Here is a 66,672-nt window from a genome sequence, read left to right on the forward strand (position 1 = left end):
ATTTTCTTTTCTCTCATTTCCCAAAAAACCTTCTACGACATCTTTAAATGCAACCCAAGCCTGCTTCTTTCTATTTGTCATACATTGTTCAAAATTGGAATCTTTAACTAATTTCTTTATTTGTGTTTCATCAAATACACCTTCTTTAATTTTAGCGCTAGACAATTTTGGGAACTTCTATATAAGATACTCAAAACATTTTCCACCTTTATCCAAAGCTTTCACAAACTGCTTTATGAGTCCCAATTTCATGTGAAGTGGGGGCAATGAAATATTTTGTGGATCTATTAAATATTCATTTAAAATATTCTTCTTACCAGGAATCCATTCTTGTCTCTTCGGCCATATCTTTTTTATCCAATGACTTTCTCTGTCTCATTCACAAATAAAGCACGGAAATTTAGTAAATCCACTTTGTTGCCCGAGAAGCAGACCTATAACCTTTAAGTCACCACATATTACCCACTTGTGTTCAGTGTATTTTATTTTAGTGAGAAGCATCTCCATAATTTCATATGTTTCTTTCATGAAAACGGAATGTGCAACTGGAACTGATGCAAGTTTAGATTCGTTATGCAATAAAACTGCTTTTAGACTCCTCTTTGAGGAATCTATAAATAGTCGCCAATCATTCGGATTATAAGGAATATTATCTTCTAATTCATGTAACAAAGCAGGTATCTCAGCACAATAAACCAAGAAGTTATCAGCTTTGAAAAATGATAAAAATTGCTTTTCTCGATTCCTGTACCAACTAAACGACGTATGTGTCGTTAATAAATTTTTCTCTTTTAACCGAGAGCCTAATAATTCTGCATTATTAGGCTCTTTAGTTCAACCTAAATCACGAATTAAGTCATTTAATTCGGCTTTATTAAATTTTTCAGGTACTTCATTTTTCACGGTGAAATCCAACTGCCATCTATGTTTTGAATTTTATGATAAAAGGTTTTTTAAATACAATTATAAGTATTTATTCAATATAAATGTATTAATTAATTTCAATGAAGTAAGAGGTTTTCAGAACTTATTTAAACAAATAAACATACATACTTTATTAATTTATCCTATCCAAATCACAAAAAATCTGTGTATTTTTACTTATTTAAAAAATTTACTTTTCAAAAAAACTGTACGTGATACGTAAAAACTGATATTATTTTTGAAATAAGCATGCAAAATTACATAAAAAACAACTATTACTTTTAAAACAAGAAATTGTTGCAGGCTGGTGTTATTAGAGCTATATGGATCATGTTTTCTCACTTGAAGTTGTTCATCACTAGCACATAGTATCGAACCTATGTCTTCCAAATACGAACCAGGGACACAACGCTGTCAAAGCATACGGAAATAGTAGGAATTTCTACACGAAAAATCATATTTAAAAAATTCATACACGTACTTTGACTATAAGTACAAGAATTGATATTTTACGCAGGATATCGCGAAGAATTTATTATATTTTACATGAAGAAGAAAAACTGGGAGGTGCGGTCTAAGAGACCGCATTTCATGTATACTCAAATTAAAATTTCTAATTAATGCATTAGTATGAAAAACTGCCAATATATTTTTCAGACATTTTTCTTGATATATAAGTATGCTTTAGAAATTTTTCAAAATTATATTATCATTGAAAAAAGTATATGCATTGGAACGTACATTTTCTTCTCATATTACATGTTAAAAGAAATAATATTCTTGACAAAAAGTATTACTTTTTACTTTTTAAATCATATTTAATTTTACAGTATATGAAGGTATATAGAAGACAATATAATGTAAAATTCAACAATTATATGAAAAATAAAAAAACTGACAATGGGTAAAATTGGCCAATTTTTTTATCGGCTTGTGTAACTTTCATAGCACGGTTTTCTTGGGCATTTTAAACATACAGATTAAGAACTAGCATAAAAATCAAATAATAAATTCTGTATATATATATATATATATATATATATATATATATATATATATATATATATATATATATATATATATATATATATATATATATATATATATATATATATATATATATATATATATATATATATATATATATATATATATATATATATATATATATATATATATATATATACTAGAAATATTAATTATGTTTGAACATACATATCAGAATTAGTTGAATGCGAACTTTCATCGAAAAACTCTTCTGTACAGTTATCATTATCACTAAAATCCCTTTCTGCTTCATTTAAAAGTGTCTGGAGCACTGCTTCATAATAGGATCAGTAAACTGGCTGATATTTCGGGGTCCAAGTTTTAGCGCCATCTGCTAAACTTTGTTTATCACTGGGTCACTAGCAGGGATGTGCGGTCTTAGAGACCACGCTTAAGAAAATAACTAAATTATTTAAAAAAGCATCCACTGAGATCGGTTGAGAAAGTGTACGTGTATTGAAGGTCACAAAACAGAACACTAAAATAGAATAGGGGTGACCAAAAATCCATCGCTAGCGGTCTCACAGGCCGCAAGTCTCCAGTTAAGAGTTAAATATGAAAGCAATTAATTATCTAAATTAATTTTAAAAAATAAGTGAGATATAAAAATAAGTAAAGAATAAATGTAATAAATAATGAAGTTTCAAAATAAAAGATGAAATAAAATAAGTAAAGAATATTTCATTTTCGTAATTTCATTTTCAGTTTTACTGATAGAGAAATATTATTAAATAACGATATTATCATACGTGGAAAAAGAATTATCCAAGATTGTAAAAATAGGTCACTCATTAATAAAGAGTTTCCCCCAAATAGTCCTCAAGATGCAATTGAATAACATAGCAATGAAAATTTATATCAAAATAAGGGCACTTTCATATATTTATTTTGCGACAAATGTAAAGCACAGAATTTATTTGGTTAAAAATGTCATAGATAAGTAGCACTGCATTTTGTATTTCATATATGGTAAGAAACAAAGTATGACTCGATAAAAAAGCTATAGCGATGCCGAACTGTACGCCAAGAGTGCAAAATTCTTCACGAAAAGTCATATACAAACATTTTGAACATTTACATTGATTGCAAGTGCAAATAAAAATATTTAACGCAGGATATCGTAAAAAATTTATTATAATTTACATCAAAAGCAAAAAATTGCCAGCAGTTTAATTTTATGAAAAAAAATAATTTTTTTTTTAATTTATTTCACTGGCATAATGATGACGATGTAAGAAAACAATTCTCAATGTCAGCTATCCAAAGCGAAAAAATTGAAACGTATGAAACATGTTAAAGATATATTCTTTAATTTTTTTTCTAAAAATATAAGGAAAAAATACGTAGCTTTCTGTGCTTCAGAATACAACTGATATATGGATCACGTTTTCTCATTTGAAGTGTCTCATCATTAGCACAGAAGACAAATTCGACGCCAGGTATCGAACCTGTTCCTTTCAAATACGAATCAGAGACAGTGTCAACAAAGCTGCCGAAGCGTATGCGGAGGGCGCAAAATTTTTTACAAGTCATATTTATAGAATTCGTACACTTGCATTGACTGCAAGTACAAGAATAAATATTTAACACAGGATATCGTGAAGAATTTATTATAATTTACATCAAGAAGAAAACGTTACTTGGAGTTAAATTTTAAGAAAAAAAAATAAATTTTGTGAAATTATTTCGCTGGAGCAATTATCATGGCTTAAGAAAACATTTCTGAATGTCTCCTATCGAAAGTGAAAAAAATTTAATTACGTATTAAACATGTCAAAGATAAATTCTTTAAATTTTTCTCAAAATATAAGGAAAAAATAAGTAGTTTTACCCAGCTTCAGATTAACAAAGATCTATACTTTGCACCAAAAACAATAATTCGGCTGACGAGCAAAAAAAAAATTGTTTTTTCATTTATTTGTTTGGATGAGATAAACATGACGGAGACAAAAAAAATCTCAATGTCATCTATCTAAAGAGTCAAAAATTCTATAATGTATTAAACACACAAGCAATGAATTCACTAAATTAATTTTAAAATATAAATGAGGTATAAAAATAAGTAAAGAATAAATGCAATACGTATTGAAGTTTCAAAATACAAAAAGAACTAAAATAAGTAAAGAATATTTCATTTTCGTAATTTCATTTGAAATTTTACTGATGGAGAAATATTATTGAATAATGATATTATCATACGTGGAAAAAGAATTATACGAAATTTTGAAAAAGGGCACTCATTAATACAGAGTATCCCCCAAATAGCCCACAAGTTGTAACTGAATAACATAGCAATGAAATTTTATATCAAAATAAGGGCACTTGCATATATTTATTTTGATTGCGACAATTGTAAGACACAGAAGTTGTTTGGTTATAAATGTCATAGATAAGTAGCACCGCATTCTGTATTTAATACATGGAAAGAAATAATGACCTGATAAAACTTCTATAAAAAATCGTAGACAAAGAATCTTTATAATTACATCATAATGAATACAAAATTTGCTCCTCTCACAGAACAGAGACAGGATCCTAAAAATTAAATTTTCTAATTTCCTCTATAGAAATTTTTATGGAAATAAAATAAAATATTCTCAATTCCAGTAAACAGTGTGTTACAATGCGCATCAAAATCTTTTAGACAGAAAGGAAATGATGAATTGATAATAAATAGAATAGCTTATGATGCTAAAGTCGTGACCGCGTTACAACGGAAAAAGACTATAGTAGCTTCTGAGAGTAAAGACTCCTGAACACCCGAGGGCAGGAATCCGACTTCCAGCACATGTGCGGATGACATTCATACACTCGCTTCCACGGCCCCTTTTAAGACCTCTTTCACACACCTCATCGATAGAAAGTGGGAAGAACAAATATGCCCGATCCAGAACTCGAACCCAGGATGCCCAGATCAAGGAGAAAATGCGCTACCCCAGGCCAGGACTTCGGCCATGGAACAGTTGAAATCAATCAATTCAATTCTTGAATTTTATTTCAAGAAATGCAAAAATTTCTGGGTACAATAATAAATCTGTTTAAGATAATAAATAATTCCCATCATAAACAAGAAATATCTAAACGATCTGCTACTTCTCTAGACTCGTGTTAAATTTGAACATCGAAATTATACGAAAACTAATGAATCCTCCTTTCACTAAATTAAATAGTTCTAACTGTTCGTATCTTTCGTAAAATATTTTCAAACTTCTGCTTGGTATATATGCTTAAAACTACTTTTATTCTTCTGTCAAAATCTGCTACAGAATTATTTAATTCCAGATAACACAGGCAATCTGGGATACTATCATCTTCTTCTGTTACCGTACTAGAAAATTTCTAGATTACCAGATAATAATATACTATACCTTTAAATAGAAAATGCTATTGATTCAGTGAAGAAATATTTATAAACAATCTTTAAGCAATTGATAACTGAAAATTAGAAATGAATGCTAATAATTTGGAACTAAACGCCTTTCTCTTTTAATAATTGATGAATAATATGGCCAATAACTTTTTACACATATTTTTAAACAGACAAATAATACACCCTACAAGTTCATCATGAATTCGTAGAATATAACGAAAGTAATAGTACTAAAGAAATATTCAATTCTCAGTGGATTCGCAAAATACAAAGCAGAAATAATTGTCTTTAAAAAAGAATCGCGACGCGCCTGTGCTTCAGGTTAACGAGATATTAATAATCATAGTTCTCATTCGAAGTTGCTCATCATTAGCACAGACTTATATAACACTGTTATAATCACATGGTCTAGAATCGAACCTGACTCTCAAAAGCAGAAAGCAGATGCTCTACCGAGTAAGCGTTGTTGAATGCAAATATGGTTCAATTCCAAAATTCCATATTCCTTAAATGGAAAATTATCAATTGCCTTTATTTAACGGACTAGATTAAATCTAAATTCCATTGTAATATATTTTTTTCATGCCAAGAACAATACCTGCTTGAAATTAAACATTAAAAATAATGTAGGCTTCATCTCAGAGTGGAAACTATCATGCAAAAAAAGCCGATGAAAGGAGCCGAGAATCATATTATTATCAAATGAAATAATTCGCAGTAAATTTTTCAATTATCTTTGTGTGCTTATTTAAAATGCACCAAAACATTTCTATAAAAATATTATTTTAATACACTAACAACGATTAAATTAATTCACTTGTTTAGAAATCAATTGAAAAGATTTGTCATTCTTTCAAGAGTCATTATATGTCATTGATTATTGAAAACCAAATGGTGAGATAAATATATGGCGTTAATGTGTCATTCTTCTCTCAACAATAGATATCACTCTCTGAATTGTTTTATAATAAACAGGGCACTTATCTTCTTCCATAAATCGAAATTCATTGCTTTTTTACGGCTCTTTAATTGATCACTATTCACTATTACAAAGTGTACTTCGAACGCTTGAAAATATTTACATTTTGAATTTAAAGGTTCTTATTATCAAATTGGTAGTCTTTGGCAACCTACAGGTTCGCCAAGTTTAAAGGTCGCTAGAATCTTTATTGGCATATTTTATGTAAGTGTGTCTTAATAGCTGTTTCAGTAAAATATTTTTCAGCTTCAAATTTGGATACCTACTGATATTTTGACACTGTGGTATAATGGTTACATGATTTGGTTTATTAAATTTTATATTATCCTAATTTTCTTTTATTTCTTTTAAAATTTATATTTTAGTTAGATAAAGAAAACATTGATCAATATAAAAATGTTTTTTTTAAAAAAGGACTCATTTAAAAGTATGTTTTTTATCAACGTTAGCACAGAAAGAGTAGTTCAACATTGATAATTTATGCTTATTAAGGAATAAAAATGTATATATTAAGTCAAATGATTTTTTCAGTACAGATTTCGCTGATTTATCAGAATTTCCGTTTTTAAATATACTTTCAAAAGGATTTATTGTTGTTACTTAGGGCACTTTACAAGTCCACTGACAGATCTCTCGGCGATTTAAGCCGAGTAAGCGTCTCTTGTTTTTTCAGTAGCACCAAATAGTGTCAAGAGTACGACTTAGCTATTTCATGCGTCATATTCGCTTGCACAACCTCATCCTACAAGGTGCACATTCACACACATCCTGTTAGAACACAGAAGAACAACCATGCCTGAAACGGGACTCGAACGCGTGACGCGGATCACGGGGAAGACGTGCTACGTCCTCCCGCTGACTGGGTTTGGAAAGGGGGGGGTGCCAGCTCAAGTGTCATCCTCGTCATTTAACCACGGTTCAAAATTACGAGGTCCATCCCAAAATACCCCTAGTGTTGCTCTAAAACGAGACGTTATTATAACTTAGCTACACTCTTCAGAAATCAGTAAAACATGTTATAAAAATAATTTTCCAGCATAAAATGATTAAAAGAGACATTTATCTAGATACCATTCAAAGCGATTTGTTTTTCTTTCATCTTTCCTTTGCCTTAAAGGATTTCTCTTGTAAAAAGTTAACTATAAGGGCTAAACAATTTTCTACAGCAATTTTCTCTCAAATAGTTGTCGATGTTTACAATATTGACTTGATTGTTCTTCCTGCAAAATATATACTTTTGGAGTTGCGATCCCCGGTATTAAAAATAGTAATTCCGACAGGCAGAATAATGTGTAAAAGAAAAACAATCTCTGCCATACATATAACAAGAAGATAAAGTAAAATAAAATAAAAAACTGGATTCAGTTATTTCTTAAATAAGATGAAGACTATATAAAAACTCTATCTTTTGTAGAAGTCGATAATTTAAAAAAAAAAATTATTAGTTTTTATACATATCTTATTCTGTAAAAGTGTCATTTAGTAAAATGTTTATTTCATGTTCATATTTAACTATACAACGTTTCAATTCTCAAACTTTCCCGATATATACCTATTTTTGAATTTCGAGGGATTTATCAAAAATTGAAACAGAAATTTTTATATTTGAAATGGAAATGATTTGTTGATTAAGATATGAAAATCAATATTTTTGTCAAGCTTCGATAAACCATAAAGAAAAAACAAGCGTAGAGAATAAAATAAACTTGTTACTGTAGTTTAAACACAATAATCCTTACTTTTCGACATTATCGTTTTAAAGATTCAGGCATTGGACATATCAGTGAATCAGGTATCTTATCCTCTCTTCAAAAACTACTGACCCACTGATACGAAAGAGGAGGAAACTTCAGTTATCTTTGAATGCCCTAACATTTCTGGAATTACTATCTTGGTATCCGAGCCAGTACTTAATTCAGGAAAGAGATGTCAGTCACTCGTATTATCCATAAAGAGGTACAAGGGCTTATGTCTTTCCCAATAGAAAATCATGTTCAAAGAGGTGATCAAATCGTTAGGAAAAATTAGAATATTGGAGTCCTGTCAATGAGCTGCTCAACCAGAATTTCAAAATTGCGATTTGGAATTCAAATATTCAGAAATTCCTGTTCTGTTTTCTTTCCTTAAGGAAAAAAATTGAAAATACGAAAATGTTCAAGAGAAAAGTTTCAAAGAAACATTAAAATTCTTTATATATCACTATCAGCAAAGTTCTTAAAAATTTTAATTGAAACACTGCTGTAACCATACAAAAAATACCTGAATCTTAATGATATTTATGTCGAAAAGTAGGCATGACTGTGCATAATTTTTGGTAATAAATTATCTATATCTATTTATATCTTTTATTATCTATATTTCTCATTTTTTATGGTCAATTGGAATTTGAAAAAAAAAAAAACTTTTGTATCTTTATACCGTTTTATATATTAGAAAATATATTAATATACCCTACTTCACTTTAATTTATTTCTTACAAGTGTACAAATTCAGCACTTAAAAGTTCTATAATTTAACACTTTAAATTTCAAAAAGATCAGCATAATAGGAAAATGGATTCTTATCTTTATTGTTTCAATTGGTAAAATTTACTGTTATAGTAACTCAAGATACCTTGTAATGACATTTTATACCACTCATATTTCATCGGTATAAAAGATATACTTTTCTTTAAAAAGTTGCTTTATAATGCGAAATATTTATATAAAATTTTATAATTGCTGAAAATGAATGATCATAAGCATCAAATTAAACATAAATGATATCGGAATGAATATCTGTGCTACAATTTCGAGAGACGATGTTAAAATTAATAGCAAATTGGCACGCTTATATGATAAAAAATGAATGATTCCTTATTTTCTCAATTAATAAGCAATTTTTAAAAGCAAAATGTGTCGTCCCACTTTCTGAAAAAGACACTTTCTTTCCTCAGATTGGTTTCGCACATTAACGTCCCGTTTGAAAGCAACATTAATACTATTTTAGGATGGATTTCGTATTTTGAACTGCGATCGGATGACGAGGACGACATCTAAGCCGGCACCTCCCTCTTCAAGCTTTCGCACCACGTCAGCAGGAGGACGTTTGGCTTGCACGCCGTGCACCAGACCCGCTTACACGCCGGTTCTTCAATGGAATGAGGTCTGTTTGCTTCCAAAACCGAAACCTTACCATCAGGCTACAGGTGTCTTTTCATCCTTTAGACTAGGTAATACAACTAATCATGTGCTTTTCATGCATTTCTGATCTCAAAAAAAATCACCCAACATAAATAGCGTACACAAAACGTCTATTCAGTTTTCTAAATTTAGTTCACTCCTTTTGATTTTCTAATCATTACCCTAATATACATCCCGAATGTCGGCACATACCTTAATATGTGTTAAAGATACAATAGGCTTTGTACATTTGTAGAAGTTTTATGCTTCATATCTTTTTTATTTTATTTTCGCTTCTGAACTTTTAATAAAATTATTTTCTAATTTTATGAAATGTACGGAAGCATTTTTTATATTAATATTATTTCATTTCCTTGTTTCTATTCTTTCATATATACTCTTTATGCAAGTGGTATCAAATCTTTATTTTAATTTCAGTGGCACTATGGCTTGGTTGTTAAGGTATCTATTACAGGCCATTTTAGATTCAAAATCCTTTTCCAACAAAAGATCCGCCCTGTATGTAGGCCTGAAACATGTCAAATCTGAATATCAAAAATCGAAATTGCTTCGGTTAAAATAGAGAAAAAATTTGCGAAGACCAGTTCCAGCTCAAGTTTCATTCTAATCGCATTTCAAAATCCGAGGTCCATCCAAAATAGCTTTAGAATTATTTCAGATTAAGACATTAATATAAATAAAGCTACTAAAACATTTATTTTTAATTAGTGTTTATCTCCAAAAGGACAACTTATCGCAACTTTACTTTATATGTTTTGTGTAGTAAATAGTTTGAACTGGCGTATATATTAAATTTATTGAACTTGACTGCTTCACTTAATAGCTCTGTAAAGTTCCTTGACTAATAACGCTTGATTGGGTCAGTAAAGAGATCTTAACCTAACAAAGTATAGGAGAACAGAACAAAGGGCTCATACTTGTTGTTGTGTTTTTTTTTTTTTCATCAGATTTTAAATTTAAATGAGCCTCTTTACTCTTATTTGTTCTAACTGTGTTCAAGTTTTATAAAATAATTAATAGAGACTAGTTCATAATATGTTAAACAGGAAATTGAAATACAAGATAATCTTATGCAACACTATTGATCTCTGCGAGAATTCCATTGACATCTCAAAGCTGATTATATTGAAATACCTATTTTCTCCTAAGAATTCTGTGATAAAGTTCTTGTATGACATACAATTAGAATATTCATTTTTATGATTTAAGGCTTATGATATAACTTATAATCTAATTAAATTATTTTCTCTGCTTTTTTTTAATTATCATAGAAATAGCCTCATTTTGTTTGTTTGTTTAGTTATATTAACGTCCCGTTGTAAAGCAACATTAGGGCATTTTAGGGATGGACCTCGTAATTTTGAACCGCAGTCAGATGACGAGGACGACACCTGAGCTGGCACCCCCCTCCCCACACCAGCGGGAGGACATTTGGCCTGACGGATTTAGCGTGCAACAGACCCCCTTACACGACGGTTCTTCGGTGGAATCGGGTTTCGAACCTGAAACCTAACGGCTCACCAGCCAAGACCTTACCACCAGGCCCCCGCAGCCCTCAAAATAGCCTCATTAATTTAACAGTAGGTGGAAATCCTAGGTGGTAGGTTGGTACATCAACTTCAACATGTTGAGATAATATGAATGTAAATCAGGGAAATAAGTAATTGAAACCAGAGGGTAACGATCAGTATGCCGCTGATTTTAACAGTCAGCTCTGCTAATCTATAAATGGGAATCTATCTTATGATTGTGAAGAGTAGTAAGATTTGTTTTATATTTCATTCTCTACACACACCATCGACATAACTGCGATCTCATAGAACAACTTTTTTGCTTCTGACAAAAAACGAGGATTATTCAGAACTTTTACAATCTAATGGATATGGCATTCGTAAGAACTTCTTATAAGTTGTAATAATTGGATTTTCACAGAAAATTGCTCCTCGCCGTGTGAAACCGTACCAACTTCGTCGAGATTTCAACTCGCTTTGAAACAAGCCTCGGGGAATGCCGATGTTTCAGCTTCTGCTGCATTAACCATTGACTGCAGTACCACCCATATTTAAGTGGTGGCAAAATTCTCATTGTGTGTAGAATTTGATGCGAGTAAAGCTCATATATGTTTAGATTAAATTTAATACACTCTTCACCGTGTGAATCGTCGGTGATTCACGTCTACTATTTAAATAGATATTTCACTCTATTATAATTAAGAAATAACAAAGATGTAAGCATCTTATTAGATAGAGGTCCGCCTCTATCTAATAAGATGCTTACATCTTATCATCTCATCGTCGTGAATCACTGACGATTCACACGGTGAGCAGCGTATTAAAATTAAACTAAACATATCGCAGTCATGAATCTTTGCAGTGAATATTTTAATAAAACATGATTCCGTGATGGTTTCAGTCAAAGCATATTTTTTGACATATTATTATCATGAATTTAACATTGATTTTGCTCTGAGATGTAGCAGAAGATTTCTATTAGGTGATGTAAAAAGGGAAAATATTTATTAAATATTGCCGCAATAATTCAAATATATATTCATCAAGAATTGTCTGTATATATCCAGCTTTATGCTAGAAAATGTTATCAAAATAATATATTAGATAGGTTATGAAAAATTGATAACGGCCTTCAGTCTACACTTGGTAAGAAACAAATGCATTTTCTGAAGACGAAAAACATTAAGAAGTGCTTTATTAATTGTAACTGATGTTAAAACAGTGACAAATTATTTAATTCTTGTAATGTGATCAATCAATTCAATCGGATTTACTTTTGGATTTTCATAATTCATAATTTTTCTCCAAAGAATTTATTTTTTTGTCCAGATTGTCTAAATTTCTTCAATGAAAGGATTGTGCAAATGCTTTTTCCAAGGGCTATAGTGAAATATAGAATAAAATATTAAAGAAAATTAAGGAATTAATGAAATTTACAGTTTTAAATGTTAACTTATATCTTTGTCAAACTTCATATTTGCCATTACTACATCGATTTTTACATATTTCAGACAATTTTGAACGACAGCAATTTATACCAAAATTTCGCCTTATGGTAAAATTTCTTATTCTTAAGTTGCCTTCTATGTAAATGTTACAATAACTATATTAAGCTAAAACTGACTTAAAAAGAACCAAGAAAAAATAGAAAATACTCAAATTCGTTTAATAACAAATATTGTAGATGATTCAAAACAAAAAAGAATTTTAGATTGAAGAAATATTTGTACATAGTCTTATTATAATAAATTAATAATTACTGGGATTTTTTTCAATAATTTATTCTCATTTAAATTCTTAATTAGTCCCTACATTCTTTGATAAGTTCATGATTCAGGTGCGTTTCCGATACTACTTTTATTTTTAAGTGAAAATCTTTAGAGCAAATGAAATATATCTAAATAAATCTTCTCATCTTTAACGGGACTCTTGCATCTACCCTATGCTTTTACGGCTGTCGATTCAATTAAAGACGCAACACTTGCTAAAAAACAGAACAGTACAGTACAGCTTCATTGAAAAACAACAAGACATATATATATATAAGCAATAACACATCATCACTAGGCAACGGAACAATTATTCAATATTTCAGTTCCCAACATTTATTCTTAATTAACATCTGCTTATTTTACATTACATTAATGTGTTTTTAGTAACATGAAATATAACATGTAGCTATATTTATTAAAAGTTTCCATTGAAATTACGGTATATTAGTATCCTTTGCGAGATGAACGATTGTGAGAGCACAATTAAACGAAATAATGTAATTTGGAACTGTACAGTTTTCTTTAAAATGAACTTTCTATTTGATTCTACAAGACATTAAAGCTCGTTATCTTTTGAATTTCATTAAAATGTATCAGAATTACATAATCCCGCGTAGAAATCAAATAAACACGCAAATTACGCTTGTCTCCTTATATGAATTGAAATATTTCATTATTTGTTATTAGTACTAGTATCATGCATCTTACTGAAAACAATGAGAAAAGAATATCAATGATTATGTTTTCATAGACTTTTCCATAAAATACAGCAATGCAAACAAGTTAAAAGTTTTCAGGATACAAAATAAATTGTTCCCGCTTTTTCAATTGAATCAACTTTTTCATATACGAAATAAAGAACGAAAAAAAATATTAAAAATGCCAAAAAATTCAAATTCGAGATTTTGACGAATCTCCGTGCTTCAATCTCCCTGAATTGAAAAAATTCATTTTTGGAATTATATTTTTGTTTATCTGTAAACATAATAACGCAAATATAATTTAAGCTGGTCGGATGAAATTTGGTATTGTACAGGACACCAACTTCATATATTTTTATCGTATTTTGAAAGAAGTCTATTCCCAAAAAGTTGTCAGTCTCACAGTGCGATTACAGGCGAATTCAGTAACTAGAAAACCTAGATGGATAAAATTTGAGACACAGAGTTGTTGCAATCTTGTGAATCTTGACTCATTCTTCTTTTCGGATTCAGATTCAATGTTCTAATGTGTCAACAAATTCACATGTCTTTTAATAGTCTTTCCTTATAATTATATCTTTTAACTGTATAGATTGTTATGGATTTCACCGCCGGGTTCACTTTATAGTGGGTGTATGGTGTGAAAACACAACGCGGCACCCGATGAGCAGCCACAGGGTGATCGTACGACGGTCTTTCTTACGATGACACTATTCATGCTGAGAAGCAAAATTACAGGTTTGTAACATTATTAGATATAACTGTGTACTATGTAAATATATGATGATGATGCCGTGTCCGTGTTACCACGGAAAGGGGGTGCAGTAGCTTCTGAGGGTAAAGACCCCTGAGCACCCGAGAGCAGAAGTCTGACTTCTAGCTCATATGACGATGAAACTCACACATTCGCTTCCACAACCCCTTTTTACAGAGGGGCACATTCGCACACCTCACAGATAGTACGCAGGTGAAAAACAAGCATGCCCGAACCGGGATTCGAACCCGGGACGCCCAGATCACGGAGAAGACGAGCTACCCCTATGCCGAGACGCCGGCTATGTAAATATATGAATGTACTTATTGTGTAAGCGGAGGCAAAACTGATTGCTTGATGTTAAATGATATCTATCACGTATTCAGATAATTTCCTATAATAGAATGTTATTAATGTATATCATGTTTGATTTCGTTTTCATGAACAAGTCCTAGGTTCTTTTAAAACATCAAATTTTGAGACAAATCAATTTATGGTCTATCGATCTGTTCTTTTGCATATATTTAAATACTATAATTCAAAAAATACAATGGCTTGAATAAATGAAATTTGATACACAGTTTTAGCATCTAAAATGTAGATCATTATGTTTTATATAAAATCTGTAAAAAAAAAAGTGCTGATCATCTATTTGCTTGTAATTTCGCATACATGTAAACGCAATAACGGGAAAACACAGTGACAGAAATAAATGTCAGTGAGTTTCGTTAAATATAATAATAATAGTACAACGCTATAAATGTCATTGCGTTGTACTAAATCATTATTAACGTAGTTGTATGCCAATTTTTTGTTTTAATCTGTGGGAAAAAAATTCTCAAAATTTACAGTCGGTTTACTTTATTTTGCTACTGAGCATAAAAGTTTCAGGTGCGAAAAATAAAATCTTTGCGATCTTGGTGTTGTCATAAGTCTCTATTTTATGCAGTTTAGTTTAGTTATATTAACGTCCCGTTTTTAAGCAATACTAGCTATTTTGGGACGGACCTCGTAATTTTGATCCGCTATCGGATAGCGAGGGCGGTGACCCCGTCTCCGGGCTTCCGCGCAACGCCAGCGGGAGAGCGTTTGACCCCAGCGGATTTGGCATGAGCCAGGCCCGCTAGCGCAGCGGTTCTTCGATGGATCGGGCATCGAGCCTGAAATCCACCGATTTCAAAGCTGAGACTTTACCACCAGGCCACCGCGGCCCCTCTACTTTACGCAGAAAAAGGGAAGATAACATGATAGTATACAAGAAAGCTTAGGAGAAACAACGCTATTGTATTTTATATGTTTATCGAAATGAATTAATTTGGCAGTTAAAAGGCCAACAAGATCTTTTTTTTTTTTTTTAATCAAAGATCTTTTGTCCTCAAAAGATCTGGCTTCTATTCTATCATCGCTCATACATTAAAAGGTTTAAATCTTAAGTTCCATACATTTAAACCTTTTACTGCTCGATAAATTCATTCCAATGGAGAGGATATTATGATTTCAACAACTTCTTCAGGAGCATTACTTGGTAAGGAATTTACGAAAAAAAGTCGTATTAGATTCTATTATTTTATATATTGAGAATTTTTAAAAACTAAAGAGAAGAATACGCAAGAATATTTTTTGAGAAAATATATTAAAAACATGGTTTTATTTTGTACTAAAAATAATAAAATAATCAACAATGTCAGCCGATCGTAAAATCTTGAGTAACATAAATAGTGCAGCAACAAGGACTATTTTAGAGTTTAGTTGTGTTAACATCCCGTTGTAAAGCAACACTATTGCTATTTTGGGACGGACCTCGTAATTTTGAACCGTGGTCAGATGACGAGGACGACACCTGAGCTCTCTCAACACCACACCAGCGGGGGGAAGTTTTGCCCTGATGGATTTAACGTGCAACAAATCCCCTGACACGACGGTTCTCGAACCTCAAACCCTAAGGCTCATTAGCGTAAACCTTACCACCAGGCCACCGCGGCCCTAGGACTATTTTAGAAATATATTCCACATCATTTAGATATTTAAAAATGTACTTTCATTAAATTGTATAGTAAATTGTAATTAAATTGTAAATTAAAATCAAAGCGTAAAGTTAACGTGTAAAATTAAATTGTATTTTATGCGATTTCAATTCCATTTTTCTTAAAAATAATCCCAACTATTTATCATGAATCCATTTATTTCCATTTGGATAAAAAGTTGATCAAATATTCATGAGTCGAGATTTCGAAAAAATAATAACTTCTAACTTTCTCTACATTAATAGAAATGCTTTTTATTTGTAAAATTAAAATTTATCATTTTTTTTTATTGTTGCTGTCATTTAGACTGATTATAGTATTTCTATAGTATGTACACAATCATTTAATTTCTGAGTAATTCGAACCGATATATTCAATTTGTAGAATTATGCTATTGCCATTATGTACAACTCTGAATCATATTAAAGATCCTTCGTAAACAATCCTCGGCTGGTTCAAAAATGAGATATTAATTTCACACAATATAAGAAAGCCGAAAAAAATCGATTGCATACGTTTATTCATTCAGGCTGCAAGGCATTTTACCTAAAGCCATTTATTACAATCATATGGTATAAAAATTCCATATAAAATCCGAATTCAGATTGATAAAACATTTTTTTGATGATGAAAAACTGTATTCAGACATTAAATCTTATTTTTGTAGAATGGCTATTTTTCTCTGGAAAAGATACAATAAAACTGTAATAGGATATACAATAAGCTCACTGCCAAGACTCAACCCTCTGATTCATGCTTATCCAGTTAAGCGGCATTGTGCCAATGGGGTGTTATAAAATAAGCTTAACTGCATTTCTCACCTACATCTTTAACGAAGAAAAGTAGGTATAAGCTGATAAGTTTCAAATGTGAATTACAATCAAGAGTTTAATAGCGTTAGCAGCAACGTACAGCATCGAAGGATGAGAAATAATATGGCTGCCACTAAAATAAACAAGACATAAATTAAATTAAAAACAAAGGTATTCATGCAACTTCACACGAGTCCAACTATGGAAGGCCACGCCTACTGCAACGTTCACGCAATCTATTCCGCGCAACTTAGTGTACGTAATATATTGCCGGGTTTACATTCGACCAGTTATAAGACGGCCAGTAGGTAGCGCATGCGTAGGAAGACTGAAAAAATGATGTTTGGCCGATGGAAAGTAATTGTCCCAACAAGATAACAACATGACACTGTATTGTATTTTTTCTCACTGCGCATGCGTTTGTAGAATTTGGCGTGAAAAAAATTGATCGTTAATGTGAAAAAATTGATCGTTATCATAGATTAATTCTGATATTTTTTCTTTGTTCTTTCTGATGGAGTGTTGTTGTTATTTTTTTTTTCATTTTATTTACCATTTCTTTTTTATAGATTTCCAAATTTAGGTATGTTGATCCTTTTTCTTATTTTACCATGTTTTTTTTTTTTTTTTTGTTTAAATATCCATCATTTTAATACAATACGAAGTGAAAAAGAAAAATTAAGAGACATCAAAACAGCAATGCCCGAAACTATCTTATGAAATTGTGGCAAACATAAATCAGTCCTTTTCTGCGCATGCGCTTCTTATTGGCCGTCTTATAACTGACCGAGTGTAAACCTGACGTATTACGCAGCATGACTTTCTATGGTGCGCCATAGAAAGTCACGCCTACTTCAGTAAGATCACGTGACCGCAATGGGAAAAATGACAAGAAGTTGTCCCGATGAGACAACCATTTGCCACTGTGCAATTGGGGTCACGTGGAGTTTCTCAGGTAGGCATGACCTTCTATTACACGCAATAATTGGCCTCGTGTGAACACTGCTTACATCAGAAAGATCATGTAACCCCAATGGAACAATGGCAAATAGTTACCCCGATGAACCAGCTATCTGATTTTGTCCCATTGGAATCAAGCGATCGTTCTAAGGTAGGAGTGGCCTTACATCTCGCGCAATAGTTTGCCTCTTGTGAACGCTGCATAATTCATTGCAACTTTGATTTTAACTGTCGCTCTTGCTAATTTTTAAATTGTCATTTCTTATTCTTTTTTATAAGCGATATATGCTTATGCCTGGTTTACACTCGGCCAGTTATAAGACGGCCAGGAGGCAGAGCATGCGAATAAGGAGACTGATTTATGTTTACCACAATTTCATAAGATAGATTCGGGCATTCCATGCTTAGCTATAAATTGCCGTTTTGGCGTCCCTAAATTTTTCTTTTTCCCTACATATCGGATTAAAAGGCTGTATATTTACACAAAAAAACATGGTAAAATTAAAGAAAAAAAGGTCAACACACCTAAATTTATAAAAACTATAGGAAAAAAAGCAAATAAAATGGAAGCACACACACAACCTGGCATCAAATAAAGTAAAGAGCAAAAAATGTCGGAATTAATTTATGATAAGTGATAAATATTTTCATGCCAAAAGACCCGCCAAATTCTACAAACGCATGCACAGTAAGTAAAAAAAATACAATACTGCGGCATGATGTTATACCATTGGGACAATTACTTGCCACCGATCTGACAGCATTGCTTCTACGCATGTGCTACCTTCTTGCCGTCTTATAACTGGCCGAGTATAAACCCGTCAGCAAGGTTGCAAAGCGCAGTCACTTTTGTCATAGATTTCTTTTTATATATACATATATCATCGTTTAATTTGCCTAGAGCATAGAATGGCTGCAAATATATTTTCGGTGTCAGTTGTTCAAGAGCACCCATTATTTCTACAAGATGGACATGGTATCTGTTATGACTTCTCAATGCGTAACCTTGTACTTATTCCGAATTCTTGGATTTTTGCGAAAGAGTACAGTACCCTTTGTGATGAATGTCCAACTTCATGGAAACTCCAACTTATTTTGAAGCCATCGGCAAGTGATGAGTATGTTTCCGGTCATGCCTCATTAATGAGACTTGATGATTCAATAAATCTTGATCATATCTCTGCAAATTCCGTGGTGGCTTTTCAACACACGGACGTTAGTACTGCATTTTCTACGGAATCGCATTCGTCTAAAAATTTCCTACCAGGTAAAGTAAGCAGTGTAAAAATTCCTAGTGTTGTACCCTGTACTTTTAAACATCTATTGCGTCAAGAATTGTCTGTAAGCATCCAGATTTATGTTAGAAATTGTCATCAAGAAATTAAAATAGACAGAAACGAAGGCATACCTCGGGCTATACTTGGAAAAAGACCATTTTATTGCGCTAAGATGTAAGGCAATAAAAAGATTATTAATTTTTATCTTTATTATACAAGCGACATAATGCTTTATTTCTGGAAGAAAATGGCTTCGAGTTAACTAAAGTTTTTAATTTTGAACAGTTCATGTTTTTCATTCAAAATAAAACTTTTGTAAAATTCTTCAAAGATGGAATTGCATGAAATTCAACTACAAGAAGTTATGCAGCATTTGTAACATAATGTTAATAAAAGAAATTTTTGTATATTTGTATAAATGATTGATGTAATTTTCCATGAAACTTCATGTTTTTTTTTTTTTTTTTCATTATTGTATTGTTCTTTGCACATTTTGAAAGATAGCTGGTACCAAACTTTTGCCCTTGTGCATAAATATACCATTTTTAAATTGTTTTCTGCATGTATATTACATAATTAGATTAGCATTAGATTAATTTAAATACGAGTATTACTGACTTCAAGCTTACTATTGCTGATTCAATTAAATACTCGAGAAAATGATTGTATTTTTAATATCGCATGCAATTTAAAGGAATCTAATTTTAATTATCTATTCTGTAGAGTGCTAACACATGTACATTTATCTTTACTAATAATAAAGATAAATGCATATGTGTACCAGAATATATGTTTGTGTTCTATAGAGCCAGACCATTTGATCTAGAGTTAACAGTCTTGGAGAATATACTATGGAAGGTGAAAATGTGCACCTGAAAGACTTTTTTATTTAATTAAATATTAAGTGAATTTTGAAGTTTATGAGCCATAATTTCCAAATATATTATGGGATAAAAATGTTGACATCATCCGAAAATTCAGTAGCTGATTTCTAAACTATTCGAGACAAGTATGCGCTTTCAGTTGGGAAAATTCTCTAAATGACATTAATAATATTTTAATTTCCCTCCGTCAATAAATTTTTCTATAAAATTATGAGACAGACCTTATGTATTATATTCAGTAAAATGTTCTAACTTTTAACCGAGGCTTCAATATTTTGTGGTAAAATCTGACCGAGTTATGAAGTTTTAAATATATCATTACTTTAAGAGAAACAACAATTTCCGTATTTCAGATCAATCCGCCTTGGATAAATTTCAGGCCCTGGTTGATGCATCTCCTTCGAGGCGGTTAATGGAATGACCCAATATCGTGCATTTTAATAAAATAGTAATATTCAGTTTTTCATAACCCAGTTTAAATGTCACTATTTCAAGAAAATTTATTAAATATAATTTATAGGGGAGTCGGTTTGTATATAAATTTAAAATTGTTTCTATATAAATTTTATTGATGCAAACTATATAAAATATAATTCTTAACATTTAAACCATTTCTCTTATTAGATGTATATGCTTTTCACAAAAGGTTTAAAAATTAATTGTTGGCCCCAACTTGGAATGATAATTCTATTATATATAATGTGTGTGTGTGTGTTTGTACTGAATAACACATTTTTCAATATTTTAAATTGTAACAAAATATTTTTATTGGATTAATTTTTCTTGAAAATAAAATAATTCATTTCATACAGATTTGTGCAGATAATTAGAGCTTTCTAAGTTTGGTAGTATAAGTTAATCATTTTCGTCAATTTGGGAAAACGTTAATTTTTTATTTCATTTGCAATATATTAGAAAATATGCTTTAAATAGTTTAAGAAGTAGATCAAAAATTGAAAAACTTACACCTAAAAAGGCGTATTTTAGCATTTTATTTGTTTCTTTCTTTTTCGATAAAATGCAATATTTCTGTAGTGAAAATAAAATATTTTATATCTGTAACTAGATGATTTCAGCTGGCATATTTAATTCATGGATTTTTATAATTTCGTTGAAAATTTTAGTTTTATTTAGTTACACCAACAACCTATTTTTTGAGTTAGATCTCGTCATTTTACACCACAATCAAATGCTGAATAGGACATGTAAGCTAACAGAGCCCTCCCACTCGGGCCACGGTGGCTTGGTCGTAAGGTCTCTCGGCCTTGGAACCGGAGAGTTTCAGCCTCGAGACTAGAACCACCATGCAAGAGAATTTAGCGCACGTTAAATCCATCGGGACCAAACGTCTTCCCACTAGTGTGAAATTTGCAGGAAGGGTTAGTGGCAGTTCAAATGCCGTCCTCGTCATCTGACTATGATTCAAAATTACAAGGTCCTTCCTAAAATAGTTCTAGTATTGCTTTCAAACGGGTCTTCATATAACTGAACTGAACAGCCCTTCCGGCTCTAAAATCTTGTGCATTACAAAAACCGGAAGAGTTTCAAATTACGATTCATACGAAAAAAGTCGTTACATGCAAATCTCGACGCTTGTTTTGTTTTTCAAAACCAAGATAAATTCACAAAGCCGAACAGGGAAACTTAAAGACATGTTTTTATTTATTTTGTCCCTTTTTCTTAGGATTTCTAGTTTAAAGCAAGTTGTATGTATTTATTTTTTCTCTTGTTAAATCAAGTTTTAAGCCAAGATGTTAAATATTAACGCATGTAGTTCTAAATGTACAAATTCCACATTCAATATTATATCCAACGTTGCTCTCCACTCTCTCTCAAATGGAAAGAGTGGATGTCTTGTTCTTCAATAGACACGGCCCGTTTCCGACATACCTACACAGATTCTATTTGGTCAACTCTCCATACTGTAGCTGTGGGGAGATAGGACTCCAATTCGCTATACCACCGACTGCTTGCTGACTCTGTCATGGCACATGAGAAGGCCAAATGCAAGTCACGAGATTGAATGGTATAGGAGTGTTGCATCGAACACCCTTTCTAGTGGCAAAATTCACTCTATAATAAATCATATTCATACAAATACCAAGATATCTTCAAGACCAAAATGTAACTCGTCAAAGTCGGTTTAAATTCTTTCCTCTTTGTAAAAATATGATAATTAACACTAATACCCGTTAATTATCATATTTTATTATATTTCAGTTTCTTCCCCCCCCCTCCTTTTCTTTTCTTCCATTCCGTGGCGCAGGATGGCCTTATGCGTTATGTTATTAACACAAGATATTACATAATATCTTCACGATGTTATCCGAAATTCCACTTGCCAGCCAATAATGTAAAGATATCATAACAACGCTGTTGTGCTAATACACACAACACCGCTTCATGCCCCTGCAACTATAACCCTCTGGTTATTTAAACAGTGTAATGAGCATGAAGTGGGAGAGACATGGAAAGGCGCTCCTGTTCTATCCATCTCTGTGACTATTGTTCGACGTCTGACATTTATTGATTGAAATTTAGTTAGGGAATTTTATTATTCGATAAAAGAAAGCCGAAAGCAATGAGCTGTTTGAAATAAAAAAAAAATGGGAAGTAGCTTTGGCTTGTAAAGCAAACCATCAGAGATAAACTAAAAACTTGTGCTAATTTACATAAACAGACTTACAGTCTGATTGTGATTGCAAAATCGAGAATAATAATAATAACAAAAAATATAAATGAGGACAGAAATAAAAATAAGGAAGAAAAAAGAAAAAGAAAACACGGAACAGCACACACACAAAAAAAAAATGCAAATACAAATAAATGCAATGTAGAAACACAAATGTTGTGCTAATAGGGTATTGACATGAATTCCCCACATGATAACTTTGCATGTCAATATGAGAGTTCCATCAACGTTTTGAAACTTGTCTTGTAGAAACATCAATTTTCCAACAGTAAGTATATGGCAAATTTTCGATATGACATTTATTTATCGTATCCACTTCTTTGATTAACGCCTGGATTCACGTTTCTATCTAATTAGATGGCTCCTTCCTTATTGCCACTCGCAATAACAGAGAAAGTTATCATCTAATGACTTAGTAGGTACAGATCACGGTCATGAGTCTAATTATCACAGCGGATAAGGAATAATATGAATACAAGCCATGTGAATGATCCGAGAATGATAGAAAATGGATGGTCGTATTCACTGCAACTGTGATGTTGACTATCTGCTTTTCTAATCCTTAAATGGACAGTTATTATTTTTCGTATATATTGCTATATCTGTTTATGATTGTGAAGTACGATGAACTCTGTGTGAATATCTTCCTTTATATAAATCTTATAGACATAAGTGCAATCTCCTATAATGGCTTCAAATGAGTTTACAGCTGAACTCTTTCGGACTGATCAGCAGCAGCAGGTGAATGGACATGATATATGTTACAACCTCGCATTAATTAACCTTGCTTCTTTACAAGATGATTGGACTTTCAGGAAATATTATTTCACCCCTTGTCAATCCTTACCAACTTCTTGGAGATTTCAACTGACTTTACAAAGAGTGCCAGGCAGTGAAGAGGTTTCTGGTTATGCTACACTAATAAGAAATGATAGTATTAATATTCCTGTCAATGCGCATTTCGTGGTTACATTTTATTATATGAATTACAGCGCTGATTATGTTCCAAGAACTAATATCGACAGAAGAATGGTACCTACCGATGTAAAATCTATATATATGTATAGTATTGTGCCATCTGAATTTAGACCTATATTACATCAACAATTACTTGTGCGCGTCCTGATTACTATTAGAAATTGTCATGGAGAACGTACGTCATCTGGTTCAAAAATTGAATCTAAAGAAAAGCCAGTGCATTTTTCAAAGTTGTAGTGGAAAGAAATTATTATTTGCAAATGGTGTTTAAAAAAAAAGAAATATTCGTTATTTTTTTCAAAAATAACTTTAATTAGATTAAATTTTAGGTATTGTTAAGACAACGTTTTGTCTTTTTTGAGTTCTAATAAATTATGAGATTGTATGAAAGTAGGAGGATATAAAAAAAGGTAGAAAAAAACTTTACTAGAAATTTTCAGATCCGATATTTGATTCATGTATATCTCTGCAAAACTTTGATATTTTCTTTGAAAGTTGTTCTGATATTTTCTCTGAATAAATTCATAACTTCTCTGCATTTCAATTAAACTTCGTTTTAATCTGTATCTATTTATTTCTCGCCTTGGGATATAATAACATTAACTACTGACCACATAATTCGTTCCTAAATTATTTTAAAACTTGTCATGATGTGTGTTGTATTTATTTCCTAATTTTAAGAAACTGGAATGATTTTGAAATCATTAAACTTCTTGAAGATAGAGTATGGGCTTGTGTAATTTTTTTCTTCCTGTAATATTCAACGATTTTTATTCCGATTGCAACTGTAATGAGGTCACTGTAATTTATTCAACTCTGTAATTATTTAAAACATAACTTGCTTATAAAATGTTCTTCGTTGTGTTAGTAAAACGATTTTTTCTTAAATGCTAGATGGTTTTTTTTTCTTTGAAAGTGATATTTTTCTTTGATGCATATAATTTTAACTCGTATCAATTGTACACTTCGATACTATGCTCTTTAACGCTCTATTTGAGGGTATGCAGAATTTTTTTCCATCCTAAACGATGCTATGCGAACGTCAATGAAAGCTGTCCTGAGGCAACGCCTTTAATACCACTGCACAATCCTAGCCAATCAAAAAGACCAACAAGAGATCAAACATGAACTCCTTGTAAAACTTTGTTCTGACTCAGTTTCAAAATATTATAAGCAATGAAACGCTATTCATACATCACGATTCAAAAGTAGCTTTCACACGAGGCGAACTATTGCGCGCAATTACAGCCATGTCTACCTCAGGAAAATCGCATGACCACCATGGGACAATGGCAAAGGATTCTCTCATCTGGACAACTATTTGCCATTGCCCCATTGGAGTTGCGTGATCTTCTTGAAGTATGCAGAGCTCACACGAAGCCAGTTATTGCTTGCAATAAAAGGTCACGCCTACTTCAGAAACATCACGTGACCACAATGTAACAGTGGCAAACAGTTGTCCCGATGAAACAACATTTGCTATAATCCCATCGGGGCCACGTGATGCTCCTAAGGTAGACACGGCCTTCCATTGCACTCAATAATTGGCCTCGTTGAACGCTGCTGTAGGCTTGGTCTTCTATTGTGCTCAACAGTTGGCCTCATGTGAACCCTTCTTAATCATTTAGCCTCTTGCAATGGTAAGAAATTCACAAGTGTACGTGCCAAAACAGTTCACTGCAACTCGTAGCGAAGTCACACAAAGTACCCGATACCTTATCGAAATCGGAAAAACATTTGCATTTTCTAAATGAATTAATTTTCAAACTAAGTCTGTGCTCCTGTAAACTGTGTTCCGGAAAATAATCTCTGTCGATGGGTCGCGAACATCATTTTCACTTCTGTGACGATTGCCTACTGTAGTCTGTAGCACGACGTTAGCGATTCTGTGACAAAAAACATTTTGGCGTGTGGCACGGCTTTCAACTGCGAGTGGCTACTGAATTCAGTAATTCAGTATTCTGCTAAGAGATTCCATTATACTTATATTCCAACAAATTTTATATCTTCTTTAATATTACAAAGTTGGAAAAAACATCTCATATGAATACATTGAAAACGAATGAATAATTTTTATTACGATTTTGAAAATTAAATAGTAGTGTGCTAAATGACATAAGTGTTGAATATAAATGATGCAATCAAAATAAGCATAATTGAAAAATTTTGGTAGCCTAAAATAGCCAAATCAACAATAATAAAAGATAAGTTCTGGGTTAAAGTTCACTCAGTGACGCAAGTTCCTCCCTTTCACTAAAGAATAAAATGTTATTATATAAACAAGCTTTAAGACCTATCCTCACATATGCTGCACAAATTTGGTGACTCGCTGTGAAAAAGGAACCGAAACAAAATTCAAGTTTTACAAAATAAAATACTTCGTATTATTACCATTGCTACCTGGTTTAACCGTGATATTTTACACTGGGATCTTAAAACCCCAAAACTCAATGATTTCATCAAAGAACTTTCAAGAAAAATGTTTAATCAACTCAAAACTTATGAATATCTCAAAATCACGGAGCAAATTAAATACAGTGGAAAATAAGCCTTTCCTTATTATACTACTAAATGGAGTTTGCTACTTAAACCTCTATAGCTTCATCTGAAATTTAAATTGCATCTAAAAGAAGTGCTTTAATTTTCCTCTTAAGCGCTTTTAAGCAATCCTTTTTCTGCTCAACTGATGCGCCAATGGTACATTACTTCTGTTTTTCCTTCTGCTTCTAAATACATCAAATTGAGTAGAAGTGCCTAGGCATTAAGGCTCTTCACATATCTAATTCAAGGTTACATAAAATGATCCGAAATTTCGTCAAATGAATTGTACTCTAAGTCACTTCACTGGCGTAACATATTTCGTTCTTCCGCAAATTGGTTGTTAAAGATATCTTGAATTTATATTCACTGTAACTGGGCCTTTCCCATCTATTCATAGTCGTGAGAGCGATCTACAGTACAGTTGGACGTTCCCACCTTTCTGGAAACAAACCGAGAAGCATCTTTTGCTTAACCATTGACTAAGAATATGGTGGCTTCAAATAACGTTCAGGGAATTAGAATTAATGAAACAGATATTTCCTATGGGCATATCATTGACTTTTTGTTGCCTGTACGCAGTCTCGTTGCCTTGAAATCAAAGCCTTTAGTTCTGGAATACCATTGCAATTGTGGTAATGTACCAACTTCTTGGAAGCTTTCGATTGCTTATGAACAAGAACCAGAAACAGGAAGGGTTTTATGCAATGTTTCTCTAAACAGAATAGACAGCGGAATCGACTTTGTGGTGGTTTCTGTTACGGTATCGTATTTGGATAAGGATGATCTTTATTTCCGTTATTCAGAAATTATAGGTGGTGAGATGTTTTCTGGTGACGAAACAGAAGGATCCTTTGAAGATAGTCGGCATCCAGGATATATAAGTTATATATTTAGTCTAGGATTAATTCTTAAGATCTCCTTGTCCATTAAGAACTGTCATACAGCTGTGAAGATCTATGCTAAAGCTAGTTTGATCAGTGATCAAATAATACTATCAAAGTTATAATGGATATTCGTACCGTCTTGATGCAATTATGGACAGAATTTTATATTAGAAGCTAAGAAGCAACTGGATGGTATCTGCCACAGATTCTATAGAGATTCAATTATGGACAGAATTTTATATCAGGAGCTAAGCAGCAACTGGATGGTATCTGCCACAGATTCTATAGAGATGCAATTATGGACAATATTTTATATTAGAAGATAAGCGTTATCTGCTGCAGATTCTGAATTTTTACAATATTTTCAATTATTATTAAAATCTTTAAAAAACTAGAACAGAAAATAAGTAAGATATCATGGAAAAGATGAATTATTTTTGTGTGGAATAGAAAATTTCAATCCTAAAAATGTAGTAAATAATAATTCAATTAATTCTATTTTAAATTATCTTGTAATTTCAAATCTTTTTTCGAATTCAATGTCACTCTTTAAATAAATTTTTAAAAAGCAGTAGAATAAATTCGAAATTCATTAGATTCTTCCCTATTTCAACAATTTTATGTGAAAGATGCAGTATTTAGTAAATTTTAAAAAGTATTTTTCGGATAGAATGTTTTAAAATATTTTTTGCCATCATTATTTGGCAAAACTCATTACATGTTAATTTTTGTAGGAATATTTCATACATAATATGCAAAATATCAAAGGCGTTTTTAAAATCTAGAATGAATTGAAATTAATATTTCATGTGGTGTATTTGAATCTACCCCCAAAAATTGTTGAACTTTTTCACGATCAAAGGCTTTTATGTAGCATTTTTAATGTCGACATTTTAAAATTTTAATAAAATTCAAATTTTTATAAATAATTCATGAATATTTGTAGCTTTTCTTTTCTATCTAGTTTAAATAATCGCTGATATACACTCTTTCCTAAATGTGTTATCAAATTTTATTTATATTGCTAATTATGTTTTAATAATATTATTTGAAATAAAATATACCTTGTTCCACTGGTATACAATGCAATTTTAATTTAACATGTTATATTTTTAATTACTGATCTTTATTACAATGTCAGATTTGTTAAATCATTGAAAGCAAAGCAGTTCCAGTTACATGTTTACTGAAAAATTCATTATTAAAGAAAGTAACTTTATAGATTTAATACAATCGCAGGTAATAAGATTAGATATCTAATGAATTGAGATTTAGAGAACTACTAATGCGATTTTACAAGTCTTTTTAAACAAATCATTATTTTGCAGAAAGATTTTATAATCTGTCTTACGGCACATTTATAATCACGACATCTGTAAACATTTTTATAATAAATCGTTTAACCGGATTTCCATTGAGTACCCTTTTGTTTATCAAGTACATTAGCATTTAGAAAGGCATCTATCGAGTAAAATCAAAATTTATCCTGAAAAATGTTGTAACTGATTGCTTCTCGCCTAACCATTTAATTATAATTTGAGTTTCTTTTGATGAAGTCTGAAAAACCATATTTTTTTATAACTAATAAAACTTCATTGATAAGGTCATAGTTAAAATACCAAATTAAGCCAGGAATAAATATCATAGTTTATAACTTCTAATTAAAAAGTCAATTGTATCGATCAAATATGTTAGTATAAATTACAAATTGTTAAAAACTCTTCTTCTTGTTGTTTTTGATGGCACTTGTCATAGAAAAGTCAGCTAACTAAGTTAGAGAATTTAAGCCGAAATTTTTGAGTCTCTTGTTTTTTAGTAGCGCCATCTAGAGCCAAGAGTACGACTTAACTACTGATGCGTCACGGTCCTTTTTACGGGGCGGACTTCATTCATGCATTTTATTCATTCAACTACATATCGTAATTGAGACCTGAACCGGAGAACGATAACCTCTGATCTAGTACCCCAGTGATATTACTCATGACATGGGAGACTTTGCGACCACGACTGATTTATACGTGCGCCAGCCACCACCACACACGGAGAGTCTTCAACTGGCGGGTTCGAACTCACAACCCAAGGGATGCGAATACAACGCCCTACCCTGCTCTGTTAAAAACTGAAATATTGTAAGGATTTTAATAATTCTGTTAATTCTCTGTACATAAAATTTCTATATTTTGTTTGTCACAGAGTCACTACAAATCTGACTCTTGCAATGCAAAACCACAATTTTCAATCAACCAACATATTTTTTTTTAACTTTTCCGTATACTGTCTCTGCAATGTTGTGAAAACGCTGATTTGCTAAGAATTTGTATTTTTATACATGCATCATTGCTATGGCAAGATACAATGCGCATAGACATATTTAATAAATATTTGATTTCATGTAGAATTATGGTGTCCTAGTGGTCGGAACTGGGCATCGGAGCCGAATGGTTCAAAGTTCAACAGTTTCACTAAAGATCCGTCGTTCATGTGTTCTTGGTGCACATTAAATCTGAAATCGTCGCCAAATGTCCTCTTATTGGTATTGTGCGGAAGTTTGGAGAGACAGTGCCAGATCAGATATCGTCCTCGCTGTTGACCATGTTAAAGTTATCATATCTGTTATAAATATTCTTCGTGTTGCTTCTAAACGGAAATTTCGTATAATTAAACTAAACTTCATTAGTTCATATAAAATGTAAGGCAACCCAAATACACCTGAAATGGTAGAACTCTGACTGTCTAAAATCCCTATAAACATTAAAGTGTAAGCTCCATTCCAATAGTTCAATATAATCAGAATTCCTAGAGCAAAGTTTGCGATTTCTTTGTCGGTGGCCCTACTCTTTGCTACTTAATGCTCTTTTGTCTCCTATGACAAGAGATCGATTTCTCCTCTCTCCCTTTTTGTCTCACTTGGCATGAAATTGATCTTCCTTTCCCTGTTTTGTCCCCTGTAGTATGAAATTAATTCTTTCCCTAGTTTTGTCTCCTATGACATGAAATTCATCTCCTCTTCAGTTTTGTATTCTACGGTGTGAGATTTATTTCCCTTAATCGTCCTACATTTTATGGTATGAAACTAATCTACCCCATCGCTATCGGTTTTGAGTCCTTTGACACGAGTTTGATCTGCCCCCACCTACCCCTCTTTTTATCAAATGTATTCCATTCAGAAATGGGCTAGAAAAGAAACAGTTAATCGTTTACGGGGACAGATTAATAAACAAAGACAACATATTAATAAACTTTTCATTTTTTAATTTAATTTAATTAATTTTAAATACTTGTTTTATTTTATTTTTTCCATAAAATGAATGTTCTGAATTTCCATTGTAAGCTTTGGCTATCTCTTCAACCAGTAAAATTTTATTTTAAAAAAGACAATTTTTATGATTTAGTGATTTATTTTATTAATTAGTTATTAGTTATATTTTTTAAAACAACATTTAACTAAGCCAATATAGCACTTGGATTTCGGCAAAGATTGTAAGATTTAAGACTCATGCCCACAAATTATATTTTATTTTATTTATGACTTGGGTCAAAATAAAATAAAATGGAAACTCGATTTCATAGTTACAAAAGAGAGAAAAACTCGATTTCAAAATTATAGTATATTTTATTCATATAAGAATTTCAGATAAATGTTACCTCAGTTATAATTAAGTTGGACGCACTTGGCTGACATTTGGGTCGCCAATTCATTTCTTTCTGGCCAATTAAATTTGTAGCGAATTGTGATGAGCGAGGATAGAACCTGGGACCTTGTGGTTCGCCGTCCAGTAACATGGCCACAATACAAAAGCAATTGCTCGGGTAGCGTAGCTGTTAACTGGCTTATAAGCAATTCACTACAGATTCATTTCCTATTTAGATCTTCATAAAAGTTGGAGTTGTCTTTATAACAGGATTTGTTACCATAAACAGGAGCCATCTTTTCGAAACTTATTTGTACACAAGCTAATAAATGTATTCATTATTAAACGATTGTCGTTGGCGAACAACAGTTACGAGACTATTAAAGTGGGATTTTTTCATCTTTTAAACGCTGGAGTATGGTTATTACACAAGTACCAGAATAACAAATGTGTATTTTGGAATTGTTTTTTTCTGAATGATTGAAAGCAAAATGTGACATTCCATATAACAGATTTCATATATTTAAGTCATTGTGTTTATAAGTTATCGCAGTAACATGCTAGTGAAAATACAGATAGACAGTGGTCAACCACTAATTTTTGTTTCAATATTTGACACGCAACTACAGCTTAAATGTTAAATCTAAATTTATCTAGCTCTCTTCATATAGAAGTTATTTATATTCGGACAGACAAACTTCTTCTGAAAGGATTTAGCTCAAAACTTTGATAGTAATCTAAACATTTGATTTAAAGACCATACAGCAATTTCCTACTTTTAGCTCAAAATGTTTTGAGTTACAATGTTCACATACAAGCAGATAGGCATAATGCTAAAAACATGCTTTTCTGAAGCTCTGAAACGTAGAAATGTATCAAAATTACAGTAATTTTTAGTTTAGAGGATTGTAATAATTTTTCTTTTATACTAAGCAAGTAAAAAAATATAGGCAAATATCACTTTAGAAGGAATTAAATTTTTTTCGTAACTCAAATATATTTCCTTTCTTTTTATTTTGTAGTATATGAAGTGTCGAAAAGATAATGCAATCGTCAAAATATTTGAACTTGAGAGTTTGACGAATTTCCACATTTCAAACCACCCAGAGTTCGAAAACACGCTTTTGACTTTCTGTTTGTCTGCCAGTCAGTCAATCTGTCTGTGAATACAATAATTCAAAATGCTCTGAACTAGACAAATGAAATTCGGCATCTAGATTCAGGACTAAATTTGTATATTTTGAATAAAACCCCTTCCCAGATACCTTGTCTGTTTGCCTGCTCGAATACAATTGAATTTGATAAATCCAGCATGCAAAAAGATAGGTAGATGTTATTTTGCATACAACTTTAACATCTAAAATATAGATATTTATCAAACTTTTAACTGAAGCTATTGTATACAGTTGGTCTGTCTGTACTTTCGCATGCATGTAAAGGCTGCGGTGGCCTAGTGGTAAGGTCTCGGCTTGTGAGCCGTAGGGTTTCAGGTTCGTGACCCGATTCCACCGAAGAACCGTCGTGTAAAGGGGTCTGTTGCATTTTAAATCCGTCAGACCAAACGTCCTCCCGCTGGTGTGGTGAGGTGTGGAGAGAGGGGTGCCAGCTCAGGTGTCGTCCTCGTCATCTGATGGCGGTTCAAAATGACGAGGTCCGTCCCAAAATAGCCCAAGTGTTGCTTTACAACGGGACGTTAATATAACTACACCAAACTAAACTCGCATGCATGTAAACATAATAAAAAATAAACGCAATGATTTAAATCAATGAAATTCAGTATGTTATCTTGTGACAACAACAATAAATTTGTGTCAAAATTTGGTTTCATTTGGTCAGTAAAAAAATGTTCAAAATGCATATTCACATGATGAATTCAGAGGAAATATCACATTCACGTCTAATTCATTCTATATTACGTAACTATAATTCGTTAATGCCAGGTAAGGAATTTTCAGCCTTACTATAATAATTTTATGAGAGAAGTTTATACTTTTATGCGAGGAGTGGGAGATAAGATCTTAATTAGAGAGAGTGCGAGAACATTTAAAGGAGACCACTCCCGCTTGTTCCATAGTAAATCATCTGCTTATTGAAAGCACAACTACAATTTTACCATCTACTCAAAGTGGTTGTCATGGAATTCGAACCTTTAATAGCTTTAACCGAATTATATTAAATGATGCATCTGATCTTCAATAAAAATAGGGAATAAGCAATTATCAGTTTTTAGTTTTAAAAGACTTTTCTATGTGATTTCTCTTGTAGTTTCAAAATTATCTTCATGGGACAAATTTTAAAATTTCTACACAGTTAGTTGTCAAGTTTAGTTTCAAAACATTAGTATTTCACTAAAGTGTTTCTTAACAAGGAATTCCATATTTGAATGGGGAGCTAAAGGATTCTTTTTAATTTTAAATTTATTATTATTATTTTAGTGCTAGCATTACATTTGAAATTTGTTTTGTCAAATTTGTCTCTTGATCCCACGATGCAGGGTGGTTTTTATTTTGATGTTGGGGGGAAGGGGGTTGTGATCGTAATATCGTAATACTTTTGCAAGCAAGCATAATTCCCTACTTCCTTTCAGTTTGGCCAATCCCACTTCTTAGGGGTCTTCACATTTCTTAGATGTTAAAAGTTATAGAATTAGCAGATTTTTCCCGACAATAAGCAACAATGCAATTCACAATATTACTTAATTCAGAATAACTTTGTGAGTGCATAAAAGCCTTGATTTTAAATGAAAAAAATATCTTCTAATTACATAAAATAAAATCTAGTGGACATAGATAAAACAAATAAAAATATACAATGAGTTTAACTCAAGCCGGTAAAATATTATAAAAAGAGATATAAAACCAGTTCTAGTAATCTCATCTTCGGAACAGGAGATCTGAGGATTCTTGACTCGATTCTAAAGACGGTTTGCTGTGCGTAAGAATGTTAAATATTCGGCTTTCTTTTTCCAGCGTTGTTTAGAAATTTGGAAATAATTGCGGCTCATATGTTATCTGTTCCATCTATTCATAATTAAAATTTCGAATATGCCATGAAATATTGCCAGCATGTAGCTTCAATCTGAATGTGGATCCATTTAGACCAAACACAAATGACTAGATGATAGTAGAAGATCAATGGCAATAAACTTGTTTTTGCAGTTGAGAAAATAAACAAGTGCTATTCAATATGTTAAATTATAAGTGATTATAATATTGAAGAGAAATTATTGTCACCTAGAGATAGATGTCAGAGCACCTAGATGTCAAGTTCACTCTGCAATTGGCTGGCTGTTTTTTCTGCTTAATATAATGATAAATTCTGTGATTACAGAATCGCTAATTACAGAACTTATTTCTGTAAGATTGAGATAATTTTTTCACTGGCAATAATTTCCTTTCTTTTCCTATTTCTGTTGAAAATATCTAACCGAATTCATATATAGGATATATGTAAATTTTATAGTAAAATGTACAATAATATATTTATTTATTATAATATAAAATATATAATAATATTATGCATTCATTCTAGAAAATATCTACTAAAAAATTCTACTAGATGAAACTTTTCAGTTATTTGATCAAGTAGCAACATTCAAAAATATTTAAATTGTATATTTAAATATCTCATTCTAGTTTGTAAAGAAGTCAGATGTCAGCAGAGAGATTCGAGATGAGTAAAACAAATTTATTCATTTCAGACTTATATGTCAATTTTGAATCTTTAAAATGGAATTAGAACTGGCATCCACTCTGTGAATCTTTGGTAACAGTTTTCTTTGCACCAAGCTGTCAAATTAGTTTTATGCGCTCAGTCACTGCCTGGATGGCTTGTCTCTTTCATTTGATGATAAATTTCTTATGAAACTCCGTAGTTACAAAATATTTTAGCATTCGAAGGTAGAGACAACTATACACTAGCTGTAATCTCCTTTCTTTTCATATTCTTGCTAAAAATGTCTAGATAAAATGAATTTTTCTTCCAAGAACATGTTCGAAAGTGTCATAAATTGTTAATAAGAAACTTGAAATCTGAATGCCTTTAGCAATAGTATGACGAATTTCTTTTAAGGTCAGGTTTGTGTTGATGTATAACCAAAGTCAAGTGTTTTTGTTGAGATACCTGTCTATTGAGATTAGACTTCCAAATTGAATTTGTTTAAAAGCATTGGTAGATTTTTCTGTCGATCATGAAATATCTTGTCTTTCAAGCGATGTTTTAGATTTCTGTCTCTTTTGCCTTATTTTTTTTTCTTTCTCATATTCCCTCCATTATCACAAATATTTTTCAATATTTGCCTAAACAGCTGAACAATTACAATTATGCTCATTTTCATATATATATATATATATATATATATATATATATATATATACAAAAGTATTAGAATCAAGTTAATAGGAAAAACAAAAAAATCAAATAAAAATTAAACCAAAAAAAATTATAAAAAATATTAAAAAAATTATATAAAAAAATATAAAAAATAGAACTTTTCTTGCATATTGGATCACTCAATAGATGGCGCTGGGAGCCTGCATCTGTTTACATAATTTACCGTTAGCTTTTTAAAAACAGGGAATCATAATCGATAGTTTAAAGTTTCCTTGACTGTTGATGGTATGTACTGGCCTTTTCGTTTTTAATTTTTAATTTTAGTGCTATTTTTTGTTTTTATTGTTATTTCTGTTATTGTTTTTTTACTTTGTTGTGGTTAATTTCTTCTAATTTGTTGTTTTGTATTTCCTTTCTGTTAAAATGGTATATCTCTTGAGCATAATTTCAGGGGATTTTCGGGTCACGAGGAATCATTATTAGACAATGTCTGTATTTCCTCACAGAAAAAATCCCTTTCTTTGAATCCCTGCCTGAGGGTGACCCTTGAAAAAGTCTTCAGGCCGGATTCTTTTTTTTATATTTTTTATAATTTTTTTGGTTTAATTTTTATTTGATTTTTTGTTTTTCCTATTAACTTGATTCTAATACTTTTGTATCAAATCATCTGTGTTTTAGAAGTAGCTGCAATTGCGCTCTCTAAATACTATGAAGTTTTTTTTTGGTTTTAGTTTAAATAGGTTATAAATTTTAGTTGCGATTTCGAAACTGTTTTGTTTCGTTTTCATTTTAGTTTCGTTTTCAAACTTTTTCTTACTTAAGATTGGTTATATATATATATAATATTAATTTCCTAAATTTTTGCCTGTTTCGGCCCATGTCGAAATCATTCTAAAGTATTCTCTTGTTTCCTGATCCCATTCCACTTTTGAAGTTCTGTAAAAATGATGCGCCATCAGTTCCACGTGTCGAGTAAAAATGACCCTCCGTTGCCCTTGTCAAAGGTCGTGACGTGCTCATGTCGTATAACGTGACGGAAATCTCATATTATATAAGATCAGCGATAAAAATGTTCAGTTGGCCTTCATTCTCTCTTTTCGCTTTGAATTGTTCTGTGTTGTGTATGTATTCTTCACTCCTGCTTGTACATAATGCGTGCTTCTCCAAATAAAATGAAAACAATGTCAAGAAATCGAAAGTCTCTTCACTGTCTTCAAAACTCTGCCTTCCGAACAAAAGATTATGCGTACATATACTCTTAATGAATGCTGAAGAATACTGGGTCAATTATCATTGACCTCAGCAACAAAGTTAGCGAAATTTGGGCATTCTGGTGGCAAAAACGTTTTATAAATTTGGCAAAGAAGATTAGAATTTTGGTGCTAGATCACTCAGGAACTCAGATTTGGAGATTCTCATAGCAAATTCCATACCTTATGGGAAGGTTAGTAAACGACGAAGCATTCACATGAAGAATCACTTCTCCGTTTGGAGTGTTCTCGCATTCTTTTCCGATCCACAAGCCCTCATTATGCTGTTGCTGAATTTTGCTGTTTACATCGTGTTGTTGATTTTGACAATTTGTGTATGCTGTACAATGTGAGCCTGAAAAATATCCATAACATTAATGTCTTCTGAGAACACACCCTCTGTAAGATTGTTGTCGTTATACCAGCGTGTTAATTTAGCTGTAACGGGACTGTTTGTTTTTTAATGTTTTTATAAACATTTATAAAGTGAGTAATTATATTAAAGTGATTAGTTTGAAATGGGAATTATTTTATCTGTTAAGAAAATTGGATAGTTTTTCCCGTTGATATGCTCATTTAAAAAAGGATTTGCCTTAATTTCTTTCTAAATACTGGGGTACTATAGGTAATTTAGAAAAATTAAAGAACATCTTTACTTTAAAAAATTGTAGCAGAGTGGTACGAAAAAGGGAATCAAGATATGAGCAAAAACCAGAAAAGAGTAAAAAAATGACTAAAAGATGCAATTTTTGAAGTAATCATTTTAAACCCTAATAGCTTGAAAAACCTTGCTATGATAATAGTACATACCGCTTCCATCGTGTTAACATCGTTCTAATGTGTAATTAATTCTTTACGTACATCTTAATGCTATTAATTACCAATTTCCAATAAACTAAATAATTTTTCCCAGTTAAAAAAAATGCAACTTTAAATTTAAAAAATCAATGAATGCCAGAATGTATATTATGCCAATGAGAAAAGATAAAATAGCAGAAAGCACAAAAATGCAACGAATCGAAAACGGAAAATAAACAATAAAGGCAAAAACATTTCTTTCTCTCTTACCACAAGATATTATAAAATATTTCCAAGAAGTTTCTTAATATTCTATATATATATATATATATATATATATATATATATATATATATATATATATATATATATATATATATATATATATATATATATATATATATATATATATATATATATATATATATATATATATATATATATATATATATATATATATATATATATACACACACTTAAGAAAAATAAAAGTACAGTCGCATAGACGAGGAAATTTTATTAAATGACTTTATATAAAATTTCTCAACGGTCAAAAACTTTCAGTCAATCATTATATAGAAAGTAACAACTGAAGTTCCAAGAAATGAAAATTCTCAACAACATGCATAAAATAAGTAATGTGCATTATATATAACAAAACAGTATGCATAACAATTTAAAATCCAAAATGGTCTCTCATGACGTTGCAATTTTCAAGATGAGGACCTGTTCCATACTTATCTCCTTCAAAATGTGCATCTATGTAAACAAAAGTAGGATTTTCCTTAGAATATTTTGGCCAGTTGAATGAATCACTTGGGACCCTACATATAAAAATAAAGACATATTTTTTTAAACTCGAAATAAGAAAAAAATAATCCAAATGATCGTATTTTAAATCTGCTATACTTTTAAACATTAGAATGTGGACCAACTTTTCATCTTCTAAATCTGTCCCTTGAGTTAATAATTAATTTTCTTTTTCTTGAGTAATTAGGTGAATCGAAAAAGGCAGGCTATATAAGATAAATCTTAGCAATTAACAATTAAAAAAGAATGTATATAAAGCATTTATCAAAATTTATATATCCATAATGGGCAATGTTAAATTATTCTTAGAATTAGCTTATTGGAAATAATTCAGAATTATGAAAGATTTCTGTGATAAGTTTCCAATTAATATGAGAAATTCTATTAGAATGTACTAAAAAAGAATTATTTTTGTTAATCTCATATGCATACATATGCACATACAGTTACAACTTACATACATATTTTTGATAGAAATGTTTTACTCATTAATCTTCATATTGAAAAGATAAATCGTGAGAAATAGTGAGAATAAAGCACGGAGATGAATCGCATATTGTTCAGAAATTGAAATAACTTTTGAGAATCTTTGGAATATTCTTAGTAAAAATTTAAGAATTTGGAGAAATTAAGTCCATTGTAATAATTAATCCAAGTTCTGAACTAAGAAGCTTGTAATGATGATTTGAATGTTCCAGAAGCCTACTGATTCAGAGACATAGAAAAATAGTTTCGCCAATTTACTGTCTTGAGGGAATATTAAAAATGAAATACGTGTAATAATGAACCTCTTCAGAAGTTAATTAACTGCGTGGGAGACGTTCATTAAATATCCATTAGTTTGTGCCAGCAAGGAGCAAGACTGTTTTGATAGTATAAGGTAGATGGATATTCAGAAAGAGTGAAATTCAATATTGAAAATATCACAAAATAAGATAGTTAGTTAGTTAGTTGTTAGATTTATATCCTTAAGCAATTAAAATATCCTATAATATATCTCTATAGATTATCTGTACTCACAAGTGGTGAAACTCTACCTCAGCAGTCGGCAAATAGCTACATAAAAAGTAGGACTTTTACTATTCGTTCAGAAAAGTCTGATATTTATTTATATTAGTTTATCACTACTTTGCACTTTTCGAATTGTGTTCTTCTTAGAAGAAAACTTTTATTTTTCTGAGCTTTTGTATATATAATTATTCTGGTAAAAGTTGTAAGTCCCCTTAATAATTGAAATGTGATTTATAAAAATTGCTTTTTATAAGTTTTTCATTGCTTAGGAGTTCCCTTTCCTATCTCATTCCATGAAGCCATTCCTTAAAGAATGATTCTAAGGCTTAAAGGACATTCGGCTTTAGAACAAATACTGATAGTGCCTCAGTTTCTGAAGCTGCTTTAAGTGCTTTTCAGATTCATGTGTTTTAAGTTATGCTGTGTCAATGGAATCTCCCTTAATTACTCATATGGGGCTTCTGCGACTTTCATCGCATTTTAGACTATTATTCTCTGTCGTTCGTCACACAAAGATCTGAATCTTCTGTAATTTTGAGTGAGTTTTGGATTTGTAAAGATCCTCTATCAACCTCATCCAAATGGTATGAATCGTTCAAAATACACTTCTGTAGCCTTAAGCGATTAGTAACTCTACGTGATCTTCTATCATTCTGCGATCATCCTCTACTATCATACGATATCTGAATCTCTAGAATCATCTTTGCACCCTTTATTTATGAGCCTGGTAAATGAAGAATCTATTTCACTTTGACTGACTTAACCTACTCTTTCATTAAACAACCCAGTATTTCAAGAAATAGCTAATTTCATTACTTTGACATACACTTTTGAATATCAATACGCATACAAAAAAAAGGACACAAACGAAACGTCTTACCCATTTTTTGCAAAATTCGTCCAGATATCAATCATTTTTCTGCTCAGTGCTACTTCTTGCGGCTCATAAAGATATGGTTTTCTGATCGGTCGTCCGAAAACAAACTGCACTTCTTCAGCATGCGCTGCCCCCATCCAAGAAGACCAAGGAGTATTACTCGGTCTATGAGCGAACAGATAAAAGTATACATCATTCCCTCTATCGGCGTAACTTTCAGCGAAGTAGACTGTCTCGCACAGAAGACTGCTGTCTCCAGATGCAGTGTAAACTTGCCTCTTAATGGCATCGAAATCATCATCTGGTATATTCCCCAGATAATGTTCAACATACTTTTCAGGATTGTCAGAGCTACGAAAAATCTCTCGGATCATATTCTCAGCTTGTGTTTTGTTGATGATGGGGTTTTTATGTCCAAAGAATCCAAAAACTTCGGGTTGTTTAGTGGTAATCTGGAAAGATCCTTCATCTCTGGTGTTGCCGGTCAAGATGGGAATGTTGTGGAAGTTGCCTTTACGGATTTCGTCCAAGGCATTCCTGGGAAGCAGACCGTCGCCATATTGTGGGAAGAAGGAACGAGTGGATGTGGGATTGAATGACCAGAAGACGCGAGCAAGTTGATGGGCCGTTTTGCCTAGGGGGAGGCAAATAAAGAAAATGACACGAAACATATTTATTTGAGATATATTTCTTAATATTAAAAAAGAATTAAATTGATAACTTATTTCAACATTTTAAAAAATAAGTAGGAAATCACTGTTCGTTTTTGATTTAAAACAAATCTTCGAAGATGATTTAATTATGGAATGCATTGTACAATTAACAAAGTAGATAATTTTGGTTTAGTTTAGTGTTAGTTAAGTATCCCAGATTTCCATGTTGATTATTGATCGTTATTTAAGAAATATATACAAAAAAATCTCCAGCAAATTTCTATTTTCCAAAAAAAAATGATTCTGGGAAATATTTTTGGGGAATTTTTAATTCCATCAACCATAATAGTGTTTCATTTGAGACTTTTAAAATTCTCACTCAGATAAAAAAAATTCAATTATATCCAATAGAGTTGCTTCACATTAATTAAATCTAATTATTCATTACTTTTTTATAATTCATGAATATTTCTACTTAGCTTTTTATTAAGGTGTATGTACACACTTGAAACTTCGAAAATCGTTCAAAATATTGTTTTTTTTTTATTGCTTAATAATGTTCTCTGATCCTTTAGCTCTCAAACGATACCAAGATGTTGTCAGTATTCGAAATATTTCTCGAGTTACAATTATTTTTCTTCAGGTGCTTTCATTAAAAACTCTAGCTACGGTTATTTTAAAACTCATTTTATGAAGAATGATATTTTTCTACCTTGTTGCTTCATTCAAACAATCATAACTCAACAAGAAATTAACCAATAACAATTATTCATATATAAAAATAATCTGTATGAAATAGCGGATGTTTTGTGCCTCAATCAAAGTTATATTTATTAAAATAAATTTTTAATAGCTATTTAAAAGTTAAAATTACATAAAAAATCTTGCTTTTTCTATTCATCGTTGATGACAATTTTTTTTAAAAAAAACTATATATTTTTATAACTTGATTGAGACAGGCAACATGAAGACTCATATTAGGCATAATTTACAACTAGAATTGTGTGTCTGTATAAATTAGAATTTAATATATAATGTTTCAAAAAATATGCTAATTAGCTCATTAAATATTATTTAATTAATTAATAATTAGTGTAATATGATTTGTTCTCACTAAAAGGAGTTTAAACATATATTAATAACCTACTGTGAAAAATTGGATTTTTAAAGTTAAAATTTAAAAAACAATCTTCTAGTGTGTACGTACATCTTAATAATTAAATAATATTATTAATTTCTTTTTAATCTATTTCATTCTAATATTTGTATAATGTATATTAACATATGTAACAATATTTCATGCATGAAGCATTTTACTGTTTTGAACACGTGATTAATAAAAACTCTAGAAATGTTTCAGAAAAATTATTCAACTTGTAATATGATTTCCCAAACAGGATTATTTCGTAATTTCGTTAACCTGTCAATTGGGTAAATTAAATTACAGTTACATTTGGGTAAAACAAATCGTATGGATAAATTAAAAGAATATAATAAATAATTTAATGGCAGCGTTACTTCTTAAGCAACCAAGTACAGATTCTGGATCATTCTTAATAGTTTTTGCTTTAGATGCGCAGCCAACAGCTTCTGCTAGACGTTGAGTGTGCTCGAGATTGGGCTCCAGTTGGTTGGATTTGAGTAAAATAGCTGTCCCACTTTGCAAAATTGCTTTGCTGAACAGACCTTTGGTAAGAGGGGAAATACAAAGTAAGCTTATGGCTATGGATCCTCCACTTTCGCCAAACAAAGTGATTCGGTTCTTATCGCCGCCAAATGATTCAATATTATCGTTTACCCATTGCAGTGCCATTAACATATCGTACATGCCTAAAATATAATAAAAAAAGGTTGTAAATGGATCCTACTTCTTTTTGAATTCTTATACATGAATCAAAGAAATAATATTATAAATTTAATAAAAATTATTTTAGTTGAAATCATTTTATTATTGACAAAATTAAATAATGAAATAATCCGATTTAACATTACTTATTTTATATAATCTGCTTTATTTTTTTTATCTTTATAGTAATTTATTTATGTTTCATTTCACTGCAGGTTTCCTGTCTTAGAAACCAGATTAATTTAATGATAATTGTATTTTTTTTTAATTTTAATATAGAACAGATAAGCTATTAAATTTTTTTATTTTATTTATATATTTTTAAAAAAATGTCTTCTGAGTTTTTACTCGACGCCTGAAACAGAAATTTTTTCACTGAAGTCTACTATGGTATTTCTCGTGTTAATGTGTTTCGACATATCAGTCCACTGCTGAAGTTATAATAGCAATCACAGTTAATGACGTCATTTCTCGATTCTGAAAGTATCACTAAGTCGAACACAGACTAAAAAAATGACAAGATACGAATTGTTTCTGTCTAATTTCCGAAGGAATGTCAACTCTTTGTACTAAAGACTACAAAAATACCATAAAATTTATTTTTTAGATGCTTCTCTAAATTTACATTATATTCCTTTTCAATATTTAAATGGAATTTCTATTTTAGGCTGTTTGTCAGCATTTTAAAACCTGCTGTTACATTAATAATCAGACATTTTTAGAGGGATTTCTTTAAAAAACTTTAGATCCTATTTCCAAATGTTTTCTTGTAACTGTAGCCAAAATTGCTATATTCAAGAAATTGCATCTTTTCGAAGTAATATTATAAAAATATTCTTCGGTGTTCAGTGTTTGTGACTACCATTTTCATTAAAATTATATTTATAAATAAGTAAAATTTGAATATGAATTTTATCATTTTTTTAAAAATATTGAATATGAATTTTATCATTTTTTTGAAATATTGAAAATGAATTTTATCATTTTTTTTAAATATTGAATATGAATTTTATCATTTTTTTTAAAATATTGAATATGAATTTTATCATTTTTTTTAAAATATTGAATATGAATTTTATCATTTTTTTTAAAATATTGAATATGAATTTTATCATTTTTTTTTTAAATATTGAATATGAATTTTATCATTTTTTTAAAATATTGAATATGAATTTTATCATTTTTTTTAAAATATTGAATAAAAAACCAAAATCATTATTTCTGAGGGAAGAGGATAATTTAATATTTACAATTAGAGACAATTCGCTTGGATTGAAATTTTATCAATGTATTAAGTTGTAGCTATAGAGAATATTTTGTTAGATTTTTAATTTATATTTTAACAACTTTAATTTATAATTTTCCTTCTATTTTAATCTAACGTGATACTGATCGCATTGTTGTACTATTTTTTATTTAACATGAATGTATTATTAGATATTGCACTGATGCAAAGTACTGAAACTTGAAATAAATAAATTGCCTTCAATTACAATTAAAAGCAAAACAGATACTCTCTATTCTAGTGCATAAATATTGGTTCTTTTTTTTATTTGACAGTAAAAATATTTTTAAATCAAATTTCTTTGCATTTGAAATAAGATCATATTTAATTCAGCACTTTCTTTACATATTTTTAATGCCATGTAATAATTTTCACATTTCATGTAATTAATGGTCGAATTTTTGGTTAAAAAACAATGCTTAAATCTATAGATTTGGAAGTAAATTCATCTAAAAACGATATAACTTCACTATTTGATTTGGTTGAGTAGAAAAATTAATATTTCGTCCTAATTGTAAATGTGCAAATGTATCAGCTGCTGAGTTACAGCGAATAACTTATCAATGCTTTCCACAAGTTCTTTCATAATTTGAGGAATATATCTTTCTGTTTTTTTTATTTAGATGTAATGATCTTACCTACATTTCCTGGTGCATCTTCTGTATTAGAAGTTACAAATCCGAAAACACCCATCCGGTAGTTTATGGTTACGACAATTACATTTCCGTGGACAGCGAGAGCACTTGCATCGTAAACATCCATCCGATTGGATCCATACGTAAATCCCCCTCCATGGATCCAAAATAAAACTGCCAAATTGCTTCCGTTTTTGGCATCAATAGGAGAATAAATATTCAAGTAAAGACAATCTTCACTTTTGCCAGGCAAGGTATCAACCCATGGGAAAGGATATGGCGTGTACTGGGCACATGCTGGAGGCATTTGAATGGCTTCCAAGGTTTTAGTCCATGGCTTTAAGGGTTTTGGTTTTTGGAATCTTAGCTTCCCAATAGGTGGTTGTGCATAGGGTATACCTAAAAATACCTCCACGGGGTCTTGATTGATATCATTTAAAAATCCTTGAACTGGCCCAGAAAGTGTATGCATATACTTGTCCAAATAACAGGAGCTTGCACTCCCAAATATCAAAGCTAATATCAAAATGGCCGAGATATTCATCGCTGGTTCTTGATTCTTGAAAATCCAAACTAATATCTAAAAAATATAAAAAATCAACGCAAAATAAAATAAAAAAATATTTACTGTAATAATTGAATTATATACTTTTTTTCTTTCATCTTGATGAATTATAAAAAGGAATAGTATAATAATCGTCGAAGAATTTAACTTCGAAATTTTCAGGAATCTTCTTATTTTTATCCCCCCTCCCAAATCCAAAAAACACATTTTTGGAATTATATCTGAGTGAACAAAATAACTCAATTTGCATATTCAACACGAGAGTTGAAATTTGGTGTATGGTCCTAAGGGCAAATGTTTCGATTTCTGACAAGTTTTGAGTTGAAATCTGTTGAAGAGAAGTCTGTCTTTTTATATATCTGTGATTACAGTTATTCAAATTCATGAGGAATTAGGTAGATGAAATTCAGTACATAATTTTACCATCATAAATGTAAATATGCATTAAACTTTGAATCAAATCTATCAAGGGCATGACTACCTATCTGTCTGGTTGTTTATATGTGTATGAACGCGATGACTCATTACTGAACCGATTCCGTTATTTTTTTTATTTTATAGCAGACATTTTAACCTCTAGATATATAATCAATGATTGATTTTATCCTAGCACTGTTTTCTATAAAGAAACCTTCAAAAGATTTTTGGCAGAATTATATAACTCCTAGAACCAATTTCGCCACTTTATAACGGATGTCAATAAAACTATATTAAATGTAGTAATGTGATCTATTATAAACTATATCGATGAAAGCAATGCGAATATTAGTAGTGAATTCATCAAGACGGTTATAGAACGACTTATATATTAAAATTAATATAATTTTGGTCTTATTTCTTTCTTGATATTAAACAACAAAGTTTTAACCAACTAAACTATAGAAGAAATTTTGGAAATTTGACTTGCCTTCACCATGAACTCTGGACCAAAACTTCTGCAAAACTGATAAATCAAGAACACAAATTATTCTTGCCTTATGATGCTACGTACTGATTATCGGCTTTCAAAATGAACTCTGGACCAAAACTTCTGCAAAACTGATAAATCAAGAATACAAATTATTCTTGCCTTATGATGCTACGTATTGATTATCGATTAATGCATTTACGGAAGAAAACTCAATTTCTAAAATCTCTGAACTAAAATATTCGTTTAAAGTGGGAACAAATCAGAATTTTCTTAAATGTCTCAGTAAACTAATAGCCTTGTTTTTCAGACATCATAATGATCTAATTTCGTGTCATCTGCTACATAAAATGTTTAACATCCGCACCCGAGCACGGAATGACTGATTTCCAGTAAAAAAAAACTGAGTTAATATGTTTCTTGATTTATTTTCAACAATAATTTGTAAGTGCTCATAATAGAAATGATGCGCTGTTACGTTTTATCAATAAATTATTTCTCTGCCTTAAAATTAACTGAATTAAAACACTTCCTTGAATGTAAGATAAATTGAATCAAAAACCTTCATGATTATTGTCCGGATGTTCGTGCTTCGAGAACAAATGGCACGATTCCAATAGTCAAGGCATGAAATCAATTTCCTGTCTAAAACTGTCCGAAAAAAAAATACACGAAAATATCAACTTATGTCAAATAAATCTTTCCGCTCGAGGAAACGTTTTTGTAAATTATAAAATTAAAGTTTCAACCGAAATAGAATCGGAGATTTTTTTTTTCTTTTAGGATTGGAAGCTGAACTAGAACTACCGATTTTTCAGCAAACTAGCCGCCTTTGGTGGCCAGCTTGCTCGCCAAGATTATTGACTTTTTTAGGCTGTTAAAGGAGTAATACAGAATGCATGTTTTAAAATATCCGTTTGTTTGGCTTCACTTTAAGAAAAGCAACTGAAGTGAGAATTACTTACAAAACGCTTTTCATATCAAACCAAAACTAACAATATAAGCATCGTAACATTGTAAATAAAGCTTGAAGAATTAAAAGTAAAGGAAAAAATTGTATAGAAATGAAATTAACATCATTAAAAGGGTAATTTCTGAGTTTTAAGATAATGCAATTAATTAATGGGCAATTAATTAATGGAAGTCTTCCAATTCCATAGATGAGTATCCATAGTGAGAGTTAAGCCTATTTTCATCCTCGATTATTAAACTTTTCAATTGATGCTTGTCTTAATTTCTTTTAAATCTTCTGGCTGAATAAAACGTTTGACACGGCAAGCAGAGTTTTTAATATAATAGTTTCATTAAATTAGTGAAGTGTTGAATTAAGTGCAGCCATAAAAAAGCCGAATAAAACAGTCTGCTGAAATTTTTGCACATCGTTATGTTCACATTCGAGTGTTGCCATTCCGTAATAAGTAATAAGAGGGATTTTTCTGCCATGCACGTTAGCGTTTTATATATGTATAGGTAATTCTAAGCCATAAATAAATTTTAGAAGATACAACTAATTTTTATAGAATCACTTAATGAGAGACACGTTAAACAAGCATAACAGCTTAGGTATATAACGAATTCGTCCCTATTTAATATTTACTTGGTAATTTTTTATCAAAACCTTTCATTTCATTTTCAACTAGCCGTTATTAATGAATAGATAATTTAACAAGGACAATGATAATTTCTGGTAAACCTGCTGGTACTCAGAAATTACCTAATTACCTAGATTGCTAGATATAACCGCTGATTTCTAGTAGTAACAATTAAAGATTTAGATTTCATTTGAGCTTCTAAGAAATCTGTTGTCCATGATTACCTCAACAAACTATTTTTAAGCATCAATTTGTGCGGAATATTAAAGAGTGGTTATTTTAATAGCCTTACGCCAGTTTATTATGACTTAGTTATTCCAAATGCAGTTAATTCTCATGACATCACAGTGCCGTTAAAAGCTTGGTATTCAGATATTCTAACTTCAAATTGCGCTTATATTTCGAGATTCTGCGAATTAAATTTCTTATATCTCATGTAAACTACATGTATATTACAAGGAATCTTTTATCCTTAGTTTTCAACAATGGATGATGAGGTTAAATATTCGCCATAAGAATGAAAATGATTTAAAATTTCATTACACTAATAAGAAGTATAATTCAAAATTTGTGTGTGTGTGTGTGTGTGTGTGTGTGTGTGTGTGTGTGTGTGTGTGTGTGTGTGTGTGTGTGTGTGTGTGTGTGTGTGTGTGTGTGTGTGTGTGACATTTAAAAATTGCCAAAAATCAAAAAAAATTGCAAGACGGTTAAATAGTTAATATTAGTTAGTTAGTTATTGCGAGAAAACACCTAAATCTTGCTTAATTTTTTAATTAGCTAAAAAACTCATTCTGAAATGCACATTCTTCTCCCTTAAGTATGTTTTTTACCAGTTTGTTAACTCTAAGTTAAGCAATGAGAACTGTAAAGCATTAATAGACATACACAGATCTTATTACTAGTAGAGATATAAAATCTCCCAATTTTTTTCAAATTTCGACAAAAGCAATTGCAAGCGATTTTGTCCTCCGGTTTAATGGAAAACAAAACCTAGAGCAAGGAAACATTACAGATATAAGCCAAAATTTAATTTCTATTAAGTCAAATTATGCAGTTTTTCTGCAGTTATATAGAAATTTATCGTTCGAAAATGAATTTGCATATATAAAATAGCCAGCCAAAAAATATTTTTACAATGCAATAGGTTTTGCGGAACAGGATAATATATTTTATTATATAATTTTATATATCATTGTAAAATTTTAGTTTCAAATAATATGCTTCATTGCCAATCAATATCTATTTCAGAATTTAATATATTGTCAAGAAAAAATCAACTAATTAAAAATATAATCTCCAGTAGAATAAGATTGCTAAAACTTTCAGCACCACACATAAAAAAAATAACAGGTGTAGTCTCTCCAAACTTTCTCGCATACTTTCTAATAAGGATGATTCCCCCTTTCTCAAATAAAATTTATGTATCTTGAATAATCCAGGAAAGCTTACAATGTCACTGGTGAATTGTAATTATGAAATGCAGATATTTGGCGTGCATTTAGGATTCGTATTTTGACGATTATTCCCTGGCATATTAAATTTAAAAGTACCTGAAAATCGGATACGTGTTTAGTATGCATTTTTCTCCAACCAGTTGAAACACAATTTAGTATGCAATTATAATCACATACCAAATTTCATCTATGTAAGTCTTTATTGTTAGAATTAATAAATATATATGCATGTGAATGTACAGACAGACAGATGATAAATTCATGATTAAATTTGTTTCTAAATTTGACTTAAATCTACTCTTTATATGTTTAATCTATGCACCAAGTTTTATTAATCTAGTTCTCTTCGTTTTGTAGGCATCATGTTAGCTTGTATCCGAATATCTGGATAGACAGATTTCCTCTGAATGGATTTCGTTAGAAATTTTATAGAAATCTATACATTTTCTATTAAGTCCATTTACCAAATGTCATGAGTTGAGCTCAAAGCATCTTTTAATCATTTTGTTCACAGACAGAAATAATTCCTAAAATACGTTTTTCATCTTCGAAAGGTCTGATACAATGGAGATTAGTTTAAATCTGAGATCAAATTCTTTGACCATTACAATAATTTCTCTTTGTATTTTTTGAAATAATTCGATTATAGAAAGTTTTAGAAATATTTGAAGGTATAATATTTATAAATTGCGTAAATTAATATTTTTTTAAATTCTTATTAGATTGCAGCAGATTAAATTTTGTAAAATATCAGAAATTCTTGTCATGTATACAGAAATTAAACTATTTATCATTTTGCTGTGAATCAAATAATTCAAATGATTTTTTATAAAAGCCAAATTGCTAATGATTTTAGTGATTTATTATTATAATTATTTCGCTTTATTATTATTTTAATAAATAATATTTCATGGAATAAATGTTTTAAAAGTTAAGGCTTTAAACCAAAAACGATGGGTTTTTTTTTTGTTTTGTTTTTTGCGAATCAGGATTTATTGAAGTATGTTACTATGTAACAGGATATTATTTGTAGTAAATGGAGCACAAACAAAATATTATATAATTTATAAAATTTCAGAGATTTATTTATAAGTACGAAGCACTTTTTGTTCTTCTATGATATAATATCAAGTTAAATAAATTAAAATGAGACGGCTGAAAATGCATTTTATACCGTCACAAGAATATATTTTCTAAATTTTTCTATTTTTATTTTATAAAACATTTCTATTTTTAAAAAAATGGTAATAATAACTCTTCTCAAATATCAGACTTCCTTTAACTCTTGATCCCTATTTCAAGCTGATAAATATAATTATGCATAGTTAAAATTTTGTATTGAAGTATTATAATTTTGATTATGACTTTGATGACAATCTTTTTAATTTTATTTTTAAATATTATTACACAAAAATAATTAAGAAAAATAATCTTAATTAGAATACTTTTCATGTTTAAAAAATTTGACTTACCCCTATTGTCGTAACACAACTCTGAAGGCAAATCTCTGTACAAAATCTATTACACAAATAATTTCTGCTTTTTACTTAAATTTCTGAAGCAATTATTGTTAAGTACTCTACTGGATTTTGATTAATCAAAGCGCTTATAAGGAAAAGGAAACAGAAGTTTTTGAAATCTTTGAAGTTAATTACACGTATGTTTGAAATTTAGATTAATGGAACCAAATCAAAAAGGTTTTTGAAAAATATTTAATTAAACTATTGTACCGGTTTTTCGAGTTTTGTAATAATTATTTCGTGACATAACCTTTCCATAAAGGCGAGATCATTAAAATTATTGATAAGTTTTCCAATATCATTTATTATTATTCATTAAAAGTTGACTTATTTCATCTTTTGCATTTAGATATATGTTGTTTAATGGAAATTTTACTAGCAGTGATTGATCATTTGAGAAGTCATATCAAACAAATTATTCCACTTTGGAAATTTATTGGGATTGTGTCAGATCTAAATTTTTAATTCATCTTAGTGATAAGGCGATTTTAAAGAAAGGTCACGTAAGTCATTTTGGGATATTTCATCTAATTGCTTCTTGAATAAAAAAATACAACAACTAAACGTGACTTTCCTTTTTATTTTCTCGTGTGCGAAATGTACAAATAGAAAGAACTGCCAGAGAATAATCAAAAAATTCGTACTCGAGATTTAACAATATCTCCAAGTTTCAGCTGCACACGAGTGCAAGAAACACGCTTTGGAAATGACGTCTTTCAATCTGTAAACACAAAAACTCAGAAATGATTTAAACTGTACTTGGTATATGACTTCTACTCCGATTTTTTTTTTTAATTTCTGTCTAATTTTGAAGGAAATATATCTATACGAATATAAATTAACACAATGACTATAAGAAAAATATGGATGAAATTTGGTGCACAGATTTGACATACTAAATGTAGAAATAAATATAAAATTTGAAACCAAATATGTCAAATATTTGATTTTTTGTCGGTCACAGCTTTCATAAACATGAAAATGCGATAATTCAAAAATGGATAGGATTAGATATATGACATTTGATATGGGAACTTATTATTACAATTGTAGCTCTGTGCGAAATTTTTAATGTCTGGGGGAAAAAAGGCATCAAAAATAAACATTCGTTTTTCTGGTACCTTCTTCAACAATTAATTGCCCAAAACATTGCATTCTAATAGGGTACTTTTTCCCAGTGGCATGCGGTGAATAAAATACAACTATATTAAGGTGTATATACACACTTGAAACTTCGAAAATCGGTCAAAATATCGAATATTTTTTTATTGCTTAATAATGCTCTCTGATCCTTTAGCTTTCAAACGATACCAAGACGTTGCCAATATTCCAAATATTTCTCGAGTTATAATTATTTTTCTTGAGGTGCTTTCATTGAAAACTCTAGTTACAGTGTTTTTAAAACTGATTTTACGAAGAATGATATTTTTCCATTATGTTGCTTCATTCAAACAATCCTAATTCAACAAGAAATGAACCAAATACAGTTATTTATATATTAAAATAATCTGTAGGAAATAGCGGATGTTTTGTGCCTCAATAAAAGTTATATTTAAAGAAATAAATTTTTAATAGCTGTTTAAAAGTTAAAAATACAGAAAAAATCTCGCTTTTTCTATTCATCGTTGATGAAAAAATTGTAAAAAAAAACTATATATTTTTATAACTTAATTGAGGCAGCCAACATGAAGACTAATATTAGGCATAATTTCCAACTAGAATTGTGTGTCTGTACAAATTAGAATTTAAGATATCAAGTTTCCAAAAATATGCTAATTAGTTCATTAAATATTATTTAATTAATTAATAATGAGTGTAATATGGTTTTTTCTCACTGAAATGAGTTTAAACATATATTAATAACCTACTGTGAAAAAACTGGATTTTTAAAGTTAAAATTAAAAAAAAAATCTTCTAGTGTGTACGTACACCTTAATTAGTGCATATGTGAGAAATGTTTGTGGTGACCACTTCCACTAGTTATTCTCCTGCGTATGAAATATATAAAGAGAAAGAAAGAGAAAAACATTTGAACTCGATGTTCAAATCTTCTCAATTCTTCAAATCTCAATCTTCATGTTTCAGATCTCTCAATGTCCGAAAAATATTTTTTAATCTGTCCGTGTACACAGTGATTCAGAACTCCTTCGACCTCCACAGATGGAATTTATATGGTCTTTACCCCAAATTTGAAGATTTCTATCAAATTTGAACGAAATTCATTTGTAGGAAGTCAGTCTATCAGGATATTCAAGCACAAAGGAACACAATAGTTTCCAAATATAAAGATCTAGATGAACAAAATTTGTTTCATAATGTTGTTTCTTATGGCACTTGCCATGGACAAGCCGGCTGTTACGAATACAGCGATTTTAAGCCGGTGGGGGAGCGTCTCTTATTTTTTTTATAGTAGCGCCATCTAGGCGCCAAGAGAACGACTTAGCTACACACGTCACAACCCTTTCTACCGGGCGGACTTCATTCACTCATCCGCAGATCGTAATTTAGACCTCAATCAGAGAACGATCATTCCTGATCCAGTACCCCCAGTGGTATTACTCTCGACATGGAGGATTTTGTGATCACGACAGATTTATACGCGGGTCAGCTATCAAGCACGTGGGGAATCTTCGGCCGGCGTGGTTCGAACTCTCAACCTAAGGCGCGCGAATCCAACGCTCAACCAACCAAGCAATCCCAGTTCCTGTTTCAGAATGTTCACATACATAGCATAGATATGCATAAATTTTGAACTAAAATTTGTTAGAGATTCTGTTTATATTTTCTTATGAATGTAAGTACAATAACTCAGAAACAACATAGCTGCTATGGATGAAATTTGGTTAGCAGTTTTAGCATTTCATTTGTAGATTTTTTCGAATTATAAATGAAATCAGTCAAAGGGCTGATTTTCATGTTTGTCGGTCTGTACGTTCTCAAGCATGTAAACGCGTTATGTTAAAAAAGCAGCGACTGAAATAAATGAAATTAAATATGTGATCCTGTTTTTACAATTGCCGTTTCCTATCAAATTTCGATTTCAAATATTTTAGCCGAAAAAGGCATACTCAGTTTTTTTCACTATACTAGGTAGCTAAAAGTTCTGTTGCGTGGGACTATGAAAATAAAAGTCTGAGCACTTGTGACATTCTCGAAAGTGACCAAAGTAAAAAATTTATTCAGGAAAAGAGGGGATAAGACTTTTAGCTGGTTTCCCCTTTAAAAAAAGTAAATATCTCTTTTTGAGAAAAGAAGAAGAAAAAATTTACTGAGAAAAAGAAATTGAAATTACGTCAATACTTTGAAGAAGAAGTTAGAATTTCAAAGCTAGTAATTAAAGTATGTGATTATATTCGGGATGAATTTTCTGAAAAATGTTGGAAAATAGATATATTTTTGAATATTTCAATTTTAAAAAATTGTAAAAACATTCCATAAAATCAAAATATACCACTTCAATTGTAAAAGTTTTATTTTTTTAAATTAGAAAAGGCTCTTTTTGGATAAAAATAAGTATAAAGCAACAATCTTCTTATTTAGAGGTTTATTACATGACTTGATTAAAACTTTGCACATAGCACAAGAAATATATTATCTAATTCATAAACTAAAAAATAAGTGGAATTTCAAATCATTCTTTAAATACTGGAGTACGACTGATAGATAAGTGGAAATGATTACTTTTTTTCGCATTTTGAAACACTAAAACAACTATAAAATATTTCTAAATGAATAGGTTATTTATTCTGTAGTTCATGAATTGCAGAACATACCAAATTTGAATAATAAATCATTTGAACCTCATAAATTAAAATCAAATCTGCATTAGATTTTAATTTATATGGATTTTTGTAAAAAAATTCTATTAATGCTTAGACTTTGAGAAATAGCACCTAAAGATGTAAAATGGCATTCAAACTATGTAAATGCAAATATGAAAATCAATGTAATTTCCCAAAAAGTAGAAGCAAAATTCTTATGGTTTTATAAATAAACTTGTTTAAAGATTAAGAATATTAAATTTTAAAAAATGTCAAAATTTCGCAAAAAAATCGACTTTTTAACATAGTCACCTACCTAAATATTAAGCACCTTAGCGCTTTATATACCTTGAAAATGCCATTATGTTAGAAAGGCGCAATGTCATATTTTTACAGAGGTAATTGCTTACTGATCTCACAAATTTAGAGTGCCTCGAGCCATTGAGAATTTTTTTTTCTGTGCGATATCTTGACATTTATTTAATGTTATGCTTTCATTTAATTATAAAGGCAATGCCATAGAACTTATTCAATTATTTAAAGACTTTTAATTTATTTTCTTCCCTTATGATTGTGCTCGAATTTTGCGTAATTCCTTTTGCATAGGATTTAGAATTTAGAATAAATATATAAGATGCTTAAAAACAAGTATTGCTGAGATTAATTTTGGGATGGTATTCTAATAACGTTTCTGATTAATTACTATTCACAAGTTTTATGTTATGTTACTTTAAAATTCCAAAAAAAATATGGTGTTTTATGATTTTAAAAAATGCTCGGTTCTATTATTAAATATTATTTAAACTGTGCTAAAAAAATGTGTGACTTTTTTTTATTATTTTGTTTAATATTTATTTTAGATTTCACTTATGCATTTTTTTTTCATAAGCGATATACTGAAACAACTTTTTAGAAAATTATCTGCTATTAATATTTCAGTTTGTCAAGATTTACTACTTAAAACTACTTATATAAATATTTAATTAATAAAATTGTTTGATTTTGAAATTTTTTGACAAGAAAAAAAACTCCGAAATTCCTATAACCAAAAAAAAAAAAAAAAAAAAAAAAAAAAAAAAACCTTAAAATGCTTCATTTCTGCTTTCCATGAAGCTCTGAAAGCTCTGCATTCCATGCTAAAATATATTTTGTACATCATTATTTCTAAATAAGAAAAAAAAAACTTTATCAATGTTTATGATTTTTTCATTGACCTATGATTTGAACTGGATATCAAAAGAAACACTTCTAATAAATTATTAGCATACAGCTGCTGTTATTCTTTATTTTTAATATTTCAATGTTACTCTCCCATTCATATAAAATGCATGATACACAATTGTATATAACGCTACATTTGTCAATACCCTGCAGCTAATTAATAAGTCAGTAATGATAGGCTTATAGTCCAAATGGAAAAACTCTCTGAGTGACGTAAGAAATTATATTGTATGCTATTTCAGCTAAGGAATTTTGTTCCGAAAGTATTATGATTTTATACAGTCTCTAGGTGTTATTGTTCATATTAGTATATCAGTACCCATTATCCTAACCCCCGGGCGGCACCTCGGAATGAGGATGAGATGCTTCCGGCATGGTGGTTAGATCTCGCCACCCTGGAGGGTACATAAATAGGTGGAGGATCTGACTCCTCCCATTGATGACGGGACGTACTTCCTTCGGGGAGGGTTGGACCGTGGCCGGGATGGCCCTTAGGACTCAACCACAGTTTCCGCCAGTGTTGCTGTTGCGGCGGTCCGGTCATTCAGCCTTATGGTTTAAATCCGTGTGCCTTCGTGGCGGGTCGAAGAGTCAGGTGGTTGACTTACCCATTATCCTTATAAATATAGAAACAATTCTTCCCTTTTTGCGGCTAAAATGGATAAAATTGTAAAAACTTAATATTCCTAATCTAAACCGTTTCAGTGGTCGTTGTGAAAAATATCTGTCAATCAATTAATAGCGTTTCCTCAAGTTGGCGTTGATTGGTCTAAGACAATGAAACTCGAAGCTTCATAACGCGATCAGTTTGATAGCAATAAAGATGATTTTTTTTCTTTTTTTTTGGGGGGGGGGCTGGGGTTAAAATGCCAGTGGATTGATAATATTTTACTAATTATGACCTGATAGGCTCGAAGGATGATTTTTGTAATGTTTCAACAGTAAACTTATTCATTAAAACAAATGAACTGCAACTTTTTGTTTCATTTACAGCATTCTTCCAATCGAAAACATATATATATCTCTAATGGTCCTGATAATGGAAATTAGCAAATGGATTGTCATGTAGGGACCGTGTAAAAAATGATTAATAAAAACTTAAATATATCCGGAAAGTTTCTAGAATACAACTGCAAAATACTCTCACAATAAAGATATAATTGAATATTATACCCTGAATATTTTTTAAATACAATATATTTCGTGGCAACACTTAAAAATCTGTTTAAAAATTATTAAAACACTATATCCTAAAAAAAATAGAATGTGACTTACTACTGATTTGGATAGTAGTGGCACGTCCAAATCAGTTATAAGACACATAAGTTGTTGTAGTGTGATGATGTTGTTATATGTCCCATCTTGTTTACTGATGTCTTTCAACTTAATTTAAATTTTGTATTTTCCATTAAATTCGAATATTTGTATTATTAATCAATAGAGAAACAATTACATAGAGAAGTACTAAATTTTAAAAAACAAGTTGTAATTAATAATTTTTAATTAATTTTAATTAAAAATTAATTTTTAAATGAATTGTTGCATTTTTTCTTTCATTTAACTTAACTGTCATTTATAAAAATTTAATTGTTTATGAAAAAATGAAATTTTATAAAAGAAAATAAGTTAAAGGAAATAATAATAAGATGCTACTCCCCTATTATTTATTTGAGCAGAAATGTGATAATGAATTATTTTTAATTAATTTTTTCTACAGATAATTACTATCGTTATTTTTATTTATTTATTTACATTCAATTTTCAAATTTGAGGGGGAAATAATTGGCGGTGAGAAATGTTTCAAACCCCGAAAGGAGGGTGTTGCATTAAGAAAAATACATTCTTACCGTCGCTAACTGTGAAGCAGGACGAATGTTTTTAGTAAATACACCTGCTCAGGAGTGAAAATCGGTACAGTTTTGCTTGCAACATCTCCTTTCCTCCATAAATTATGTTGCGCATAATTTATGAAGCGCATAGTTTATTTCCTTCATAAACTATGCTCTTTGTTGATACAAGACAGAAATCGCTATTGTTAAAAAGAATCAGAAAATTCACAAGGAGAAGCATAATGATCCTGAAAATTCACTATTCACAAGCGAAGCATACTACATAGTTATCCTCCCTCACACGCTCTTTTACCTAAGTATAGAAGAAAAAGAAATCTACAGGAAATGTGATTATAATATAGATTTATTCATATATTGCAAATGGAATTAAATAAATCAGTAATTATATTTAAAGAGAATTTGTAGTGGTGCATTTCCGTTGTGATTATGCACAAACCGCTCCAATATTCGAAGTGAAAAAAATTCTATAAGTTGAAAAAAGAATATAATTATAAAAGTTTTTTCATTATATGAGCTAACTGCAAGAACACATAAAATGAAATTGAGAGTCACATGCGTCCCGCTGCTACTATAAGCAGACCACTGTTTATTTCTTCTATTAGAGCTTTATTTAAGGGTATTTTTTGACACACGCTATCGTATTTTTTATCTAAAAATGTCCACTATCAATTTGTGCGTGGCCCCTATTTTTATCGAAGAAGCAACATTTCACTTGATATGAAGATGATATAAGTCCATTTTTTTTTATTTTTTTTGTATCGTAATTCATTTTGTTTTAAAGCTACAGTTGTGCGGGATTTTTTTTTCTAATTATCTTGTTGAATGGAAAAGGAAAACTTTCTAATTGGCCAAATTTGTTTATAAGAGTCGCATAAAAATTTACAAAGTGCAACTTTTTGAAAAATAACGGCAAAAAAGTTTTTATTAACGAGGTCTTATTCTGTACCTTAGTTTGCACTATTTTGCTGTTTACTTAGTCCACTTATCTCTAATGGGTAAAGAATTAAATCACATTTCAATCTTTTTGGGACACCCTATATATATATATATATATATATATATATATATATATATATATATATATATATATATATATATATATATATATATATATATATATATATATATATATATATATATATATATATACCATGAAGAGTGAGAATGTGCACCTCAGAGCTGGTTTTTGAAAGACCGAAAATATTATTGCACCAAAAGTAATTTTACACCATTTCCAAATTTAAAAATTTGCCTTTTAATGGTGCTATTTGAGAGTGGTGGGAATTTTTCTGAATTTTAGCAATTTTTAAAAAAAAATATTTCGTAGAATTAAATCCCGATAGTAGATTCTTTTTTTCATCCGATTTTAATCGATTGAAATTTTTCACTACTGAAAGCCAAAGAAGGTTCTATTTTAATATCTGTGTAATTTACAAGACAAAAAAAAATGAAATTACAATACCCCGAAATTAAGATGATAGATGAATAAAATATTTATCTTTTTAATAGCACCATGATGTGCTGGAACTATCCCCATTAGAAGGGTTCATATACACAATAAACACAACAAAAGTAAAACAATTAAATTTACACTGCGTTAATGTCAGACATTTTGATGATTCATGGACATGAAATTACATTTAATCGATTTATCTGAAAACAAATCTAACCAATATTTCCGAAGAAACCAGCTGGTCACCTGAGGCGACTAGTTTATAATATGCTCACTAAGGATCATTTAACAGTTTGGCGCTGACACCCTACGGACTAATGTTATAACAAAAACATTGGGAACAAACAATTTGTGCTGAGAATGGAAATCAGATTTTTTAAAAGGTTAATCAAAGAATATAAAATAAACATTATTCAACCAATTAAAAGTCGAAGACACTATTTTTTCAAGACGTTTTTATATAAGAAATGACAGGAATGATTTTTTTTAAAAACAAAACACGCTTTTTTTATAGTATCAAAATTAATTTTATAATACTAAAATTTTCCTAATTTGACAGAGACTAAATTTCTCCTTTTTGAAAATAGCCAAATAATTTATATATATATATATATATACAACCACTATTCTTTTAAACTGTTGCTACAGAAGAGATTTCTAAATCTGGGAAATATTAAAACTGTAACGACATTGCTTTCAACATCCAATCTTTTATATCAAATTATAATAGTATAACATTATTTAAAATAAGAGGCACAGATTACATAAAACATTTAGAAATTTTATCCATTTTTCATCTTTAATACAGCACTCAAAAATGATACAATCAATATCATTTCGATGTAGGAAAAATTTGCTCACAAAATGGATTTCTCTATCCGAATTGGAGTTTTTCGATTCCAAGTAGAAAATTCAAATTAAGATTAGTTAAAAATTCGACTCAACCGCTTGCCACCATTTAATGATCTCATGTGTAGTATCAGACTTAAAGCATGGCTAATGTTTATATAAAAAATAATTTATTTGGCTATTTCCAAATAGAATGCATTTCTTTTTACACCAAAACGTTTATATGACAAATTTATAAGCTTGGAATGGTAAATCAAATCAATCTTTCACATTATGTGCACCATATTCACCTCGAGAAACAAAACTTTAAAAATAAATGTTAAAGCCATAATTAGCTCAATATTTGAAACAAAAAACCAGGTACTAAAGACAGTTTCAATCCAAAATAAACAGTCAAATATCAATAAGAACTGGAAAGCTTTATAGCTAATACTTATTTAAACTTACATAAGTATTACGCACTTGTCAACTCACAAGATGTGTTTATCATGCATTCTATAAATTCAAAAGCTATTCAAGTTTTACTAATAACACTCACACACATACACGCAAAAAAATGCCTAGGACACGTATACATAATTCATGTATTCAAAGTGTAAAATATTTCCAATAAAGCCAAGCCAGAGAAGATTTAAATTCACTAGCAATACCTTTTAAAAGGCAGAGTAGGAAAACCAGAGGATTCTTCCAATACAATGGCATGAAGACCTTGATCAATATTCTTCTAAAGATCACCTCTCTCTACTTCAATGTCAGTTTTGCAGATCAATTCATTGGAAAGACTTCAATATCGATTTATGCACCTTTACAGGTGCGTTTTGTTAACTTCCTCTCTCTCTCAGGATTTCATTTTACTATTCTCTAAATTCATCAAATTATGCAAGTTTTTTTTCTCTTATCAATTTCTCTCTCATGGAGAGCGAAGATGATAAGGGAAAATGATGATAAACTGATAAGGGCACTCTATGAATACCGAATAATTGAACAGTAAAGAGCAGAAGATAAACTTTTCAATTGTAATGAGAGAAAATATCACGTGTCACTTTTTTAAGTCTCTTTTAATGCAATAGTTCACGGGACACGCTCATTCATCTTGATCAAGTATTCTTTATTACTAGCCATCAGATACATCGTTAATTGCAAGGACACATGTAAGCAGATATATGTCAATCTAACACATACTAATTATTACCAAATTTTCTATTTCATACAATTATTTCCAAGTATTGTTAGCCCCATAGAAAGGAGAAATTTTATTTGAATGAATACCAAATCAGTGACCTCTCAAATTTGGCAACTACTTAGTGGCTATTTGTTCTATGCTACTGTGTATGCTTGTGTACGTCACGGCTGGATATTTATCGTCTGTGTATTCATGTTAATAAGCGTCGTTATTAGTTATTGAGGTCTGTTGATTGTGTCACCATATATCCACTACAGCGAACCCGTTTGAGTTTACAGAATATTTTGTGTGCATAGAATTTCCATAACAATGTTTATATATATATATATAAATTTTATTTTCATCACTGCGTAGTCTTATTAGTAGAACAAAACCTTTTTGTTGTGAAAAATGCATATCCATGTACAATAGGTTAGATAGCCCCCCCCCCATCATCTGAATTTACATAGATTGTTCTGAATCACACCAACATCAATAAAAGAAACGACAATATTAATGTAGAATTTTACATTTATTTAACACCAAGTATGATCATATTACGAATGAATGTAAATTCACAAAAATACGACATTTCGAAAGATGCACATAAAACATATACAACTGTAAGGAATAAAAGTCGTAGAAACATTTCAATTTAGTGAGTGATGGAATACCACAGACTAACTAGTAAAATTTTTATTATCGTGTATGTCATCCATTGCGAAATAAAGGGCTCTTACATTGTCTGCAATAGCTCCGACACCTTTTTATCACAGAATCTAGTGGACTATTTAATATGCATAATGTATTTGACAAAATGAATAGATGTTATCCTAATAGAAGCAGTTACATCATACATAAGGTCTGACAGTAAAATTCTAGAACATTATGGCACGCAATTATTAATAATGATAGAAAAATGTTTAACAAGTCAGATTAAATCTGTTATATTTCTAGTTTGCAAGGGCATATGAAAATCTGGTAAAAAGAGTAACTATACTCTTTTCAACTGCGGACGTCTAGGGTAGACATCTTTTCATTGTCAGGAATTCCCACTAGAACTAAAGTAGAGAAATCGGGAAGAGACTTATGAAATGACCAGAACAATTTACAGGAAAATACCTCATCCCTTGAATGCGAGTTTGAATGCTACGCCCGATTTCACGATAGACGCAAAAACATTTGTTGACACCTAAGAAGTGGACGCACCCTTACTTGGTCATCCAAGGACATCATTTACACGATGTGTTCCTGAGGGCGCAATCATTGACGCCTTATACACAACGGTCTTAGTTTATTACAAAAATATATTCTACTAGTAAAATCAAACTTGAAAAAATCCGACAATTTGTTCCCAATGCATTATAGTGCTTATATTCATTCAACTTATGTTGGTGTAAGCGAAACATGCGATGGCGGGGCCTCACACATCTACTTTATTCCCCACATTTGACTCCAGCCATCTTCCTATTTACAAAATTGTATCCTAAGATTGCTCTGCCAATCAACAACCTTGGGAGAATAGAGAATGAAATGCGAAAACGCACTAGACAATGATTCAACATAGTCAAATCTCTCTCTCTCTTTTTTCCCCCCCTTTCAGAGAATGGGCGTGGTTTTGATTGATGTCAGATTGTCGACTAAAGGATAAGATTTGTTTGGAGTCATGTAGCCGCCTATTATAAACAGCGATTGCCTCTTGTAGACAGGGTCACAAATTGGTGCAACAGGAAAAGAAGTTATCCAGCCTGTCCAGAAATATGTGACGTCACAACTCAAGTTCATTCAAATGAATGATTTCAAAACAAGGAACAGGACAGCGTTTTGCATCCAACACAAAAGACTATTCAAACAAACTCCAAATGGTTTGCTGTAATGACTTTAATTTTTCAAGTATCACCATTCGTTTCAAAATTATACTGCCAGACCTTTTATAATAAATAAATACCAAATAAAATAAATACGAACTCTCTTTACATATTTCAATATTTATTTTGATACTAAAAATTTGAAGAAATACCAACTAGCATAATTCAAAAATAGATACATCTACCAGTACATACACATTCATTGTACTAATTACCAATTAGCACACACCATAATACTAATGTTTCATCACTGTACAAATAGGAGGGATCTAGTTTTAGATTGTCATGGATGCTAATGCCAAAACAAATAAAAACTACACAAAATATTTAATGAAAATAATCTCTGTTCAACAGGGACGATGAACTATACATACATTTATGCTGGCTAAAAGGGTTATTTTATTTTTTTCTTTCGAATGGCAGAAAAATGCAAGATTTTGCAAATTGATAAAATTATTTTTCTTTTATACGTGAAGAATGATAAAATATTACAGGGGAAAAAAGGTTTATCTGGAATGAATTACATTATATATTTCTAGCAAAGTCTTGAAAATTTATTATAATTTACAGATTTAATATCATCTCAACATCTATATAACTAAAAACCTTTTCACTGATCTGAACAGCAGTATCGATTTATATGAAGCTAAAAGGAAACTTCCTGTATTTCTGATGCCGTTATACATTTTAACTGCATGTATCGTGCTTCAAAAAATGACTTGATATATCAAAATTCATTTTGTATTCTAAACCAAAGAAGAATACTTAAGATTTTTTTTGTTGTTGTTGTTGTTCAAAACATTCAGCAAATTTCAAATGGAAGACTGTATCACAAATATTTTTTTAATATATTTCAATGTGTTTACATCATACCACAGTAATATTAGTATCATGAAGCTAGTAATTTTCTAAATAGTTCTTTTACATAATTAGTTTAAGACGAAGACCATTATTTACATTTCACAAACAATATTGATTTTAATAATTTTAAAAGTTTATTACCCAAAACAGCAATACATTCCACTGATTGCAAAAAGTAATTGTTTATATGCAATTATGCAAAAATTTTGTAACTATGTTAATTATTTTTTCTCCCATTTCCTATATTATAAAATTACCTTTCTGAGGTTTTCTCTGTCAGACTTAAGAAAATCAGGTTCATGAAGCTTTTTAAATAATTGTAACACATACTAACTTGAAAAAAAAGATGAATTTTCTTTATGAGAAAAGATTACTGTGATGCAGTTTTTTCAAAAGCATGCAATATGTAAAAGCAAAAATATTTATTTCAAAAATCTATTTTTTACAAAAAATCATTTCTTATATTCCAATAATATTTAAATAAATCTTTATACACTACAGTATATATTAAAAAATGAATTCAATAATCTTTTAAATTCACAGTGAACAATGATTAATATTTGGAACATTACTATTTTTCATTTAATTTTGAATTGAGTAGCTGATTAAGAAAATTATCTACATACTATATTTTTGACTTTAAGAAATCTAATTTGGGTTTAAGAAATCTATTAGACTTTTTTTTTTAAGTCTGCAAAGTTCTTTATAAAATTTATAGTTTTCAAATTTCAATATGATAATGTTTATAGGTCAGTATACTATTAATAAATTACAAAATGAGCATGAATGATGAAACAAATTGGTTCAAAATTCTCTACGAAAAAATTTTGAGGAATAACAATCAAAAATGTTAATTTTAGGCCATAACATTGGGCAATATCACTGCACAAAAAGCATTTTTGCATTCTTTAAAAATTTTTTTAAAAAATCAAAATTAACAATTTTATTTACATTTAATTTTTTCTCTGCTTTAATCCATTTTTAAAAATATTTTTAAACCTAGATCAGAACAATAATCTTCATTGTTTCAATAGCAATATTTATATAAACACATATTGTAACAATATTAAATATATTGTTGCATGCACATTTATGGGTACTGTGTATTAAAATTTTTAAAATAAAGCTAAATTTCTAAAATATCATGCTTTTAGAACTAGCTGTTTGATTTTTCTTTGAATTTTATTTTAAAAATTTGTATTGCATTTCTTGCACTCATTTATACATCTTTAATTTATCAAAAGAACAGTGTAAAATTAAAAGGTTATGAATTTCACAAAAAGAAATAATCAATAAATGACTAATATTATAAAGAACATATTTCAACAATAAATACTTCAGCTTATAAATATGCATGCATAATATTCTTTAAAATGTCAAATAATCAATATTGGAAAATGATTAGAAAATTTTACATTGCAGCATTTCACAGTAAGAAAATTTCAGACATAATCATTCTGCTTTTATAATGAATGTCTATCATTTAAAATGAATTTCTTTAAGAATATTACAGATATCTACAATACACACTAAGAAATTTCAAAATAACGTCTTATTTACTGGAAGACATTTCAATAAGCAATAATTTTAGATAATTTAAATTTTATTTTGCATAGTTCTGCCAGAAAACATGAATTTCAAAATTCACAATTATTCATACTCCTGCATAGCACCAACTAGATAATAATCAAGAATTCAAATTTACATAGTTATGATTTGAATTTGTAAGTGAAATGCAATATTAGATATCCAAATCAAATAACTGGATATAACACATATAATGCAACTATTTTCATTACCTTGATATTTGTTTAGAGTAAAAATTTTCTATTATCATGTGCCCAGACAATCATTTTATATACAATATGGTACATCACTTCATTATATCATATATATATCTCTTTTCAGTTAAAAGTTCTATACAACAGAACTGGTATTTTTGAAGTATTAGTTCTCCATTAAATAGAGCATTTAGAACAAATCATGCAATGAAATAAAATAATACATTTCTAACACACAATGAGATAACTTTATCAACTTTATCAAGTTGTAAGACAGTTAAAGCTTCATTATAAATACATCAATATTAGAAACAAAGAACATATAATAACTATATATGAATTTTAACATTAAATGCAAATTAATTTTAGCATCAATAATTAACTAATCTTATTTAAGTCAACACAGATTGTTGTTGTTGTTGTTGTTTTACATCAAAGTCATACAAAAACAAGTTTAATGACAAAAGTTATAAATTACAAACAAAAAAAATGAAAAAAATTCTACTATATTAATATTAAAATTTGGAAATAGGATAGTATTTTTTAAAATAAACAAAATTTATTTTAGGGCAAAATAATAAAAATAATAATTAAAATACAATGTTAATATACATTTCTAATACAGCTGTATACATATTCTCGATAAATATATTAAAACTTCTTTGCTAGTTTAATTTCTATCAGTTATTTAAAATTTCTTCATTCTTTTACAAAAATATCTACTGAATTCGCCCAAAATGCCTTGTTCTAGCAAATAAATAAGGATATGTGGTTATTATTATTATTTTTTTAATTCATTCATTACAGATTTTGTTAGCAAGGCAATTCGGACAAAATTCAAGACTTGATTTTTTTTTAATTCATTGAAAGACCAAAGAATTAATGTTGAAGGCATGAGAGAAGGTGTTCATTATGTAAATGATTGACAGATTTTTTTACTGACATTTCAATTATAAACAACATGAATATTTTCAAGAATCATTACAAAGTATATACCTGCATAATGTGTTAAAAAAAAAGGCTTGTCATATAAGATTATGTTTTAAAGAAATCTCCCAACACAGCAAATTTATTTACAGTATACTTCTAGGCCCAAAAATTTCCTAAATTGCCAGATTTCTAATAATGTGTATCCAACAATGCATCAGAATATTGTATCCATACAATGTATTAAATGATTTTTTTTTCTTTTTAAATATGGAAGTAAAATGCTGCAATATATCCACTGCACTGCATACTTGTGGATATCTATAGTCCCTGGATTTTATTACCAAGGAAGTAAAAAATATCAAGATGGTTATACATAATGGAGACGATAATTTTGGTATATTCTGAAAAATCGCCAAATAAACCAGGGTGTCAAAAATATCCACATATATCTTAATATATGCTAATTATAATGGAGTC

General features: G+C 30.2%; 1 protein-coding gene across 2 annotated transcripts; it reads right to left on the reverse strand.

Annotated features, from left to right (window-relative positions):
* Window positions 1-37,837: 37,837 nt before the first annotated feature.
* Window positions 37,838-60,436, reverse strand: LOC129966245 (acetylcholinesterase-1-like). 2 transcript variants are annotated; one of them, XM_056080694.1, is made up of 5 exons: window positions 60,244-60,436; window positions 44,425-45,001; window positions 42,174-42,485; window positions 40,006-40,636; window positions 37,838-38,128 (listed from the first exon to the last, which is right to left on the reverse strand). In XM_056080694.1, the coding sequence occupies exons 2-5, from the start codon at window positions 44,963-44,965 to the stop codon at window positions 37,981-37,983; spliced, it is 1,632 nt and encodes a 543-aa protein (XP_055936669.1). In that variant the 5' UTR covers window positions 44,966-45,001; window positions 60,244-60,436; the 3' UTR covers window positions 37,838-37,980. The 2 variants fall into 2 exon arrangements, with proteins under 2 accessions (XP_055936669.1, XP_055936742.1); XM_056080767.1 differs by lacking the exon at window positions 60,244-60,436 and adding an exon at window positions 50,412-50,521.
* Between the last annotated feature and the right edge of the window lie 6,236 nt (window positions 60,437-66,672).

The sequence above is a fragment of the Argiope bruennichi genome, chromosome 1 (assembly GCF_947563725.1).
Source record: "Argiope bruennichi chromosome 1, qqArgBrue1.1, whole genome shotgun sequence".
Classification (NCBI taxonomy): Eukaryota; Metazoa; Arthropoda; class Arachnida; order Araneae; family Araneidae; genus Argiope; species Argiope bruennichi.

What these genes read in the sequence shown, in the direction of transcription:
- LOC129966245 (XM_056080694.1), bottom strand. Translation starts at nt 44,965, where the DNA reads ATGAATATCTCGGCCATTTTGATATTAGCTTTGATATTTGGGAGTGCA. An exon ending in AGATGCACCAGGAAATGTAG is followed by an intron (nt 42,486 to 44,424) that starts GTAAGATCATTA and finishes ATTATATTTTAG; the next exon opens with GCATGTACGATATGTTAATG. An exon ending in TGTACTTGGTTGCTTAAGAA is followed by an intron (nt 40,637 to 42,173) that starts GTAACGCTGCCA and finishes GCCTCCCCCTAG; the next exon opens with GCAAAACGGCCCATCAACTT.